Source organism: Parambassis ranga, chromosome 17, assembly GCF_900634625.1.
Source record: "Parambassis ranga chromosome 17, fParRan2.1, whole genome shotgun sequence".
Lineage (NCBI taxonomy): Eukaryota > Metazoa > Chordata > Actinopteri > Ambassidae > Parambassis > Parambassis ranga.
The window spans coordinates 22,105,012-22,174,025 of record NC_041037.1 but is presented as its reverse complement, the minus strand read 5'-3'; the positions used below and the strand labels follow the sequence as shown (position 1 = coordinate 22,174,025).

Here is a 69,014-nt window from a genome sequence, read left to right as displayed (position 1 = left end):
ACCTGTTGTTGATGTCACTTCAGGAGGAGACTGTTTAAATGTTTTACATGAAAACAAAGCGTCTCCGCCTGAGGATGAGCTCATGTTAATGTCGTCTCTGTATCTCTTAATAAGATCAGGTGATGAAGTGAAGCATGATGGGTCTGAACAGAGGGTTTAATTAGACTTTACAAAGTCCAGGACTCCACCTTAAAGCCAGGAATAACCCTGCAGCACATTCCCACCAGGCTCCCTGATCTAATCAGAGGACACCTCCCCCTCCTCTCTTCTCCTCCCCCTCCTCCTCCCCCACCTCCTTCTCCAAACATCACTGTGTTTGCTGAAGGTTTAACAGCAGAGACCACCAAAGAAGAAGCTCCGCCCAGAGGTGTCACCACACCAGGACGTCAGGAACAAACGGTAACAGCACTCATTATCAGACAAAAAGCCTCCCAGCAGGCAGCAGGCACACACACACAGACACACACAGACACACACAGACACACACAGACACACACACAGAGATACACACAGAGACACACACAGACATACACAGACACACACAGAGACACACAGACACACACACACAGACACACACAGACACACACAGAGATACACAGAGATACACACAGACACACACACAGAGATACACACAGACACACACACACACAGACACACACACACACACACAGACACACACAGACACACAGACCATTAACAAACCACACAAAGACTCCACAGCTGCACGCACACACACCTCTTACAGTTTGTACCTGAGAGAAGTCACAGCGAAGTGTCTTCCCGTCCCCTCCCGTCCCCTCCTGTCCCCTCCCTACACAGCCAGCTTCAGAAAACCTTGAAGTTCGTCCTCTACGACATGAAGGACCGATCTGAACTGATCAAATCATTTATGTGCAGACTCCGTCCAGGCTGTGGAGCCCTGGTTGGCCAGTCAGGTGTGAGAGTGTGTTTATATCATTTAATAAAGATCTACAGTCAGAATTAGGCGATGAGTGCAGAGGACAACCTCTAACCTGTTTCCACTAAACCTGCCGTTATTGATCTGCTGCAGAAAAAAAAATTCTAATCACATGATAAAGTGATGAAGTTACAGCTGATTCAGTACGTCATCACACACACACACACACAGACACACACACACACACACCTGTGTGTCAGGGCTGCAGCTGCACATGAAACACCTCAAACTGTATCTGTGGGATTAAAACCTGCAGGATCAGAACACGGCTCTCCCAGAGAGGAGCACCAACATGTGGGGGACAGAAACCACAGAAACCACATCAGTCGTCCGTCTCACAGACGTCTCAGATCTGCCAGACGTAAACAAGCGGAACAATGAGCGCAGGTCTTCAGAGCGACGGGGACGCTCAGCGTCTATCTGCTCATCCACCAGGAGGCCACAGGTTCAATCTGTTCATTTGTTCATCAGTCAAAGAGTGATGTCACAGCAACAACGCCCTCATGTCCCGACACACCTCAGCTGGACGACAGAGAGACCGCAGCTGTGTCCACAGAGACCGGAAGTGACAGCAGAGACACGAGGCGACGTCACAGAGACAGGAAGTAACATCAGAGAGACACGAGGCGACGTCACAGAGACAGGAAGTGACATCAGAGAGACACGAGGCGACGTCACAGAGACAGGAAGTGACATCAGAGAGACACGAGGCGACGTCACAGAGACAGGAAGTGACATCAGAGAGACACGAGGCGACGTCACAGAGACAGGAAGTGACATCAGAGAGACACGAGGAGACGTCACAGAGACAGGAAGTGACATCAGAGAGACACGAGGCGACGTCACAGAGACAGGAAGTGACATCGAGAGACACGAGGCGACGTCACAGAGACAGGAAGTGTCAGCAGACAGACACGAGGTGACGTCACAGAGACAGGAAGTGACAGCAGAGACACAAGGTGACACCACAGAGACAGGAAGTGACATCAGAGAGACACGAGGCGACGTCACAGAGACAGGAAGTGACATAAGAGAGACACGAGGCGACGTCACAGAGACAGGAAGTGACATCGAGAGACACGAGGCGACGTCACAGAGACAGGAAGTGACAGCAGAGACACAAGGTGACACCACAGAGACAGGAAGTGACATCACAGAGACACGAGGCGACGTCACAGAGACAGGAAGTGAATCTATGAGCACTTTTGACCACAACCTTCCAATGTGACAACAGATCAACCATCAGAGCTAGACGGCTACAGTGATGTCACTGCGGGGGTGTGGCCACAAGTCAAACGTGCTCCGGAGTTTGCAGCAGCTTCCTCTCTGCGGGACACAGCGACACGTCTCAGATGGACTGAATCCACTTTGAACTGTTTGCTGCTTCTCTTCCTGGCAGCACAGCTAAAATTACCCTGCATGCATCTGCTTGTCCCTGTAATGCATCTCTGCTCGCTCAGACTCCACGCCGTCTATAATAATACAACCCCCCCTCCCTGGGGCGCTGAATCACTTCCTGGGTAAATCACAGAGTCTGAACAGGACCACAGAAACCCCCTCTGGGCCCCCCAACCCACACACACTACAGTCCGTCCTCGGAGGTCAGGAGGCTCTGTGCGAGTCCTTTCCCCGTCCGGCTGAATTCCCACAGCGGCTTCTCTTCCCACAGCAGAGGAAGGCAGGTCAAAGGTCAAAGACTGGGCGGAGTCCACACATGACGGCCACCATCTTAGATCCAGACTTACAGGTTTACAGCTCTCCCTCTGATCAGGGGGGAGAATCTAAACTCATTTAAATATCGTTACACCGACCAGTTAATAAGGACCCTGAGCTCTGACAGGACCAAAGACTCCAGGTGTGTCTCAGCCAGCCACACACCCCGAGGCTAAAAAGATAACGGGAGACATCTGACGCCCATGATCATCAGCTCCTCTGTGTCCTCCCCTGTTCTGTCCCTCTCTGACCATGTGACGTCTTTCAGCAGTGGTTAAATTAACATCAAACCCACCTGCAGGGGGGGGTGATGGTATCAGCTTCCTGCTGCTTTACAGACGCCGCCTGATAAGAGGACAGACGTCGTCCCTCAGCGGCTCATCCTCTCGAAGATCTGATCTGATTGTTTAGTCTGAGCCAACATGAGCGGCCGTTCACCGCGCACACGCCAACACAGGACGAAGACACAAGACCGCAGCTCAAAGCTGGTTTGTCAGAGCGTCCATGAAGGCAGCACAGCAGGGACCTGCACTGAGCAGGGACACACACACAGACAGACACACACAGACAGACACACACACACACACAGACAGACAGACACAGACAGACACACACACAGACAGACACAGACAGACACACACACACAGACACACACACAGACAGACACACACAGACACACACACAGACAGACACACACACAGACACACAGACACACACACAGACAGACACACACACACACACACACACACACACACAAACACACACACAGACACACACACAGACACACACACACACACACACACAGACACACACACACACAGACACACACAGACACACACACACACAGGCTGCTGTAATAAAAGCAGCTGCAGCAGATGCAGACTTCAATGTTTCATGTTAAATCTCGTCGCTGCATCTCCGGTGGAAAGTGTCAGGATGAAGCTGTAATTACAGTCATAAAGAACGCCGTGTTACTTCCTGTGACAGTGGCGGTTTGATCCAGATGTCAGCGGCGTTAATGACACATTCAGTTTGGGAAGTGATAAAAAAGAATAAATCCACACACACACATCTGAGGAAAACAAAGATGGAGGATGAGCCGCAGCTTGTGCCTTCTATCGTACCAAAATGGCCGCCAGGTGTGCAGCCAGCGAGCATCCAACATGGCTGCCTGGCTGGTGTGAGGTTAAAGTGTGCGCTCGTCGGCTGTGACGTGTTGTGGTGACAGGTCAGCCATCTTTATTTACTCAGCACGTTCCACCACTGTTTAAGAGCGAGCCAGCATGGTGGAACGTTCCAAAGGAAACACCTGACACAAAAGCCGGACGCTGATTGGCCACCGCCGGCCTGTCATGTGACAGCACATTGTGGTGGCTTCAACTGGACGAGCAAAAGAGGAACCAAGAGGTCTTCAGCGCTCCACTTTCTCAGAGTGAAAGGACTCTGCTCGGCTCTAAACACTGCAATACCCATGAGCCTCTGCTGCAGCAGAGACGGCCATCAGCTGAGGACTATTTGATAGAATCCAGAAAGAACCCAGGAGCAGCGGCTGAGGGGACAAAGACCATTTATCTGCTGATCCTGACATCAACATGGCCGCCACGCTCTGTGGGGACAGGATGGGACGTGTGTTGCCATGGAGGTCTGCCACTGACCCTGAACGCACCACAGACCTTTTAATTAGCACACAGCAACAAGAATGTGGAGTGTGTGCTTCAAAGAGGCGTGATGAGAGGACAAACACGAGGTGTGAGAGAGAGAGAGAGAGAGAGAGAGAGCCTCCACACCCGATAATTACTTCAGAGATGTTTTCACATTTTAAAAAGACTGAGACTGATCAGGCAGCTGTCTGCAGGTCTGAGTGAAGCAAAGAGAGTTTGTGGAAATCAAAGAGATTCTGTGTCACAGGAAGCAGACTGAAAGGAGGAGGAGGAAGAGGATGAGGAGGAGGAGGAGGAGGACGACGAGGACGAGGAGGAGGAGGAGGACGAGGAGGAGGAAGAGGACGAGGAGGAGGAGGAGGAGGAGGAGGACGACGAGGACGAGGAGGAGGAGGAGGACGAGGATGAGGAGGAGGAGGAGGACGAGGAGGAGGACGAGGAGGAGGAGCGGCGGCCTCCCCCCTCTCATCTCCTGATAGAACCCGTCCTCTCTTTAGGGGAGGGGGGGTTAGGCTGAAGACATTCCTGGGATGACTGCAGCTTCAGACCTGAAGGTGACGCACTGAGCAGCAGCTTTTCAGGCAGAGTGAGACGTCGCCTCGGGCTGCAGGCTTTTATTAATTCTGCTGAAGTCAGCTGATCAACAGGTACAGAAACAGAAACAGCTGGTCTGCTGATGAATGAGTGAAAAAGCACGAACTCTGTTCAGCCTCTGTACTCTCACGTCAAAAAAGGTCGACAGGACCCACCAGCAGACCGGCCTGACGCTTTCCCCTCGTATGATGCATTCAAGGTCACAAAGCAGAGATAGTAAACATCAGAAAGCAGCCTGGAGACAAAGACTAATGCTGGTGTAGCATGTGATGTTTGGTTTTGGACCAATCAGAGTCCAGTCAGGAAGTGCTGTCAGTTCTGTCCAATCAGAGTCCAGTCAGGAAGTGCTGTCAGTTCTGTGTCTGTTGCTTCATGAAGACTTTTCTGCTTTGATCAGTTTGTTTCAGTCCAAGTGTCTTCATGCTCATATTGTCCTCACAGAGACACAACAGTCCTCTACACACATGCTAGCTGCTGCATGCTAGCTGCTGCATGCTAGCTGCTACATGCTAGCTGCTGCATGCTAGCTGCTGCATGCTAGCTGTCAGAGAGCCTCAGCAGCTCGCTGTGTTTCTTCTTTGGTCTGATTGGCTGTGACAGACAATGACTGATGGTCCGTCCAATCAGCTGCTGTCCTGTACAAACCAGACCTCCATGATGGTTCTGGTGGATTGGGTGAGATCGGGTGTTTAAAGATCTGGGACCAGGATGTCGTTCAGGATCAGGAACAGTGGCGTCAGATCTTCTTGACCTCCACACGCCCGAGCAGAGCTGAACTGTCTGCTAACTTTACTGACAAACAACAAGCACCAGAGCACCAACACACACTCCTGCAGACTGCCGTCTTCTGTAAGCTGCTCTAAGCCCAAACATGTTCTTATCTCTGCACTCACTCACCTTGACCTGCAGCCACAGACTGAATCCAGCTGGATTCACGTGGTGAGCTCCAAGGTTACAGAGATATCAGCTGCAGGTCAGAGACTCTCTGAGTGTGGGTCATGTGACTCACATGTGACTATCATCAGAATCAGAATTCCTGTATTTATCCCTGAGGGGAAATTCATCCCCTTCCTGGTTATATATGAATTTAACCCCTTTGAAAAGCCGTTAACCATATGAGGCCAGAAGCGAGCAGCCCGAGCGTCACATGCCGCTGGACGTATGGGGGGTGTTAACTCGCTCCAGTGCCTGAGCTTTGAAGTCCGAGCATGAAGACAGAAACGGGGAATCTCCTCTGAAGCATCCACAAACATCTCCTCACATTCTGTCTGCTGGGGCGGACCTGAGGCTCCGAGCGAAGCACGAGGCGCACGCCAAGGAATCTGAGAGGAAATGTAAGGGTGCCTGAGGCGGGGGGGCGTCTCTCTCATCAGCTGCAGTAAGCCAGCAGTGATTTCCACGGCCGCGGTCCAGCTGTGCCGCTCTCGTAATCTCCCACAGCCCAGTTTCCCACGCTGAGCTCATTCCTGAGACACAAAACAATGAGTCCCCCCCCCCCCACACACTCTAAGATTGGTATAATTTGGAACAGCTGGACGCTCCAGAGGGAGATGTGTTCCCACACTGCCCTGCTGACACATTACAGCCGCGTGGGGCTGAACTCAGACGACAGCTCGGCCACTGCAGGACGCTCCGAGCCCGAAGGACCCGATCAGAGCATGGTCACCTGACAGCCCAACACCTGTAGCATCCACGCTACATCTGACTGATACAGCAACCGAGGAAGAGCAGGATGAAGAGGAGAAGAGGGAAAGAACGTGAGAGGGAGGAGAGGGGTGAAGGGAAAGGAGACAAAACCAAACAAGGCTGGATGAAGAAGATGAAGAGGGTGAAGAAGAGGGGGATGAAGAGGGGGATGAAGAGGGGGATGAAGAGGGTGAATGAAGAAGATGAAGAGGGTGAAGAAGAGGGGGATGAAGAGGGGGATGAAGAGGGTGAAGAAGAGGGGGATGAAGAGAGCAAGAGGGGAACAAGTCAGGAACAAAAAGGGAATGTAAACAAGAGAAGAACAGGATGAAAGAAGATAAAGACGCACATGAAGAGGACGAGGACAAAAACCAGGAGAGCCGGAGGCTGAGGGGGCGTCTGAGGGCCCCTCCTCCTGACATGAATATTCAGCGCTCTTCACATGAAGGAATGTGAAGAGTTAAATAACTCATCATGTGTTCACACAGGAACTTTCCTCCTCCTCCTCCTCCTCCTCCTCCTCCATTCAAATGTAGTTTTAATCACAGTTTGCTCTGATGAGAGGAAGATGGCCCCTCTTCATCCATCTGCAGTTCTTACATGTCCCCATTGGCCTCAACTCGGCAGAGTCGAGTCAGGACACGTCGCCTTCCTGCAGCACTTCAAAGAACACACACACACACACACACACACACACCGGGTTTCCTGAGATTAATCTGCAGCTTCACACACAGCTCGGAGCAGCATCAGAGGATGAACCCTCAGCAGCTGCTCTGTTAGTCTGACGTTTTAACTGAAGTTCCTCAAAAACCGCCCCAGCTTCCAGTCCCTCAGGTCATGTGACAGATGAAGGGATCCATCCCTCCAATCAGGTCACAGCTGAGGCTCCAAGAAAAACAATAGATAAACATGAAACTCAACAACTTCCCACAATGCAACACCTGTGAGCGTGAGGACGACGTCTGGTCTATGTGACACAGCAGACACTCACTTCCTGTTTCAAAATAAGAGCTCTGACCGCACGTGTCCTCACACAGCAGCAGAACAAGGCCCGGCTCTGATCCCGAGCTGGAGAAGCGGCGAGCGCTCGGCGTGTAATTAAGTACAGCTCTAATCAGACGGAGCAGCACCTGAGGCAGCTCCAACCAGCAGCATGAGCGAAGCCCTCAGGAATGTGGAGCGCTGTTAAAACCAGGGAGCTGCTGCTGGGAGGCCGGGGGCTGCAGAAATAGACAGGTATTTTTAACAAGGCCGAGTCGACGCTCGGAGCGGCCGGCTGAAACGTCCAGGCTAACTCAGAAACTTTTATTTCTAAAGACCTGATGAGATTTCAGGCTCTACACAGGTCACATGATACCAAGACCTGGTTTCTACAGGTCAAAGTCTTCAACAGAGAGCCGGCCCTGAGGTGCAGCTCCGGGAAAGGCCCCTACATGGAGCTGGGGAGTCACGTTAAACATGGCTGCTCTGATCGGATGATAGCCTCAGGAAATAAAAACTAACATCAGACCCGCAGGAGGAACCAAACACACAAACACACACACCAACAAACACACACACACACACACCAACACACACACACAAACACACCAACCAACAAACACACAAACACACACACCAACAAACACACACACACACCAACAAACACACACACACACACACACACACCAACAAACACACACACACACCAACAAACACACACACACACCAACAAACACACGCACACACACACACACACACACACACACACACACACACACACACACAAACACACAAACCAACAAACACACAAACACACCAACCAACCAACACACACACCAACAAACACACACACACACAAACACACCAACCAACAAACACACACACACACAAACACACACACACACCAACCAACAAACACACACCAACAAACACACACACAAACACACACACACACCAACCAACCACCAACGTCTGCACGGAGCAGGACAGAAGGTCTGTCTGCGTCCCAGCCGAGGGATGGTTCCTCTGACCCGGATCAGGAACCAGCCCCTGTAAGCACCAGGAACTGGCCAGGCCTAGAGCAGCTCCCCCCACCACACAAACACACACACACACCAACAACTGAATCCACAGCGCTGCGTTCAGAGGCTGCTGGGACACCAGGCCATCAACTTCACACCTGACTGAGGCCGTCTGAGCAAACACCGGAAATCACAGAGTGACCATGATGGAGGCCGAGGCTGCATCAGGGCAGAGACCTGCAACCCCCAATACACACAGACACACACACAGACACACACAACCCCCATCACACACAGACACACACAACCCCCATCACACACACACACACACACACAGTTAAAAGCAGCACAAATCACTGAAAGTGTCCGTGTTTCATCAACATGTAAGAAAACACAAACACACAAATCTGCCAGAATCCAGAACCCTCCTGAACCAGACTCCTGAACTTTCCACCAGTTTAAAGTTTGCCAGTCGCTCTCACAGTCTGAATCTGTGTGTGTGTGTGTGTGTGTGTTGTGTTGTAAACTTGTGTTGCTCCGTGTGCCTGCTGGTATCAGTGGGTTGTGAGTGTGCGCTTTCTGAACGGGCTTTGGCGGACGTGCCGTGCGTGGAGAAGGGGACGTGGCCCCGGGTCTTACCGAGGTGCAGGGTGAGGTTGATGGAGTTCGGGTACTGGATGCCCGCCAGCATGGTCTGGCTCTGCCACCAGGTGGTGTCCTGCTGGTTGTTGTAGTCGGTCAGGTACACGGCGCTGTGGTGGTTCCGGGGGTCCCGGGCGTCGCAGATGTGGCAGGACTTGGTGACGCCGGTGGCTCCGGTCTGCACGCAGTACTCCTCGGGCGGAGAGCCGCAGGTGTTGGTCGCCACCACCGTCATGTTGAAGGCGGCGTTAACGAACTCGGGCATGCAGCGCTGCGGTCGGCCCGCGTCGTCCGAGCACTCGTCCATGGCAGCGCGGACACACGCCGCGGTCAGCAGGCTCCAGGCCACCAGAGCCCGGATCAGAGTCTGCATTTTTGCTGCGCGCTCCGTCCTCCTTCTGCCCAGAAAACTCCGCGCGGCTCCGACAACAACTTTCCCGAAACTCGTCCAAAGTTTACAGCTCTCCGGTCGGCGACGGACTCCCGGGCTCCGCGTCGAACATGCGGGAAGTGTCAGCAGCGGCGGTTCGTTCGCTCCAAGGCCGCGTCCGCAGCTCGTCTGCCGGCTGTCCTGCTGAGTGGGGGTCTGCGCTCGGCCTCAGCTCTTTGTGTCCTCCGCCATGCAGCGAACTCCAGCAGGAAAAGACGCGAGTCCAAGACTACACCCAGTCCGCTACTGCGCAGCTCTGCGGCGCAGGGGACACTCCGCCACTTCCGCGTCACAGAACAACCTGAGAAGGGGACCCGCGGCGGGAACGTTTAAACCCGGTTAACTCAGAGCAGGGTCAGGACCTAAGTCCACCAAAGACCAGAACAGAACCTAAGTCCACCAAAGACCAGAACAGAACCTAAGTCCACCAAAGACCAGAGCAGAACCTAAGTCCAGCTTTAATCAGAACAGGGTCAGGACCTAAGTCCACCAAAGACCAGAGCAGAACCTAAGTCCACCTCAGAGCAGGGTCAGGACCTAAGTCCACCAAAGACCGGAGCAGAACCTAAGTCCACCTAAGACCAGAACAGAACCTAAGTCCACCTCAGAGCAGGGTCAGGACCTAAGTCCACCAAAGACCAGAGCAGAACCTAAGTCCAGCTTTAATCAGAACAGGGTCAGGACCTAAGTCCACCAAAGACAAGAACAGAACCTAAGACCAGAACAGAACCTAAGTCCACCTCAGAGCAGGGTCAGGACCTAAGTCCACCAAAGACCAGAGCAGAACCTAAGTCCAGCTTTAATCAGAACAGGGTCAGGACCTAAGTCCACCAAAGACCAGAGCAGAACCTAAGTCCACCTCAGAGCAGGGTCAGGACCTAAGTCCACCTCAGAGCAGGGTCAGGACCTAAGTCCACCAAAGACCAGAACAGAACCTAAGTCCACCTCAGAGCAGGGTCAGGACCTAAGTCCACCAAAGACCAGAGCAGAACCTAAGTCCAGCTTTAATCAGAACAGGGTCAGGACCTAAGTCCACCAAAGACAAGAACAGAACCTAAGACCAGAACAGAACCTAAGTCCACCTCAGAGCAGGGTCAGGACCTAAGTCCACCAAAGACCAGAGCAGAACCTAAGTCCAGCTTTAATCAGAACAGGGTCAGGACCTAAGTCCACCAAAGACCAGAGCAGAACCTAAGTCCACCTCAGAGCAGGGTCAGGACCTAAGTCCACCAAAGACCAGAACAGAACCTAAGTCCACCTCAGAGCAGGGTCAGGACCTAAGTCCACCAAAGACCGGAGCAGAACCTAAGTCCACCTAAGACCAGAACAGAACCTAAGTCCACCTCAGAGCAGGGTCAGGACCTAAGTCCACCAAAGACCAGAGCAGAACCTAAGTCCACCAAAGACCAGAGCAGAACCTAAGTCCAGCTTTAATCAGAACAGGGTCAGGACCTAAGTCCACCAAAGACAAGAACAGAACCTAAGACCAGAACAGAACCTAAGTCCACCTCAGAGCAGGGTCAGGACCTAAGTCCACCAAAGACCAGAACAGAACCTAAGTCCACCAAAGACCAGAGCAGAACCTAAGTCCAGCTTTAATCAGAACAGGGTCAGGACCTAAGTCCACCAAAGACAAGAACAGAACCTAAGTCCACCTAAGACCAGAACAGAACCTAAGTCCACCTCAGAGCAGGGTCAGGACCTAAGTCCACCAAAGACAAGAACAGAACCTAAGTCCACCTCAGAGCAGGGTCAGGACCTAAGTCCACCAAAGACCAGAGCAGAACCTAAGTCCAGCTTTAATCAGAACAGGGTCAGGACCTAAGTCCACCAAAGACAAGAACAGAACCTAAGTCCACCTAAGACCAGAACAGAACCTAAGTCCACCTCAGAGCAGGGTCAGGACCTAAGTCCACCAAAGACAAGAACAGAACCTAAGTCCACCTAAGACCAGAACAGAACCTAAGTCCACCTCAGAGCAGGGTCAGGACCTAGGTCCACCAAAGACCAGAACAGAACCTAAGTCCACCAAAGACCAGAGCAGAACCTAAGTCCAGCTTTAATCAGAGCAGGGTCAGGACCTAAGTCCACCAAAGACCAGAACAGAACCTAAGTCCAGCTTTAATCAGAACTCTGAGTTTAAAGAGTTCTTTGATGAGAATCAGAATTCCTTTTTGTCCCTGGGGGAATTCTTTATCAATACATTGTGAAACCAGCTGACTTTAACACTTATTTATTTGGATATTTTCGTGGTTTAGGTTTCGACAAAGGTTCAGATCTCAGGGTAAAGGCAGTACATTCAGATGGAAGGTACAGTGAAGCACCAGCTGCTTGTCTTTGGGCCGAACTGTCCTCTGACCTGATGTGACTGTGAGGGTGGAGCAGCAGATAACTGCAGGTGAAGGCTTCATTAACACACAGCGCAGCTCTGATTACATCAACCGTGGGTGGAGGTGGATCCACGTGTATTTACAGCAGGACGCCCTGAAACCTTCCTCTGACTTTTTTACAGTTCAGGAAATGTGCCTCAGCCACTGAGCTTCATCAACACACACACCTCAGGATGAAGCCTGCTGTCTCCTCCTGATGACTCACTCGGTCCTCTCAGACATCATTAACCCCTTCAGAGAACGCAGACCTCCACCTCTGTTCATCACACCGTCACAGCGCCCAGAGAGCCAGCCGCTCTGAGGCCCGAGGCTCACAGCCTGAACCTCCACTGATTCATAGATCATGCTTAAAAACAGAAGCTAAGAAGTACTGTGTCTACTCTGCCGTTACATGAATTTACCACATTAAGAGCAACTTACTATTTGGAATATATCAAATATTCAACCTGACAATACAAAACGCTGTAAATAATAAAATATATGAATAAAATGCATAAGCAGATACTTATTCAATGCTGATATAAATTTGAATAATTAAAAATTAATCAATTTAATTAATCAGTCTCAGCTTCAACACACAGAGACCCCCCCCCCCCCCCCTCATTTTGATGAGTTTTGTCTCTCAAGGTCAGACGTCGCCCCCTGCTGGAGAAGGAGCGTTCAGCAAAGAAACTGAAACATTTAAACATTTAATGTCTTTTAATAATATGCAGATCAATAATACACAGATCAAAGATACACAGATCAATAGCACACAGATCAATAATACGCAGATCAATAATACGCAGATCAATAATACGCAGATCAATAATATGCAGATCAATAATACACAGATCAAAGATACACAGATCAATAGCACACAGATCAATAATACGCAGATCAATAATACGCAGATCAATAATACGCAGATCAATAATATGCAGATCAATAACACACAGATCAATAATACGCAGACACAATGAGGTGATCGGAGGTTTCGGACGCCATCACTGTGCTCCATTTACATTTTCATGAACAACAAAGAAGAAAATCTGACAAGAAGAAGAAGAAGAAAGGGGCCGAGTGACACGTCGTCAGGATGTTAGTACCCTCCTCTGTAGCCCCGACCTCCTCCATAACCACCTCCTCCACCTCCTCCGTATCCACGTCCACCTCCTCCATAACCTCCGCCTCCTCTGTAGCCTCCTCCACCTCCTCCATAACCTCCGCCTCCTCTGTAGCCTCCTCCACCTCCTCCATAACCTCCGCCTCCTCTGTAGCCTCCTCCACCTCCTCCATAACCTCCGCCTCCTCTGTAGCCTCCTCCACCTCCTCCATAACCTCCGCCTCCTCTGTAGCCTCCACCGCCTCCTCCATACCCTCCTCCTCCACGGTAACCTCCTCCGCCTCCATCAAAGCGTGGCATTTTCGGAGGTCGTGGACCGTCTCCCATCCTACACACACACAGACACACACAGACACACACAGACACACACAGACACACACAGAGACACACAGAGACACACAGAGACACACACAGACACACACACAGACACACACAGAGACACACACAGACACACAGACACACACAGAGACACAGACACACACAGAGACACACACAGACACACACACAGACACACACACACACACACCTGAGCATTTAGCTTCTGTTTGATATTTACATGTCATCAGAACATGGTGAAAGTATTCAGACACTGGCAGCTCTGAGCCCTGCGTGTGTTCAGGGTGTATAGACAGAGTTGTGGTGCTTCAGGATGCGACTGAGCGCGTGCAGTTACCTCTGGTTGTTGACCATCAGGTTGAGTCCGGCGGCAGACGGTTTGGAGACGTGTCTGATGGCGTTCAGGAGCCGCTGGTTGGTTTGGTCCATCTGGTTGATGAATTCTGGATCTTTGGTCACTTCCACCACCAGCGCCTCCAGGCCGGCCCGTAGAGCCGCGATGCCGCCTGCCACCTCATGAGGGATCTTCAGTTTGATCCTGCACACATGACCGGACCGGTAAGTAGAACCTGACAGGCGTCCAGCCGCAGGGCAGAACAAAGACTCACCAGTCGTCCAGCTCCGCCACTTCTCCGTTAGAGCTGATCTTCTTACAGGCGAAGAGCAGCAGCTGCAGGGGGCTGACCATCGTCATCCCTTTAGCCGAGATCGCTCTGGTCCGAATCTGAAACACACGCAGTGAGAACAGTGTTAGTAAGCTGATCATGTGACCGACACGCTCCTGTCCTCCAAACATGCAGTCATTGTTATTTTTAGTCACTAGATGTGGTGAAATCCAACATATAATAATAATAAACAACCAGTTCAATAAAAACAGAAACATGTTCACCTTCTCGCTGAAGACAAAGAACGGGGACGGGTACGTCATGTCATGGCTGCTGAAGGGGCAGTTGACGGAGGACTTGTGGATGAGGGCGTTGCGTCCCTCTGTGGTCAGGATCTTCCTCTTCTCTTTGTGGTAGCAGACGTTGGGGTAGGAGCCGAAGGTCAGCAGAGAAACCACCACGTCCAGGTTGTTGTCCGGTCCCACGGTGTTGAACATCTGGTTCATCAGACACTCTGAGGAGGACAGGGAGGACGGGGAGGACGGCTCAGCGACACAGCTGCTGCTATGGGAGTCAGACTGAATCTGCGGTGCGTTCAGGTACCTTCAGGGAATCCAGAGTTGACCAGGATCTCCTTCAGCTGGACTTTGGCCTCCCAGGTCATCCTCAGTGTGGATATGTTGAGACGTTTATGTTCACAGAAGCGAGTCTCCGCGTCCTCACCGTTAATCCTGAGCAGGACGACAACCAAAGAAGACTGTGAGATGTAGCTACAACTACCAAACTGTCAGTGGAGGACACCGGATGACCTTTGACCCCAGCTCTCCCTTCAAACAAACCTGACATCGTCCCAGGCCTGGAAGACGGACAGCAGCGCCACATGATCCGAGTAACGGCTGCCGGCAAAGTTCCTGTGGACGAAGCCCAGACGCTTGCCCTCGCTGATGAACGGCTCAGGGAAACAGGAGGCAGCAGAGATGGTGCACATGGCATCCCCGACACTAGGAGGAGACACAGAGGCCACGTTCAACAGAACCCATGAAGAAGCAGGACTTTAGCGATCAGTGAGGACAGACACTGACTGGAAGAGGCAGCCCATGATCATCATCTTCCCCAGGCGGGGCTCGATGGGCAGCCGAGCCAGGATCCGTCCCAGAGGGGTCAGCTCGTCGTTGGTGTCGAGAGCATCCAGCTCTGAAAAGTGCACACAGACCCTGTCAAAGCAAATCCCAGACCTCTGTCTGTAAACAGGGTCAACACAGCGTCTGACGGGAGGACGTGTTACTGACGCACTGTCTGCATGTTTTCAAAGGGAGGAACGACAAGAGAGAGAACATCAAACGCTGAACCTCTCAGAGTGTGTTCAGCCTCGATGACGGCGTCCAGCGGCGGCGGCTCGATGGCCTTGGACAGGAAGTGGCCGATGGCTCCGAGTCTCAGCAGTTTGATGCTCAGAGCGACTTCATGCAGCGGAGTCCTGAAGATCTCAGGAGTCATGTGAGTCTCCAGCCTACACACACATTAACACACATTAACACACACATTTACACACACATTAACACACACATTTACACACACATTTACACACACATTAACACACACATTAACACACACGCCAACACACACACCAACACACACATTAACACACACGCTAACACACACGCTAACACACACATTAACACACACGCTAACACACACATTAACACACACGCCAACACACACGCCAACACACATGCCAACACACACGCTAACACACACATTAACACACACGCTAACACAGCCTGAGTCACAGTGAGCAGGCCGTACCTCTCAAATCGAGCGTGGCTGCAGAGGTGGAAGCAGAACCCGGGTCGCACTCTGCCGGCCCGGCCTTTCCTCTGCTCCAGGTTGGTCTTTGAGGCCCAGACGGTGGCGTAGTTGGTCATGTTGTTGTGAGAAGTGAAGAGCTTCACTTTCTGCCTGTCGACACAGAAACGACACGATGATTATTCGGTTCGGCGCCTCGCTCGGAGCGCCACGACTCAACACTTACTTGCAGGAGTCGATGACGTAGACCACGTCGTTGATGGTGATGCTCGTTTCTGCGATGTTGGTGGACAGAATCACCTGTGACATCAGACTGAAGCTCAGCACCAGCAGCAGAAACTCCACACCCACTGACATGATGATTTTCATCACTGACCTTCCTGATGTCGTCAGGCACAGGTTCAAACACCCTCCTCTGCTCCTCTCGGGGGATCTGAGAGTGCAGCGGTAGGATCTGGTACCGGTTACCACCTGAACCCAGACACAACATGTTTATATCCAGAGCCTGACCTCATGTTTGCTAAAACATTTACAAATTATTTCGCTGATTTAAAATGAGCAGCAGTCACATGACCAACACTCAGAGAGTCTGCGTTATTCTGCACACACACTCTGCTCTCTGCCTGCAGACAGGATGGAGTGTGCGTACAACACACTGACTGATCCTGCACTGCACTGATCCTTTTGGTGGGATGTGTACCGAAGTGCGGGTTGGTCTCCAGGTGGCGCTGCATGGAGTAAATGAGGTTCCAGCCGGGCAAGAAGACGAGCACAGCGCCGACCACCTGCAGCGTCTCGATGTACTTCAGCAGGGCCTCCACCAGCTCGAAGGACGTCTCCTTCTCGTTGATCTGAGCCATCGAGCGCTTCGTCTCCACGGTGTACTCCGGTCCACAGATCGCGTTGCAGTTGGTCTGCAGAGAAAAGGACCACAGAAACATGTGACCTGTGGTTCCTCCAGACTCAGCAGGCTAAAAAAGGTTCTTACATCATCATCCCCTCCCTCCTCGTCTTTGTCTTTCTTCTTTCTGTCCATGGGTGGAGGGACAAAGTTGGTCATCTGGATGCAGTCCTCCAGGAAGTACTCTGCATGGAAAGAAAAGGTTTCTCTCCATGTGTCAGAGCTGAGGTCAGCCATGTTGTCACAGATCAGTACCTTGGACTGGGAAGGTGCGTCCGAACACCTCGATGATGGGACAGTTGAAGAAGTACTCTCTGAACATGGTGGTGTCGATGGTGGCAGACATGAGGATCACCCGAACCTCTGGGTAGGCCTGGACCACGTCTCTGAGGACCACCATGAGGAAGTCCGTCTGCACACATACACAGAGGTCAGAGTGGAAACACATCAGTGTGGCCCCGGCGGCCTGAAGTGAGAGAACTCACGTTGATGTCTCTCTCGTGGATCTCATCCACTATAACGTGACTGATGCCTCTGATTCCTGCTTCAAGCTTCCTCAGCAGAACACCTGGAACACACAGCACACACTCAAAGTTCAAATCTGAAGACCACCAGACCATCGTGAGTCTGTGTACGTACCGACGGTGCAGAAGAGGACGCTGGCGTGCGGTCGAGGCAGGACGGACTCAAAGCGGACGCTGTAGCCGCAGCTTTTCCCAAGATCCTCTCCTCTCTCGAAGGCGACTCGCTCAGCCACAGACACAGCGCTGATCCGTCTGGGCTGGGTGACCACGATGTTGCAGTCGGACGCTCGGCCTCCCTTGACAAAGCGGTCCAGGATGTACTGAGGAACCTGGGTGGTTTTACCGCAGCCCGTCGCTCCTCTGATGATCACCACGGGGCTGCTGTCGATGGCCGCCATGATCTCCTCCTCAAACTGCTTGACCGGCAGCTGGTCGCGGTCTGCCAGGATCTGAGCAACAGTACATCTATTAACCCTCACTACCTCTACATCCTGAACCAGCACTTTACACGCCGAGGAGGACCTGACTGACCTTCTGCAGGTTGTCGTCATGTTCCAGCTGGTACATCAGCTCGTTGTGCAGGTCGTCACTGATCTGCTGCGGCGTGCACTTCAAACAGAATCAGAACAGAACAGTCACACAGCCTGATGCTGAGCAAACAGTGCTTCAGCAGGCAAAGACTCACAAAGGCAAGCGGGCCCTCGTCAATGTTGCTGCTGGTCCAGGGGTTCCAGTTGACCTGAGGCGGAGACCAGGGAATGACACCAGCTCCGGTCTGACGCTGCGACGGCTCAAACGTCACAATCTTCCCCTGGACCAGAGACACCGGGCTGCTGGGGTCTGCGGGCTGCACAGGACAAGCACTGAACTGCACCGTCTAACACACACTGGCTTTCACTGACAAATAAGAAAGATCAGGATGCCATCATCGCTCCAGAGCTGGATCTGTCTGTGTGTTTTTATGGGACTTACAGCTGGGGGGACAGTGACTCCGAGCTCCTGGACAACACTGGTCAGCTGCTGCTGCAGGTCTGGAGACACTTTGACCTCGAACGCTTCCAACTGCACACAAAACAACAACAGCTGACTCAGATGATGCGTTTCCCCGCCGCGTTATGATGTGTGGTGTGTGTGCCGTACGGTCTCCCCCTCCTTCTTCTTGGTGACTCCGGAGTACGCCTCGACGACTCCTAGGTGGTACAGCTGTCTCACCAGAGACAGAGCGCAGGACTGGGCTGCCAGCTTCTTGTTGGAGCCGTGCTCTCGAGCGGTGATCCCTGCAGACACGGAGCAGAGGGACGTTACTGCTGTCATAAACAGCGATCTAACCAACGACAACCTTAGAGAACCACATGACACGCTGGAGCCTTACTTCTGCCCAGCTGCTTCACAAACAGCTGCATCTCTGCGATGAAGCTCCTGCAGGCACAAACATCAGTGTCACTTCCTGTGTCCTCCAAAGCAAAAGCCACAGTCAGTCCTCGTTGTGACACTCACCTGCTGTGCTCTCAGGAGGGAGCCTGCATGTTTTTCTGCCGGACTTTGTGGTTATTAAACAGCTTTGAAGCCCTCTGCCCTGCGGTGAACAGTGACACCAGAAATCACAACCAGACTGGACCACGAGCTGCACCATGGGACAGCTTTAGTGCACCTAAAGGCTGTCCCATGTCTTTCTTCAGCGAGGCTGCGAGTTCTGGTGTCACTTTGGAGCTTAAACCTCTGATCTGCCTCTCACACCAGCTAAACACGCATTTTTATTGTCCTCCAATGCATGAGTAGCCCATGAAGCACATGTGTTACTTGAGGATCCCACTAGAGGGCACACAAGAGCACCCAGAATATGTACATTTGTACATGATGTTTGTATGTAACAGTTCTGGACTTGGGGTGCTGATCCCCGTGCAGCAGCACTACCTGCACTCTCAGACCTAAAGCCTCATGCTCCTGTGTGAACAGGTCTGTCAGGAGTAGAACTCAGTGAGATCTCTCTGGTGTACCGACACACTCTGGAGGTCTCTGTGTTTACAGCAGTCCAGCAGAAAAACATGCAGCAACGTCCTGCTAACAACCAACCACGTCCAACCCTGCAACACGCAGCAGCTGCGTCTCTTTAAGGAAGGGAAAATCAGGACAAATGGCACGTCCTGGTGTGCCGAGACGCAGCTGCTCTGCGTCACCATGTCATTTTACCATCTTTACTAAAAAGTCTGCAGACTGCATTCTGTTCTTTAAAGCCTCTGAGTTTTCTGATCCAGACCTGTTGTGGTCCGGTCCCACTTGGCTGTATTTATACTCAGAAGTGATCTTCTCCTTCTGGAAGAACTGGTTCAGGCGGGCCTTGGCGTTCTCCAGAGTCCAGTTTCCATGAAGGTTAGCGTTCAGGTCGACCTCTTCTGACTCCAGAGTCTGTGGAGAACATTCAGACACGAGGAAACGTTTCCTGCTGAGGTGAACAAGGTCATAGCGTCTGAATAATCACTGACACTGATTTTTATTGCACAACAAAAAATATGTTTCACAGCTGTGTGAGTTTGGTCAGTTCTGTACCGCCTGTGCTTCCTGTTCATCTCTGCGGGCATAGTACTCCTTAAGGTTGGCCCCCCGGTCCCACTGAGCTCCTCCTCCACCTCCTCCTCCTCCTCCTCCTCCTCCTCCTCCTCCTCCTCCTCCTCCAGAGTAGCCCAGCCCTGTCACTCCTGGAACTGGCCCACTGACACCAGACTCTGGAACCGACAGAAGCACATCAAAACCATCAGCGTCAGGCAGCATCTCTCCTGCACAAAGCAAAGAGATGATTGTGACGTTACCTTGCTCAGCTTTCACTACAAGGTGAGGTGGTAACGGACCGCCAGACGGTAGGCTCCCAACACCTCCTCCTCCTCCTCCTCCTCCTCCATCAGGTTCATCCCCACCTGGAGCGCTCACCTGCTGACAGAACAGAGCACGACATCAGGATGTAACCTGAGAACAGTTCTGTGGAAAACACCAACACAGCAGCACCCAGCAGCAGCTGAGGTCTCTGCACCACTGCAGGACGTTTACTGTGGAAGCTGCACATGTGTTCCTTTTTTAGGCACATCAATGCTTTTACTTAAAATAATAAAGGAATCCTGACCCCAACAGCTGGGACCTCTGCTGCGCTCATTTCTCCGACTCGGACCAAATAATTGACAAAATCCCGTGCAGCGTTGGTCTGAGCGTCCTTCTTGTTGGTGGAGTTTCCCATCCCGGTGTAGTTAAAGCCATCGACTCGGACCTGCACAGAGGAACAGTCCAGGGTTAGTGATGAGGTCACAGCCCGACTGAGGCGGACCAGCCCGGACACCACGCTCACCTCACACATGAACTTCTGCCTGTTTTTGTTGCCGGCAGCTCGGATGTCATAGCTGGGAGTCAGCTTCTTTTTCCCACACCAGGCATACAGAAAGTTCTTGATGTCGGCCATGGCGGAAAGGTGGAGGGAGAGTTTCCTCCTGGGAGGAGTCAGGGGTGTGATTTAACTTGTTTTGATCAACACGGACCTGCTCAGATCTTTCCAAAAACCAGAAGAAATGTCAGCCAAGGGATTTTCAGGTCAGCCTATCTGGGCATGACTTTCATCAAAAGGTTCTCGGGAGGACACACGTTACCGTAAACACCGCCTGCTTTCTAAATGTGTTGCTAAGAACAGCTAGCATCCACAAAGATGCTAGCTGTAGACGGCAGCTGGTACCACACAGTGTTAGTTCCAGGCTGCAGCATGACGTGGATGACGTGAAGCTAAAGGAGCGGATGGTTAAAGATCTCACATCCGTAAATCAAACATTAGCTGGATCAATGAGGCGCTGTGAGCTAACGTTAGCCTCCTGTTAGCTTCTGTCATGTATTCGCTCTTCCCTGCACTCTAACTCGTGCCCGTCATCATTAATAACGCTCAGTGCGGTGTGGGCAGTCAGCGCAGTGCTTAAATATCAAAGTACCAACTTACAGCCAGGCCACAGACCACAGAAACACTCCAGGCTCCAACAACAAGCGCCGGGTTTATTTTTTAAAGAGCTCGCTTAGGAGGAGACACATCTGCGCAGAATCAGACACGGCGCAATGCATGCCGGTTACTTCACTTCATTATGAGCAAAAAGGGAAATTACACATTTTTACAGGGACACAAAGGACAAAATATTTCCTGTTAGCAATGTTTTTATCATTATTTTGCTTTGTGAAAGTGAAAATGTTTGGAAGCATTGAGTCCTCTGTTTATAAGGTGTCTGAAAGTATTTCCCACATTTTTTAACCCTAAGCTGACGTCCTGCAATGAGTAAAACACTCTGACTACTCTAACTTTAATCTGTCAATGAAAAATGAAACACTGCCAAATATGTTGTAAAAAGTGCTGAAGCTTTTATTTGAAATAAGAATATAAATATTTCTGTAAAGATGACAAACACACTGAACTTATAAAGGGTTAAAATACTATGGTATGTACAGGTATAAACACCATTACATTCACACGTTGCATCAATGCAGGGACTCTCAGCAGGCGACGCCCTCAGGCCTCCTCGATGGGGGGGCTGTTGTAGCAGCCTTCAGGGACGGCCCTCAGGATGTCCTCCAGGTTAGAGATGTCAGCCAGGATGGTGTCGATGTCCAGGTTGATCCTAGTCAGCCGGCGGCGCTGGGCGGCCTCCTGGTCCTCCATGTCTCTAAGCCTCGGCCTCAAACTGCCCTCCACGTCTCTCTGAGCACCGGCCAGAGAGTCCTCCAGCCGCTTCAGGAGAGTCTCGTCCAGAACAGCCGGCTGGTCTGAGGAGGACAAGAGAAGCTGTAACACCTCATCATTCAACTACCTGAAGGCATTTTGTGAGCTGGACTCTGGACACCACTGCTGTCCTGCTGTCCTGTGGACCCTGCACTCACTCGTGTTGGCCAGCAGCTTGGTGATGTCTCGCAGCGTTTGTCCGACCGCCTCTCTGGCCTGTCTGGCGTTGTTGAAGGCTGCAGCCGCTCCAACAGCCCCCTGCAGAGGAAACAGTCACATGTCGTCTGTCTTTGTTGTTGAGTCTTGTACCTGACTGCTGTGTGCTGATCTCTGTGTGGACTCTACCTCCTCAGCATCGACCTGCAGCCGCCTGGCATCATCCTGCTCCAGGGCCACGTCTCCAGCCACGTCCACAGCCTTTGTCTTCAGGTCCTTCACCTCTCCATTCAGTGTGGAGGCGTCATCCAGCAGAACAGTGTGAGGTGGCAGCGATGCAGACGTTCTCTGAACGATGAAGACAAAACAGTTTATATCACCGGACTCCTCTGCATCATCTATTATACCTTATAGCATGTAGCTTAGCATGAAAGTTTGTCTTAGTAAAGACTGTAAGGGAATGAATCTGGTCTGTAAAACATGGAGTCATCTATCTAACCTCCAGGCTGTCAGCCAGGTTCTTCAGCACGTTGATGGTCCCCTGTGCGCTGTCGTAATCCTTGGACACGTCTTCCAGTACAGACAGCGTCTCGGTGTTGTTGGTGACAGCCTGCTGAATGGTAGCATTGATGCCAGGAAGCCGTTTGATGGCAGCGTCGGCCAGAGCTTTGCTGCTGTCGATATCCTGGTCAAAGCCTGCAGAGGATGAAGAGGAGGAGTCTTCCTCAGTCTGCTGAGAGGTGCGTGGTGTGTGTTGGTGTGTGTGTGTGTGTACCTCTGAGCGTGCTGAGGACGCCGTCCAGCTCCTTGGTGTTGCTGTCGATACGCTGCAGGGCGTCCTCGGTGACGGCCTTGGCTTCATTGACTCGGTCCAGCAGGTTGTTGAAGTCCTGGAGAAGTGGAGGAAACCAGATGGAGGTTACAGCTCACGCTCAGTGACCCCATGTTGCACCTGAACCTCTGTCAGTACCTGTTGAGCAGCTTTGCCGGTCTGCAGCAGGTCCTCGGTGGCGGCCTTATCTCTCTGCACATCATCCTGCAGAGTCCCCAGCCCCGACATGTTCTCGTCCACTGCCTCCTTCACACCGTCCAGCCTGGAAACCATGGCGTCCACCGCCTCCTGAGCATCGTGGGAAAACACTGAAGGTTACAGACACTCAGGAATAATTGAAGTAGCTGTTTGTATCTGCGGCTGTTACCGCCAGGCCTGATGGGATGTCTCTCTGCAGTCTGGCGATGTCTTTCAGCATACTGTCCGCCATTTTGCTCTCATCTCTAGCTTCACCGCTCACACGGACCGCCTGGTTCTCCAAAGCCTTCACCTGAGCTGAAGTCTGATCGTACCTGGACACACACATCGGGGTTATTTCAGTGGTCTACAGACTCACATCATGTGACCGTGCTCATCTTCGTGACGGCCTCACATGGACTTCAGGTCTCCGATCAGCTCCTTGACTTTGTTCTCTCTGTTCATCAGCGCCCGGACCAGATTCAGACTCTTCTGTGAGTCGCTCAGAGCCTCGCCGGCGATTTGTTCCACAGTGTCCGCCTTCGTCTGGTGTCTGCATGGTGGGAAGACAGGACCCAGGCACATGAGTCCACAGGGTGAGACAGACACCTACTGACCTCTCTGTGAATCAGTGGACTCACTTGTCAGCCAGACTGGTAGCCGTCTGCGCCAGAGACGAAAACAGGTTCGATCCCAGCGGATCATCACCAAGGGGGAACTCCTAAAAGAGAAGACAGATACATTTGTCCTGAAGATTCCTGCTTCCAAAAACGCCTCAGCTCTTCTGTCTCTTCTGTCTTGTACTGAGCTTTCAGGAAAAGTCCCAGAGAGTCTGGACTGCTGGGCTCGTATAGAAACACACCACTGACTCTGGAACAAGGTTTCTGCCTTCTCCTGTAACTATAAATGTTGTGGACTGTCTCTCAACATGTCCCTCTAGAGTCCTGATGTCCTAATGTTAGTCAAACCTATGTGGTGACTTACAGCGGTCCTGAGGTCACGCTTGGCCTCCTGCAGTTTGCGTTTCATCTCCTCCATCAGCGCCTGCACCTCCTCCACCTTCGCCTTGTAGGCCTCCTGCTGCCGCTTGATGGCGTCAGCTGTGTCCGCGATGTTCTGGATGTCCTGCTCCTCGGCCAGCTGATTCCTGCTGATGGTGGACAGACGGCCCTGCAGCCTCCTCTCCAGCTCTGTTAGACACAGACAGCGTCATTTTGTCACTTTGTGTTCTGTTAAAAGTTAAAAGTGTTGGTAGCTCCTGTGAGCCAGCAGGTGGCCTCATGAACGACCTGCGAGCTGCTCGGTGTTGTCCTGCAGGTCGGTCACCAGCTCCTCTGCAGCTCTCAGTGCTGCCTCCACCTCAGCACTGTTGGAGGGTTTGAAACCTCCATCCACGTCTGAGAACAGAGCCTCCAGCTCCTTCAGTTTGGCAGCGTAGGCCTCCATCTGAAATACAGGAGATAAAATGTAAGCCTCAGCCTCCACACCAGGGGGCGCTGCACAAACCCCAGACTTCATCAGACTCTCGAAGCCTACAATAGGTATGGTACTGAGCTCTACCTTTGCTTTGACGGGGCTGAAGCAGGCAGGACAGTCGGACTGGTGGCACCTCAGACCCTCAAATCCTGGTCTGCACCGACAGCGACCGAAGTCATCGCACTGCTCAGACTCAGAGCCCTGAGCGTCACAGTGACACGCTGCTCAACAGGACAGAGGGAACAGAATAAGACTGAGTCAGACAGTGTAGGACTGAGGAGCTGAGAATCCACTCTGGGGTCCATACATTTGCAGGCGTCAGTGGGTCGGCTGTGGTAGAATCCTCTCAGACACTCCTCGCAGTTAAACCCCTTCGTGTTGTTCATACACTTCAGACACCTGCCGCTGCTGCGGTCGCAGCTTCCTGCCACGCTGACATCAGCGTGACCATTACACTGACAGGGCCTGCAGGGCCGCCGCACGCCCTCAGTGCCCGCAGGGTCGCCGTAGAAACCATCCTGACAGACATCACAGCGAGGCCCTGAGGAAAAACACACAACAATATCATCATTAGGGTCATTAAGGCCGGTGAAGGCCGTCCGCCCAGCAGCAGCAGATGTCGGTGTCAGGAGGATGGAGAGCCTGACAGATGTGGACTGATGGCTGTGCGAGGAAGAAGACGTTCCCTCCACAGGGACAGACAGAGGACAGCCTGCCTGCAGTGTGGACTCACCGGTGGTTCCTGGTGGACAGCGATCACAGCGAGGCTCCAACGATCCAGGGTCCAGCGAGCAGGACACGCCCTCTGCACATGGACACTTCACACAGGTCTCCCGCTGTCTGGGGTGTCTGTAGAACCCCTCTGGGCAGGTCCGCTCTCCGGGTGTCTCATCAGCAGAGTAGCAGTCTCCAGTGAGCGGGTCACAGCTGCCTCCTTTGCAGCTGCAGGGCTCGCAGGGGCTGAAAGCTGCATCTGCAGGGACCCGCCGCCTGAAACCAGCTGAGCAGTGTTCACAGAAGTCACCCTCATATCCTGGCGGGCAGCTGCAGGTCTGCACCCAACTGGCCGGGACACCGTCCTCACGGCTCGCAGACACTAGCTTCACGTTGTCAAGGTAACCACGTCCTAAGAAGATTAAACGAACAACAGGTCAACTACTGACACCACGAACATACCAGGAACCTCCTCCATCCTGTCCAATGGACCAGCGCAGGGTCAGCCTGAACTTTATTTAAAGAGAAAAAGACACAAAGTGGAAGAAGTCTCACCGTTTTCTCCAAATGTGGCTCGGATCTTGATGGCAGTCAGGTTCTGCAGAAGTCTCTGGAACTGGAAGGAGGAGAGCTGAGGCCTCCACCTGCTGCCGGGCTGTTCGTCCAACCTGTTCGTCAGACAAACGTCAGTGCTTCAGTGTCGCTGAGGTGATTCTTCTTACCTCAAATCAGACTCTGACAGTTTAACCCTCTGACCTGAAGCTGTAGGAAATCTTCTGTCCACAGGGGACAATGGATCGCAGGTCGCCCAGTGAAGCGGACACGGTTAAACCAGCACCTTCCAGTATCACATCCTGGGTCGATGGGTGGCGGACGCCACGGTCCAGACGCAACGAAAATGACAAGTTCTGACCATAACTCAGCACCTGGTTACCCAGGTAAGGGTCTGCAGCAGGAGACACCAGGTCAGGAGGAAAGGAAGCAAGGAGGAGGGAGCAGGTGACACAGGGGGCGGGGCTTACTCACCTGGGGCGTACAGGTAAACTGGCAGGCTGTTTTTGGAGATCACCTCCAGGTCCTGGTGTTTGGGTGACCAGCGGAAAAGAATGTCGCCCGAGGCCACGCCCTGCGCGGTCGCCGCCCACCAGCCCTCCGGACCTGACAGACAACAAACAGGGCTTAACTGGGCTGCTTTTATTTTGAAAGTGTACAGGTCTTTTATTTTGAAGTGAGGGCTTACTATTGGTGAAGGTGGAGGTGATGGTGTGGATGGAGTAATCCGACTGTGGAGAACATTGTCTGCTGTGGCCGTAACAGAAACACAAACGGCTCAAACTCCCAGAATCCTCTCTGAGCTGACGCCTGAAAAACAACAGCAGGTTAGAGAAGTGCAGTGAAGGATGGCCGCAGAAGAAGAAGAGGACGTGTTTGTACGGATCAATAAACGAAAGCATCAGCTGAAGGGCAGATGAAGCAACGCGTCCGTTAGAGGACTGGAGTCAGCTGATGCGGCCTTTCCTCACCTCTGTGAGCAGCCCTGCGGTCCGATCGGTCCATCGGGGCAGCGGTCACAGTTGTCCCCGGTGACGCCCTCTCTGCAGCTGCAGCGCCCCCTGCTGTCACATGTGGCACTGATAGACCCTGAAGGGAAACAAGGCGTTCAGACCACGACACACGTGCTCCACCTGAGCAGACTGATGACGTCATCAGGACGGGGGCGCTCTCACCTGCGGGGTTACAGTGGCAGGGCGTGCAGCTCAGTCCCGCCCCCTGCTGGTAGAAGCCGTCCTTGCAGCGCTCACAGTGGCGGCCCTCGGTGTTTCCCTGACAGTCGACGCAGTGCAGGCCCCCGGCGTCCCTCAGGCAGTACCGGGACCTCCCGTTACACTCACAGCGCAGCACGGCTGCAGGAGGAAACAGGAAGTGGAACCTCTGATTTTTACAGCTTTATTAACTCCCTTCTCTGTCCGGGCTGATGATGTCTCGTGTGATTTTACAAGTTACAAGTTATTAAGGTGCCACTAAAGGTAACTTCTGCTTGAGGATAATCTCCTGGGTTCATCCTCTGATGAGCAGGAATCAGAACCGGACTGGATGTCTAATGTGGTGACCTGGAAGATCTGCTAAGACTATAAGATCCTTCTGGAGGTGGATGAACATGGAGAGGGTTCATCCTCTGTGGAGGTGGTGCAAATATAAATGAGGGAAGATCTGTGTGTCCCTCAAAGGTTCATCCTCTGGAGAGCAAGAATCTGAACAGATCAGTTTAGAGGAGGTTTAAAAATGATTATTACTGTTTACACTTGCTTTTAACACTTAGACCATCTCTGACACTGCAGGTGGTGTTTGAACTCCTCATCGCAGCTCCTACCGGCTCCTTCTCTGCTTTTTCATGGTTCAACCTGAGCGTCACAGACATGAAGAAACACCAGCCGGAGAACATCACCATGTGAGGTGTGTAGGACTCTGACCGATCGTCCGGCCTGAGCCCTTCACTTGTGATCACTTCACCGATCGCTGACTGCCTGTGACTCACTCCGTCATAACTACAGCTGAGCACCGCCTGCAGACAGCTGAGATTCATAACACAGAAAGTTTCCCCAGAGGGAACAAAAACTAGGAGACACACCCAAACACACACCTTCATTCAGCACACCTCATCACACTGATACAGACCGACAAACAGGATCTAACACGAACCGTTCCTCTGAGTTCATGCTGCTCAGCAGACGGCGTGTCTGTTTAAAGCTGACAACAGGAGACACATCAGTAGCATCTCTGATCACACACACAGCTCTGTGATGTCATGAAACACTAACGTCTGCTCACACAGCCGGCAGAAGAACAACAGGCTCAAAGATCCAGGAACTCATAAAGGTTTACCTCAGAAACATCTGAATATAAATCCATAAACATGTAGACTGTGTGCCAGGCAGCCCCAGCAGCCTCACCTGTGGGTGTCTCCTGAAGCTCATTTATCAGGACTTTGTGTCTGTTTGTGTCCTCGCTCGTCCTCACACTGGGATCTGTCTGGTGTATTCATGTGTCCCCTCTCTGTGTCCCCCTCTGTCTGTCCCTGCAGTGTCTGCTGTCAGCCGTCCCTCTGTAGGTCAGGTCTTTGTGGCCCTTTAAACTTTTTATTCAGTAAATCTAAAAGTTGGATCAGAGCTTCTCATCTGCACGGAGCGGCCGAGCTGTGAGCTTCATGTACATGAAGAGCGGCCATCTTGACACACCCTGCTGTGAAATGTCGCTGGAGTCTGAACAACATCCACAAACACAGCTCACAACCAGACACTGCTCCTCACACCAGAAACAACACACATCATCAGGAGTCCACACTTAAAGGGACAGTCCACCACAAAGACCCCGCAGAGCTGATCACAGCTCCTGGTCACTTTAAGACCAGTTCCCAGGTAAACCCGGGTCTTTACATCCAGCTGGGCTCAGAGAAGAAGAAGAAACACTCACAGTGATACGTGTAGGTCGCCCGGACGCAGCAGACAGCAGCCAGCAGCCCGCAGAGTGAAACCAGTCCGCTCCTCATGTCGCCTGAATCCTCAGATCAGATCCCAGAGAATCCTGTCCGGCTGCTGGAGGCGCCGGCTTTAAGTCCTGGGCTGCAGGTCTGAGCATGCTGCATGTACTGCCCTCACTTACTCACATGTGATTCACACACACACACAGTCAGAGGGTATGACGGCTGCTCTGTCAGGCTGTGTGTGTGAGTGTGTGTGTGTGTGTGTTCTGGAAGGACACAAAGACTTTTCAGAACCCCAGAAATAAAATGATGTTTCTGTGAATGCAGGCTGTGTTTCAGTGGAAACTCTGACCCAAACAGTCTGCGGGGCTTTGAGATCTCAGGGCCACCGTAGAAACGCAGCCACTCCTCCGCCTGCCCTGCATTCCCGCTGGAACACAGCTGGATGTGTGTGTTTGTAAAAACTGTGTCCTGGGGCTGCAGGTATGACAGCAGACACACCCTGAACCTCAGACACACACACACCATGATCCATCACACACACCCTGCCAGCGCCTGCTTACACACACACAGACGCCACGCCCGGTCTGTTCCTGTTGCCGTGTCAACACCACACCTGATCTCACACACACACCTTATCAGCTAGACCTGGGTTAACTGTATAAAACCACACACACACACACACAGTTACATTTTAGTGCCTTCTTCTTGTCAGACCTTTGACCGGCCCTTATGCTGGTTTCTGACTTTCATGGCTTCTTTTTCTGATCTGGACCCTGCAGTAAATCAATAAAGTCATTGATCCTCTCAGGTGTAGTTCTTCACTGATGAACTCCACTTTAGGATGTTTGAAGCCTGAACATGATCACCAGAAGCTAAAAGCTAATGCTAAGCTAACAAACACATTACACCATCAGCTCCACCAGGTTCACCGCTCTGACCTCTTCTACAGTACAAACACCTGGATGACTGAGTCTGGCCTGGACAGGGTTAATAAGTGGACTGAGTTGATATTGTCAAAGAAATGTTTTATTTTGGCAGCAGGGGGCGCTTGAACATAGCACAGGTTAAACCTACGAACACAAGTCTGAACATTCAAAACTTCATGATCTGTTCTCAGATGTTTGTCTGTCAACAACTTAAATGCATATTTGTGCTGAATAATCCACACACACACACACACACACGCACAGAGACTCACACTCACACACTCACACATTTAAATGACATTCCAGTGCCTCACAGTTTACAATCAGAAGAAACCAGCACAATGAAAAGCAGATTTATACAGAAAAGCAGGAAAACATGACACACACACACAGACACACACACACAGACACACACACACAGACACAGACACACACACACAGACACTCACAGACACACACACACACTCACACACACACACACTCACACACACACTCACACACACACACACACACACACACACACACACACACACACACACAGACACACACACACTCATGGATGAACCCGTACGTTTACAGTGGACAGGGAATGCAGAGGCGTGGGAGCCGGCGGTCCCACTGCAGCCTGGGTTTGTTCGTAGATTTCTGTACGTTTATTTTTTCTTTGTCACTTTTTTTTTTTTGCAAACACGTTCACAACAGAACCTAACGAGTGATAAACATTCATGCCAAACCAAATGTCTACGCATGCAGTGTAAGAACAGGAGCGAACAAAGAGGAAAACCCCACAACAACAACAACAACAACAACAACAACAACAACATGGCTGCTGCTGCTGCTGCTGAGGATCTGAGCTTTACAAACCATCGTCATCGCCTTCATCATGTCCAACGGTGCCCTGACATCTCTTAATGTGTTTAAACTCCCCTGAACTCCAGGTCAAAGTTTTACCGCAGCTGTTGCTATGGTTACCTGTGGCCTGCGGATTGAAGCAGGAGGAAGGAGAGCGGCGGACTTCATGCCAGAACTCGAGCTGTGAACAAAGATGGACGCCCTGAGGGTCCAGGTGTGGAGCTGGAACACATTCATGGTGTCAGGCGTATCGGAGTCAATTTTACTGGGAGGATCACATCTAATGTATCTGCTGCCCCCCTGTGGTCATGGCAGAGAAAAAGGCAGAGAGGCTTGTCAGGTTGGTGTTTCCATCTGAACCAGCCTCTGGTGGCCGTCTGTGGTATTGCACATTGATTATCAGTGGGTACCTGAGCGGGTCAGAAGCAATCTGAGCATGTGCAGTATGATGTCTGTCACATGGGGAGATGCGGCGCCGTTTGGAGGCGTGCCGGATTGGACGGGTCAGTTTAGACTAAGATTTAGGATCTGGTCAGCTCATTGACCCAGATCGGGTCCTGGTCACACCCTGGCGGTTCTTGCATGAAGCCCTGTTAGCCTGTCATGGTTTTCACACTGAGCATGCTCAGCTGTGCGTCATGCTTTAATCAAGAAACTGAGAGAGAAAACACTGCCCCCCCACCCCCACATTAAAGTCACATGACACAGACAGACCGATGCTCCTGTCAGAGTATATGTTTGACACAGAAGACAGACTAGGAAGTAAAGTTTGGATGGGGGAGGGGTTATATTTATACAGATGCCCCCCCCCTCCATGTTTCCTGTTTTCATGCGGGGGCGTCTCTATCCAGAGGCGTTGATGTACAGCTGACTCTGCAGGATGTAGTCGATGACGGGTTGACTCAGGTAGTCCACGACATGGCCGTCACCGTGCTGCAGGGCCAGTCTGGGGGGGGCAGCAGGGGTCAGAGGTCAGGTGAGATTTTAAACACTGCCCATCATCATCATTTCTAACATCTACAGTGAGCCTTTCATGGACCTGATGGGTGTTGAACAGCACGTCCTGACCTGTGAAAGACATCCTGCCTCTAACTACATGCTGTCGCTGTTGCCTAGCAACCTGTATTTTGATCTGTGGCTGTCAGAAGGATGCGGGCCCTGAACTGGGACACATGGAGGGTGTGTGAGGCTCAAACACTACGATCAGGCTAACCCAGCCAGCTGTGGCTGATTGGAGTCATACCTGCTCTTGGTGGAGCTGACGATGGACATCGGGTGGGTCACGGCGTCCTTCACCACAGTGATGTTGTCCTGAAACAAAGATCAGAGTGTGAAAATGTTACCTTGAATGCTGGCTGCAGCTGGCAGGCGCTGACCTTGAACTTGCGCAGGATGGAGGAATGGTTCATGATCCTCTCCGTGTCGGCTCCATCACGAGGAACCACCACGATCCCAAACTCCCCAACGATGACCTCCATCTGAAAGCACAGAGAGCGCCGTCAGAGCTCCAGCAGGTCTCAGTGAGGGTGGAGCTGGTCCTGCAGTCAGCACCATTAAACCACTGCAGAGGGAGATGAGTTCTGTGTCCTGGGTTACCAGGACGAAGGATGAAGGAGCTTCTGTTTCCCACAAACACTTTTTTGTGATGTTTTTATGCACAAATTAGAACGTGTATAAAAACCGGTGGATGAATCATCCACTCTGATCACAGCAGGAACTCCACCCACCAAGGAAAAGTTAGCTGCAACTTTTAGTTCTCAACTTCAACAGGGAAGGATGGGACAGACTGGGCAGGGTTACATGTAGACGGGGTGGGGCTACATGTGAGTGGGTGGGGTTACGGCGTGCTTACATCACTGTCCTTCCACAGGCCAGGGATGCAGAAAGACTCCAGGAGATCACTGCCACACAGGAGCAAGATGCGCAACTCTACAGACGACAAACAGGCGGGAGGAGAGAGACAGTCCTCAGTAAACGTCACGTTTACCGGATCAGGAGGAAGAGGAGGGACGGCACAGACAGGGGGGGCACTCACCAATCTCCTCGTACCGCATCGCAGTGCCCAGGTTAGCATTTTCATCTGAGGACACACACACACACAGAGAACCTTCAGTCTGCTCAGTTTAGGAACTGTCTGCTGCTCCATTCTGTTCAGGTGTTCTTACCGACGAAGGTGAAGCGCTCGATGTGCGGGTGGACACAGCAGATTTTACCCAGGCTCTCACTGATCTTCCCCCACAGCTTGACTGACAGGAGGAAGGACAATGCAGGCCATCATCATCATCATCATCATCCTCCACATCATCATCATCCTCCTCATCACCATCATCATCATCCTCCTCATCATCATCATCCTCCTCATCATCATCATCACCATCCTCATTATCATCATCATCATCCTCATCACCACCACCATCATCATCATCACCATCATCCTTATCATCTTCCTCATCCTCATCATGACCATAACCATCATCATCATCACTATTATCTTCCTCATCACCATCATCATCATCATCATCACTATTATCTTCCTCATCACCACCATCATCATCATCATCACTATTATCTTCCTCATCACCATCATCATCATCACTATTATCTTTCTCATCACCACCACCATCATCATCATCACTATTATCTTCCTCATCACCATCATCATCATCACTATTATCTTTCTCATCACCATCATCATCATCACTATTATCTTTCTCATCACCATCATCATCATCATCATCACTATTATCTTTCTCATCACCATCATCATCATCATCATCATCACTATTATCTTCCTCATCACCATCATCATCATCCCCCTGTGGGGGACTAATAAAGGATTATCTTATCTTATCATCATCCTCATTAACATCATCATCCTCATCATCATCATCCGACTTTTAATCATCATCCTCATCATCATCACCATCCTCATCATCATCACCATCATCATCATCATCACCATCCTCATTATCATCATCATCATCCTCATCACCACCACCACCATCATCATCACCACCATCATCATCGTCACCATCCTCATTATCATCCTCATCACCACCACCATCATCATCACTATCCTCATCACCATCATCATCATCTGACTTTTAATCATCATCATCATTACCATCCTCATTATCATCATCATCATCCTCATCACCACCACCATCATCATCATCACCATCCTCATCATCATCCTCATCACCACCACGATCATCATCATCACCATCCTCATTATCATCATCATCATCCTCATCACCACCACCATCATCATCATCACCATCATCCTTATCATCTTCCTCATCCTCATCATAACCATAACCATCATCATCACTATTATCTTCCTCATCACCATCACCATCACCATCATCATCATCACTATTATCTTCCTCATCACCATCATCATCATCACTATTATCTTCCTCATCACCATCACCATCATCATCATCACTATTATCTTCCTCATCACCATCATCATCATCACTATTATCTTCCTCATCACCATCATCATCATCACTATTATCTTCCTCATCACCATCACCATCATCATCATCACTATTATCTTCCTCATCACCATCATCATCATCACTATTATCTTCCTCATCACCACCATCATCATCATCATCACTATTATCTTCCTCACCATCATCATCATCATCACTATTATCTTCCTCATCACCATCACCATCATCATCATCACTATTATCTTCCTCATCACCATCATCATCATCACTATTATCTTCCTCATCACCATCACCATCATCATCATCACTATTATCTTCCTCATCACCATCATCATCATCACTATTATCTTCCTCATCACCATCATCATCATCACTATTATCTTCCTCATCACCACCACCATCATCATCACTATCCTCATCACCATCATCATCATCTGACTTTTAATCATCATCATCATTACCATCCTCATTATCATCATCATCATCCTCATCACCACCACCATCATCATCATCACCATCCTCATCATCATCCTCATCACCACCACGATCATCATCATCACCATCCTCATTATCATCATCATCATCCTCATCACCACCACCATCATCATCATCACCATCATCCTTATCATCTTCCTCATCCTCATCATAACCATAACCATCATCATCACTATTATCTTCCTCATCACCATCACCATCATCATCATCACTATTATCTTCCTCATCACCATCATCATCATCACTATTATCTTCCTCATCACCATCATCATCATCACTATTATCTTCCTCATCACCATCACCATCATCATCATCACTATTATCTTCCTCATCACCATCATCATCATCACTATTATCTTCCTCATCACCACCATCATCATCATCATCACTATTATCTTCCTCACCATCATCATCATCATCACTATTATCTTCCTCATCACCATCACCATCATCATCATCACTATTATCTTCCTCATCACCATCATCATCATCACTATTATCTTCCTCATCACCATCATCATCATCACTATTATCTTCCTCATTATCTTCCTCATCACCATCATCATCATCACTATTATCTTCCTCATCACCACCATCATCATCATCATCACTATTATCTTCCTCACCATCATCATCATCATCACTATTATCTTCCTCATCACCATCACCATCATCATCATCACTATTATCTTCCTCATCACCATCATCATCATCACTATTATCTTCCTCATCACCATCACCATCATCATCATCACTATTATCTTCCTCATCACCATCATCATCATCACTATTATCTTCCTCATCACCACCATCATCATCATCATCACTATTATCTTCCTCATCACCATCATCATCATCCCCTTGTGGGGGACTAATAAATTATCTTATCTTATCTTAACATCATCATCATCATCATCATCATCATCCCCCTGTGGGGGACTAATAAAGGATTATCTTATCTTATCATCATCCTCATTAACATCATCATCCTCATCATCATATCATCATCATCATCCCCTTGTGGGGGACTAATAAAGGATTATCTTATCTTATCATCATCCTCATTAACATCATCTTCATCATCATCATCATAGGGTTTGGTTCCCTTACTGGCTGTGGGTTTGTGGTTCATGTTGTTGTGGTTCTGGTAGATGGGTGAAGTCTGGTTCTGTGGCTGACCGATCACAGGTGTGGTTGACGGCGTGTTGACGTTGGACAGAATACAGCCAGTGACTCTCTGTGAGACAGAAACACCGGTGAACTTAGAAGCTCGATTCAGACCAGAAACGTTGCATCTGCTCTTCATCCATCAGAAAAATGTGGAAACGTGCTGAGGACTCGCCTTCATTAGGTCACGGTGATGCTCCAGCACGCTGCAGGTGGTCTGCCAGGTGTCCTGGTAACATTCCCAGGGGTCCACCCTGCACCAACACACACACACAGGTAGAGAAACACAAACACATCAGTGAGTGAAATGAGAGCTTTTATGTGAAACAGGAAGTTCTGTCTTTATTGATCACAACAATATTGAGGACATCTCACCTGATCCAGTCAGAGGACTGCACAGCCAGCTGACACATGGTGAGACGATGTCTGCTGTGCACAAGACCCTACAGAGACACAGAGCAGCTCCATCAGCCTGGAGCTGACATTAACCCACAAAGATCCACCAAGATGACCCGAGCACCTGCTGTAATTAGCATGCTAACCAGCTAATTTATACCAATTTTCAGCCACTAGGTGGAGCAGTGAGCCCGAGTCAGTCAATCCAGAGAGGCAGAAGTAATTACAGCACAGCAGACCCAACAGGACTCATTTCAACCATCTCTGTATTTTTCTCCATTGCTGTTGGTGACTGACTGTGTGTGATGAGGTCACCTCCATCATCAACCATCAGCTGCAGGAAACACACGATTCAGTCTGAAAGCAGCAGCAGAGACTCCTGATGTGGCTGAAACTGGATTTCTGTGGCATCTATTATTCATGATGTGTTTCTACAGCGCAGAGCAAAAGTAGGACAAGAAGACTTCATTAACTCCAGCAGCAAGAGGGAGACTACTGGAGCTGCAGCTGCAAGGACTGTGATCTACTGACAACACACAGACACACACAGAGACACACACAGACACAGAGACACACACACACTGAGAGACACACACAGAGAAACACACAGACACACACAGACACAGAGACACACACACACTGAGAGACACACACAGAGAAACACACAGACACAGAGACACACACACACTGAGAGACACACACACAGACAGACACACACAGAGACACACACAGACACACAGACACAGAGACACACACACACTGAGAGACACACACAGACAGACACACACACAGACAACTGTCTGTGTGTGGGGGGCCTTTTACATAGCCCTGTGGTACTCCATCAGAGTGTGAGGAATAAATCTGTTGTCTCCATGCTCAGGTTCACCCTCACCTGCAGAGCCGTTGCCATGGAAACCATCCATTATCAATCATTTTTCTTCAGTAAAGTGGACACACACAGGTGCTTTGTGTTATTGTGACAACTTCAACAGCCTCGCTGCCGTGTCGCTGTGTCTGAGTTTAAACCAATCAGAAAGAACTGCAGTTCCTTTAATGGCCACTTGAGAGTTGTCTCCATGCAGCACATGCCCCGCCCCTTTGCCCATATTTAGAAGGTAGGTGGAGATAGGTGTTGCCAACATGGTGACAGATGGGGCCTCCACACTGAGCTAAACCTAAAGGTGACGTCACAGAGGGTCCATCCATCTTGGATCACAGTGGGGGACTGTGTCTGAACTCACTCCCTGACCCCCTCAGGTGGAGCTCAGTGTAGGCCGCCACACAGTGACCCCACTGTGACCCCACTGTCATGACCTGACACCGACATTTCAGACTCCACCTCCGTCATTTTCTGTCACCGCTCAGCAAACACATAAGACAGCTAACGTTTCTTCCTGCAGGTCTGTGCAATGCATGATGGGACATGTCATTAAAATAATGACCATGGGATGGACACTACTTTTAATGATGCATTGTGGGATACATTGAGGGCCCTATATGGGGTCTATCATTCCTCACTAAGATTTCAGACAGCACTACAACATGGCGGAGGCTCTATATAGGAGATCAGCCCTGAACCCCACACTGCCCCCCTCAGGTCAGACTGTGACCTGCAGCTTTAAGGACTTGGTCTGGACTCACAGGCTTTCCGTAGGAGTCGTGCACGGGTGAGATGATCCCTCCAATCACAATGAAGCGTCCCGTCTTATGCAGGTATTCTCTGGCTTTTTCTGCAAAGAAACACACAAGATAAATGTTAACAATGATTAAAGGTGATCAATCAGCTGTTCTTGACTCTGATTGGCTGACCATAACAAACCCTCTGTCACATGTGAACTGAGCTTTAACTGTTGAACAGCTGAGGCGAACATGGAACCCTCATCTCTCTCTGAAGTCACCACAGCTGGAGCTCTGTTTAACCCGTCCCACGCCGTGTGGGTACCGGGTCAGAGCCGGGTCTGGATGAGTCAATAATATAACAACATGTGTAAACATGACTTCCTGTAATCCGGAGCTGATGACGCAGGAAACCCCCGCTCGCGCGCACACACGCGCGCTGGTTCCGGAGGTTCGGTTTCTGGCCTTTCTGCGCCACACATCGCGGAGTGATCGGCGGGGATTCGGGTTATCTGCCGGTCTCATTGTGGGTCTGGTGGAGCCGCTTCAGCACCGCCCTGCTGGACGCGGCCTGGCGGCCTGACGGCGCGCACACGGCCCGTCCAGGCTCCAGCGGACCCACACTGCGGCTCATCCGGAGGGTTCTGATGATGTTTATCCAAACACACACAGCCCCCCTCCCCCTCACAGATGCTCACCGAACATATGGATGTGTCCCTTGGTGATGGGGTTGAAGCTGCCGCACGACAGCAGGATGACGTGGGTCTTGGTGGTTTCTGTCATCGTGTTTTCAGTCCCGTGTACCGGCCCGTCCCGGTCCCGGTGCCGTGTGGTTCTGTGATGTTTGTAGGAGACAGCCGCCGCAGAGAGAGAGAGAAAGGATGAGAGGCAGGGAGAGAGAGAGAGGCGAGGCTGGAGAGGCTGCGGCAGGAGGAAGCAGCGTCAGCGCGTTAAAGAGGCACGCACACTGCTGCGCGCGGCCTGCGCGCCGTTCACGTGACGACACAGGTCAAACGTCCAGGAGCCACAGAGACGGACTGACCAGGTGAGGACCCGAACATGTCCATCACGTGACGTCCAGAGGGACAGCCCGGGCCTCCAGGGAGCTGGTCCTCATGACGGATCCACGGTCCTCATGATGGATCCACGGTCCTCATGATGTCACGGTCCTCATGATGGATCCACGGTCCTCATGATGGATCCACGGTCCTCATGATGGATCCACGGTCCTCATGATGTCACAGTCCTCATGATGGATCCACGGTCCTCAGCTCACACTGACCCGCTGTCCTGAGAAAAACACACCATCAAACACAAACACGAGGACAAAACGCTGTGACTCCCTGCAGGTCAGCAGGTGGCGCTACTGCGCCTGGAGCTGCAGCCGCTGTGACTGATATCAGCAGAATCTGCGGCACCGAGCCGAGAAGCTGTGGAACCTTAACGTGACCCAGATCCACACGCTGCAGATTATCATCTGAAGACTCACACAGGGATTAAAAACAAGCAGTGTGTGTGTGTGTGTGTGTGTGTGTGTGTGAGAGCTCACTGTCTATCAGAACTGTGTTTCGGCTGTCAGTGTGTGAAGAGGAGCAGTCTTCATCTGTTCCTGTCACATCGTCTTCAGAGGACCAGAGGTGGAGGAAGGACTGAAGCTCAGTACTTAAGTAAAAGTACAAATACCCAGCAAAACATATACTCCAGTAGAAGTGCTGCATCAACAATCCTCCTTAAGTAAAAGTCTTAAGTACTTTTAAATGTACTTAAAGTATTCAAAGTAAAAGTACACACACTGAATATATATGATTGATTTCCAAAGGATGTGAACAGGTTAAATAATCACAGTAAAATGGAGCATGTGTAGTTAATGTCCATGTCCAGAAGCAGCTGTGGACAGGTCTGTGTGTCCTGAGGCAGGCTGTGGACAGGTCTGTGTGTCATGAGGCAGGCTGTGGGCATCAAGTGAACAGAGAGGCTGCTGATAACAAACAGGCATTCAGCATGTTTACTGTGTCAGTGTTCCTGCTGTAGATTCATGTGATGATTCATGTTCATCACACATTCATGGATGGACCTGTGTTAGCAGACAGCAGCTAACTAGTTAGCTCACTGAGCCAGAGCACCGGCATCATGACTGAGGCTCATTATAGAAACACAGCTGCTCCATGCAGAGTCTGACCTCACATCAGTCCATACTGTGTTCATCACATGGAACAAGGAACTACAGACACTGGAGACATGTAGTGGAGGAGAAAGGACAGGGGACAGCTGCAGCATGGAGTCAGAGGAGGAAGGATGAGCTGTGATTTTTACTGAAGTACAAATACATAAAACTTTACTTAAGTACAGGAACAAAGTACAAATACTTAGTTACTTTCCACCACTGCAGAGGACACTCAGGCAGCATCAGTGTCAGGGTGGAGTCAGGGCGGAGTCAGGCTGCAGTGTGTCTGCTCTAACCTCATGTTTGAACCCTCCGTCACGTTTTAAAGGTGTTAAATAAAAGTTATTTAAGAAATTTCCCAAAGGCAGGAGACCAGGACCAGGACTAGGACCAGGACCAGACACTCTGGACCTGTGCTAGTCTGCACAGAGCTGTGTGTGTCTACACTGCTACTTCCTCACTTTAACCCTTCGTTTTACCTGCTGTTGCTGCAAGTCTCCAGAGGGCTGATGAAGTTCATCCAGCCTTCCTCTACACGCTGAGCTGCAGCCAGCTGCTGCCACGTGATTGGCTGACTGACTGTAAGGACTGACGGAGGCACAGTGCGGTCGGTGAGCGTCATTTATTCACACAAACTAACAAGGTAAACACAAAGTCTGTCACAACAACACAAACAGACACACAACCTGACAGATCGGGCAGGCAGTCATGGAGCAGCTGCATGTGTCGGGCTGTTGGTGTCAGGCAGCACCAGAACTGGCACCACCCACTCCTCCCCCACCTCCTCCCCCTCCCCCTCCTCCTCACCCCCCCCCCCTTCTTTTCAACACTACGTTGCAGAAGATTTTTCAGACTTTGGACAAAAGCAGAGCGCTCATTCTCAGTAACTCAGTCACAGCAGCTCCCGGTGGGTCTCTGCGTGGATCTCTGAGTGGGTCTCTGGTCTCTGCGTGGGTCTCTGAGTGGATCTCTGAGTGGGTCTCTGGTCTCTGAGTGGATCTCTGCGTGGGTCTCTGAGTGGGTCTCTGAGTGGACCCATGATGTTTCGGGACCCCCTCTGGAGCCGCTCAGACCGAGGCCCGGGGCTTCCTCCTCCACCGGGGCGGCCGGCCGGCCGTGTGTGTTTTCATGTGGACGGTCAAATGAGTGTTTCGACTGAAGCTCTTCCCACATATCTGGCAGGAGTGCGGCCTCTCGCCCGTGTGGATGTTGGTGTGCCTTCTGAAGGTGGAGGAGTCGCTGAACCTCCTCCCGCAGGTGTAGCAGCAGTACGGCTTCTCCCCCGTGTGGATTCTGTAATGGTTCTTCATGGCGTACTTGAACTTGAAGGTTTTCCCACAGACGTCACATGTTATCGGTCTTTTAGCCGCCTCAGTGTCGCACTGACTCTCTGACACGGCACAGCGCTCTGCGATGTCACTGGGACTCATGTGGGACCCCGGGTCCACATGCTGGCCTTCGTCCTGATCCTGAGAGCTGTGAGAGGGGAGCTGCTCCTCATATGGAGGGGTCACCACAGCGAGGTCCGTCTCCTGCTTCAGGACGAGCTCTGCCTCCTCACCGCTGCACGCTGCCTCCTCTTCAGCGTGTGGAGGGTCCTCCTGGTCCTCCTGACAGACATGCTGCTGTGGGGGCTCTGCAGGGGACAGACAGGACGTGAGGGGTTAACTTGGAACATGCTAACTCCTCATCCTTGTTCTGATGACAGAGGATGAAGAGTCTCCGTCATCCAGGTCATTTTCATTGGACCGTTTTATGACGTTTCTCTGCTCCTCCAAGCAGCGTCACCAGCTCTGATTAACCTCATGTGATTATAACCGCAGCTAGCCTGTTAGCAGCTAGCCTGTTAGCAGCTAGCCTGTTAGCAGCTAGCCTGTTAGCAGCTAGCCTGTTAGCAGCTAGCCTGTTAGCCGTGCATACCTGCTAGCAGCCGTACTTCCGGACTCCAGGTGCTGTGCAGCAGCCGACGCTGCCGGTCCAGCTCCTGCTCGTACTGGACCACGGTCTGCTCGAACACTCGGAAGATCTCGGCCGCCGCCGCGGTGAGCCGCTCGCTGATGAACTCCCTCAGAAACTCCACGGCCGGGGCTCTGACCTCAGTCATATCGATCCGTCACCAAGAAGACCCGCTGCCAGGAAAAGAAAGGGGGCTGCTGCGTTCAAAGAGAACCCGGAAGTATAGGACCACAACACTACGGAAACCCCGAAGGGACAGTCTACCGCTCTGTGCGGACATTTGTCTGATAATATCGCAAACTATTCACATCACATGTCTTTCTAATATCTGATGATCTCCGCCCAGAGCTGCTCAGCCACTGGGTCACTCCGTGTCAGCAGAGAAGGGGGCCGGACCGCACTGATCCAGCACCGACCTGCTTTGCTGGATCACTTCGGTCCACAGCTACAGGATTATTAGGGCCCGAGCACCGAATGGTGCAAGAGCCCTATTGAAACCCTAGGATTATTACCCCCCCCCTGAGATCACATGTTTGGGCCTCAACAGGCTCAGACTCACCAGACTCGGTAGAAAAATTCATTCACCTGAAAAAATTTGAAATTTGCTGACTTTTGAAACGCACATAGGAAAATGGCCCCAACGCGTAGCCCCTCTGGCTAGTTTGACACAGGATTATGAAAATTAGCACACATATTGTTGTGACCTAATCTGGTCACCCCGGATTCCCAGACTCCGTCCCCGAAGCACAGAACATTGAATGAAAACCAGTACTGATCAGTTTCAGTTTCGCCTTTATATAAAGGGAGAATGCACAGCTCAATACAGACCCCGCGATCTGCTCCTGCAGCTGACCATTTGCATTCTGTCCGTCCCATGCGTTAGGCTCGTTTTATTAATCTTACAACAAGGTGTGGTTACATTTACATAGAAAGGCATAAAAGGTAATGTTTTTCAGTTAAACATGCATATTCAATAATCACAAGGTGGAAGGCGTATACGAAACTAAAAGACATTGAAGTTCTCCCACTCACATCTCAGATGTGAGGGTGTGTGTGTATTCTCACAGATCCTCCTGTTACGGCCTTGAGTATATCTTGTCTCTTTGGTTACATCTCTGGGTCAACTAGGGGTTTGCAGTTCGAATTTCTAAACTAACCATTAAACATCAGAATGCTTTATGGCCTCAGTCAGAGGTCTCGATCTATGAGCAACCATACACTTTTACCATATGTGCAAACAAACATATATTTTGACCAAGTTTGACCATATATTTCCACAATTCCCCCTTTTGGACTCTACTAAGAGTCCAACACTCAGAAATATAAGGAAAAAGAAACAACAAACGGTCACATCAGCAAATAGGAAACACTGTGTGTAATCAAACAAAACTATGGGTAAAAGTGACATCTATATGTAACAACACTGTGAGTAAATGTCCAAACACCTGGTGTGTGTGTATGCGTGTCAAAACCATTAATGAAGGTGCAAAAAGAAAAAACTCTGTGAAAAATGTAGTGTATTAAAAACATATCATGTGAGTACATAAAACGAAACGTGATGGCAAAGTTTAAATCCCTGCATTGAAAATCAGATCGTCCTCCAAGTCCTCTGCCAACAATGGGATAATATAAGAATAATATAAGTAACAAGTAGAACAGTATAAAGATTAATATAAAAATGAATATGTAGTATTACACCTCTGTCCAGGGAACTCGCAGTGTAACCAATAGATCAAAAAAAAATTATGAACAACCCTAATATGGTTATCCTAACAAGAAAACAAATACATGTTATACATCATAGTATGTGGGGGTATTTTAATCGGTCGGTCTTTCACCGTTCCCGCCCCCAGATACTCCTAACAGCTCAAATATAATGACAATTGTCAGTTAGAATGTACAAAATTGTTCAAAATTTTATAAGTTCATGTATGTGTTCCTGTCCGTCTGCCTCGTCCATCCAGCCCCCGTCTGGTCCTCTGGTCCTCTCGTCCTCAGGATGTGTCTTCTTTCTTCGGATCCCTGGGGTTAGACTACCCGGGATCCTTGATCTCTGTCAGGGGATTATTCTGCCCCTTTTGTGACAGGATCTGTGTCTGAATCAGCCGATTCAGACTTCTGTGCCCTCAGATCAGTTTGGACGTCCTGTAGAGAGCGTTGAGGCTCCTCTGCGCCTGCGCACTGGCTCCAGTGATACCAGGTGTCCCCCTTTCCTCTCAGCCGAACCGCGTGAGAGGTGCGTTCCGTCACTTGGTAGGGACCTGTCCACCTCGGCTCCGACCACTTCCTTTTATCACCTTCAGGAGGACCCACTCAGCTGTGTGTGGCTCCTTCTGGACTCACCATCTCTCCTTTCTCCTGTAATACAAATTCTAACACCAAAGCTTCAAATTCATTATATTATGGTTTATATTAATACCATACTGCATGCTTCTTCAGTCTCAGCCGGCCAGCTGGTCCAGGAAACTGTCGACCTGTAAGAAGCTCATAAGGTGTAGATTATATGGCGTTATTACCAGAACATCAATACAATAGATAATACTTGAACCCATATAAATTTGGTCTGTGCACAGATTTTGGCCAATTTTTGTTTTAGGTTTGATTCATTCTTTCCACCTTTCCTTGAGATTGTGAATGATAAACAGTACCAAAAGCATGCTTCTTTTTTTTTTTTTTTCGGAAAACCATGTCTAGGGATGTAGGTGTTAATCAGAAATTTAATAACAGTTTGTCACGACACCCCACATGGCCTACCCCATGCGCTTCCTCCATGGCAGTCTGTCTCAGTCCAGGTGGCAGTATGGGGCGTCCGTCAGGCCCTCTCCATACTCCTCCTGTGTCAGTCGCCCCTCTAGCTTTCCACAGTGTTTTTTCCTGTGGAGAGGCTTTGTTTTGCAATTGCATCAAATCAGTCCAATCAACAGGGGGAGGCAAGTCTGTTTCTGAACACATAAAAATCATTCGCTCAACATAGCCTGCTGCCTGTTTTGCTGCCTGATCTGCTGCATTGTTTCCTCTTGTGACCCTGTCAGTTCCTGCTCCATGACCTTTGCACTTAATCACAGCCACTTTGCTAGGCAACAACAGAGCTTCAGCAAGCTCTCTCATTTCAGCCTCATGCCGTATAGGTTTGTTAGTTGCAGTGAGAAAACCTGCTCTCAGCCATTGCCCTAATTCCACATGCACTGCTCCTGCCGCATATGCTGAGTCAGTAAAAACATTGATGTCCTGTCCTTGACCTATCTTTAGTGCCTCAATCACTGCCCTCACCTCGGCTCTCTGCGCTGACTGCTGTCCCTCTAATCTTTCTGCTTTCAGTGTTCTCATTTCTTCCCCTGTGTCTTCAACAACCGCGTATGCTGCTCTGAGTCCTTCTGTGTCATGTCTAAAACAGCACCCATCTGTGAACAGATTTCTGGCCTCTGTTAGTAGTGTGGCCTGTAAATCCATTCTGACTTTTTCTTCTCTGGTTACCCTCTCTACACATGTGTGTGGCTCTCCAGCTCCTATCTGCTCTGCCATGTTTATACCATCATGTGTGAAGGTGATGTTTGGTGCTTCTAAAATCTTGCTCAACCTCCTCTGTCTCAATGAGGTGAGTGTGAATGTCTCTGAGTTCACGTATGCCACTACACTATGTGTTGTCAGTACTTACAGCTGGTGTCCCATGACCATGTGTGCGGTTTTTGAATTAGCTTAGCTATTCCTGCTGCGTGTTGTGTGCATTGAGGGTGTCTTTTCTCCATGTTGTCCAGGGGGACACTGATGTACATCAGTATTAGTCTTTCTCCCCCTTTTCTCTGGAACAGGATGCCATTGATGCAGGCATCCGTTCCAGAGACATCCAAATAGAAAGGTAAAGTGTAGTCAGGTGTGGCTAGTTCTGCTGCAGTGGCCAAAGATTGTTTAAGAGCAATGAATGCTTGTTCCGCGGCCTGCGTCCAATTTAGGCGAGCTGACACATTACGCATGCCATGTTCTTTGACAAGGTCTCTGAGAGGTTGTGTGAGGCCAGTGTAGTTAGCAACAAAGTTTCTACTGTAGCCAGTCAGACCGAGAAATGAGAGCATGTCCTTCACTTTGTCAGGACGCGGATGATGCAAAATGGTAGATTTGTGTGAAGGCGATATGCTGACCCCCTTTTGTGAAACAATGCGTCCTAAGAAAGCAACTTGTTTCCTGACTAATTGGAGTTTAGATTTGCTGACCTTAAAACCAGCTGTGGCCAGATGTTGCAAAACAGCCTGCGTGGCATCCAGGCAGATTGCTGCCGTTGGAGCTGCGATAAGAAGGTCATCAACGTACTGAATGAGTGTAGTGTTTTCTGGGAGGGTGCAGTGACTGAGTATCTGTTTCAAAACCTGATTAAAAATACCGGGGGAGAGCGCAAAACCTTGAGGTAGCCTGGTGTAGCGATACTGCGTTCCCTGATATGTGAATGAGAAAATGTCTCTGCATTCAGGTGCCAGAGGGAGACAAAAGAAAGCATTAGCTAAATCTATGCAGGTGAACCAGCTCTGTGAAGGATCCAGTTGGGCCAATGCCACGTATGGATTCGGAACTGGTACCGTGGGGGTTGACAGTGCAGCGTTAATGTCCCTCAGATCATGTGCCATGCGATATTTACCTGTCCCTTTCTTTTCTACAGGTAGGATGGGAGTGTTCCAATCTGAGTGAGAGAGTTCCAGCACGCCATTTTCAAAAAGTCCATGAATAGTATCTGCAATGCCAGCTCCGGCTGCTGGCTTGTGTGGATACTGTGGTATCCACAAAGGGCCTGGTGTGTTAATCTGAAACGTCACAGGTTCACAGTCCACCAGACCCACATCAGTGGGACCGTCTGCCCATAAATGTGGTGGCAAGCTGTCAATCACAGCCTGTGCCAGAGGATGATCAGTTTTCTCTCTACCATGATGTCTAGCAAGCAGTTCATGTGCCAGAGTGACAGTGTTCATAGTTGAAACAGTTATTTTGTATGCTTTAGCAGATGGAGAATACATGATTTGAGGTAAAGGTGTGGGTTGCCAGTCTGATTGCCCCATGGCACGTTTAACCATGCCACCTAGTTCTTTGGCCTGGTGGTTTGGATGTACGGCTAATGAGACGTGGGGATGCCCTTCGTCACTCATCATGTACCAAGACATTTGTTCTGGAGTGAGGTCCACACCGGCTGCCACGCCCTCAGGTGCCACAAAAATGTCTCGGACTGTAATAGACCAGTCCTGTCCCTCTAGGGAGTGCGCAAACTTCTCATGGTACCAATCAGTTTGCTGCCTGTCATAAAATAGAGTCACATGAGGGGGGTCAGGGGGAGAAACATATGGTTCGACCTGCGCTATCCAGGGCTTCCACTGCAGGTAGGCAGAGAGGATTCCTGGGTTCTGGGGAGTTTCAGGATGTAACATGCCCCAGTAGATGTCAGCACATGGGTCAGTCACAGGTCTCATCAGATATTGTCCGCCTGTGTCTGCAACATTACAGTGGAACATGGTGCCGTCCGGCAGTGTCACTGTCAGCCCGTCTGGGCCGCACAAAATAGATGCTCCAAACTTAATCAGCAAGTCTCTCCCCAGTATATTCAGAGGCAGAAGAGGTGAGTGTACAAAACAGTGTGAAACAGTCTGATGTCCCAGCTGAGCAGTCATGGGAGTGGTTATAGGCAGAGTCTGTTTATCCCCAGAGAAGCCCATCACAGTGATAGAGTTGTTGGACAATTCCATAGAAGATGAGTGAAACAGTGTAGAACAGGTGGCGCCAGTATCCACCAGAAAAGGCAGTGTCTCATCCTCTACTTGCATAGATAACATCGGGTCTGCCGTGCCGATGTAATCTGAGCTGCTCTGTGGGGTGTGTCAGTGTTGTGAGAAGTCACAATCCCACTGTTCCCAGCCGGAAACAGGAAACTGTCCAGTGAATGGAGGTCCTGGGGGGCGGGAGGAAGCCCTCCGTGGACCAGACGCAGCACGTCCTCGGGCATACTGTCCCTGTCTGTGTGGACAGTCTTTGGCCCAGTGTCCCAACTCCTCACAGTAATAGCAGCGGTCACGACCTGGGTCTCCCCTCGGCTGTCCCCTAAGTGTTCCACCCCTTCCGCGCCTGTCTCTCCATCTGCCCCTCCCTGATCCGTACCCCCTGTAGGACCCCGTAGGCTGCTGATAATCAGGAGAATAAGGTGATGGAGGCACCCAAGGTGTGACAGGAGGTGCGTCAGAGCTTTCAGTGACAACCATGACTTTATTATTTTTATCTTTCTTTTTGTCATTGGCCTTCTGTCTGGCCTCAGTCAATTGTAGTTTCAATAATTGTGCTTGCAAATCCTGGACATCCTTACTGTCAGCTTGTGCTGCGTCTTGGGCACGTGCCAAGTGATGTACTAGATGTCTCTCCCACACACTGGAATCACACCCTGCCATGTCTGGGTTATTATCCATGGCAGTTTTTACGGTCTCAGGAACCCCGTTTAGGACGGCGGTCCTGTACCACACCCTCTGAATGCCTGGGTTACCAGGGTGGCACCCGGTGTGTTTGATCCATGTGTCTTTGCTTTGATTAAGATATTCTCTTGGACTCTGTTTGGGGTCCCATCTCAAAGTGGGAACGGCGGCTCCAGCAGGCAGAGGATATTTATTTCTTAGTGCTCTGCCTATTTCAGTGCTGACCTGAGTGAAAGGTGTGTCATCTCTCTGTCTAGTAGTGGCGGCGTCCTCCTCTATGTCCCTCACTTCTGAAGCTGTAAGACACCTAGAAATAACGGCCCGAAAATCACCTAGAGCGAGTCTGTGGCCTGCTGTCAGACTGTCAAGTTGACTCAGCCACATTGCTCCACCTTCGGCCACTGGAGGTAATTTATCCACTAGTGCCTGTACATCACCTAGTGGGAATGGACGATATTTGATCTGGTGTTCAGTTTGAATCAGTGGTAACTGATGGTTGAGTGTCTGTGTATTATCATGTCCTTGAGATCTAGTTGTCATGTGGTGTGTTTTGCGTCTGTGTGCTAAGTGTTCAGCTTCATGTGTTTTTAACCACTCCTCAGTAGCCTTGGCCTGTCTCTGTAATAGTTCAAACGTCTCTCCCTGCTCTGCGGACCAAACACCCTCGACCTGCATCTGAATTCCAGCTGTCCTCCCTTCCTGTGATCCATCTTTCCACACGCCTCCCACCTGAAGTGTAGCGTTTCCAAATTGGGGGTTAGCGTGTGCATATGTGTGTGGTGCCCGCAACTCCTTTAATTCTTCCTGCAACTGTTGCACCTTGTCTATTTCTCCCTGCTTTGTGTTCACAATGTCTGGTGTCTGTATTCTGTGTGACAGCGGGGCTTCAGCTGCAACACGTAGTGCTCTGTCGCAGCTCAGTTCTCTGTCCTTTCGCAGCTGGAAAGGTGAGAGGTCAGGGGCCTCTGGAGGCCCTTCACGGGTGCTAACTCCCGAGGGTAAAGCAGACACACTACTTACTTGGGACGTGTGAGAGCTGTCATCAGACCACGCCTCAGGGGAATCAGGCATGTCTGTTATGGCCAGTGTGCCTTGAGTTATTTGTAAAACTGGATATAATCCAGCAGATGAATGAGAGGATGGTGGTGCAGTAGGAGGGGGTGGTGTATACGGTGGGGGATCCTTAGGTTTTTCTGCTTTGGCATCCTGTGTTTTGGGCTTCTCAGTCATGAGGTGAGTTACACCCTGACCTATCAAAGCCCATCGCGCCCACTGAGCTCTCTTCTCCTCTGCTTTTTCCTGCTCCCTCTTAAATCTCCCTTTCTTAGACCAGCCACACTGCTCTGCACTCTTCCTGGCCTTCTCCCTCTCTGCCTTCGCTTCACCCTCCTTTCTCCAAAACTCCTTCTGTAAACAACCTCTATCTTTCATGCCACGGCCTATTTCTCCCAACAAATTAATGACTGCCTCCCTCATCTGAGTCATCTCTTCAGATGCAGTTTTAGAGTCAAAAGCCTGATGCAGCGCCTTCTCTAAAATAATCAGTTGAGCTTCTACTGTTTTTAGTGGGCTGTTCGGACCCCACCCATCATCAACAGTGTCTGTTAAATTCTCCGTCCATGTCGTCAGTCATCAAAGTCTCAGTCAAGTGATTACGTGAAAATTAAAACTAAAGCTTAATAATAGTGTGTTATTTGCAAAACTGTGCTCAGAAGAGTTAACAAAACTATGATGTTAGAAAAGTTCAGAAACTATGTTCACATCAGAAATATATACAAAAGTATGTGCACAACAAAACACTAATCCAGTTCGTGATTGAACCTACTTCAACAGGCCACTGCTTTACGTTTACACCGATTAAGGTTTCCAGCAGTGCTGCTGCTTCAGTTCACCTCGTCTCTGGCATTCATACACATTCCACACTCATGCTTTACCCATTTATACTGCGAGCTCGGTGTGTGTGTGTCAGTACTGTATCTTCACTTCTCTTTGTTTCTCTTTAGGGGTGCTTCATGAACTCACAGGACTTATTCTCTGGTCTTGCCGTCCAGTGTAAGAACGGCTCACAGTTATTTCATTATTTACTCTCTACTCTCTGGTCTTGTCGTCTTTATCTCAGACGACTCACAGTTTATGAGTCTCAAGAGTGCCTTTCTTTTCTAGATTCTGGCCGACTGAGAAATATGGCACGCTGTGTCCCTGGTACTCAGTCCAATGGATTCGAGACTAGCCTCTGTCCGTGACACCAGAATCTTATATATCTGTAATTTGGAAGCCTGTTGACTTACTTCAACTCCCGCCTAACTAGTGCGGTCATTGTTTCAGTTTCCAGTCAGTCCAACATGCATACCTTGTGTTTTCTGCCTGGTCTTGTTCCTTTTTCTCTTTTCTGTAGTGATTTAGGGTTCCTCAAGCCCCGGGCCTCAAACCCAGCTTTTCCGGCCCCTCGTCAGAGCACCGGTGGAGTCGCCACACTCAGGATTTTCTGCTACCCCTTTTTCTCTTATTCCTCTGCAGGCATTATTCCTCTGCAGGCATCATTTACTTATCTCTTAAACAGCTGTAGTCATTACTCATTTACCGTAGTCATATACATTCACTTACGGTTATTTCACTGTAGTCATATTCATTCACATACAGTTAAATTCATTCAGTCAATGTTCTTTTTGCTTTTACAGACAGATTACTACTAAGACTCGGGACACGTTACATTTTAGAGTAGTCAATGCAGATATAAAAGGTCTGCTTACCTTATTGTTGGCGCCACGTGTCCTCTGTCTGTTCGTAATCGGCCCTTGTGTTCAATTGACGGATCTGAGGATGATTTTTGCCCTTTGATCCCGGACGAGCCCCCAATTGTTGTGACCTAATCTGGTCACCCCGGATTCCCAGACTCCGTCCCCGAAGCACAGAACATTGAATGAAAACCAGTACTGATCAGTTTCAGTTTCGCCTTTATATAAAGGGAGAATGCACAGCTCAATACAGACCCCTCGATCTGCTCCTGCAGCTGACCATTTGCATTCTGTCTGTCCCATGCATTAGGCTCGTTTTATTAATCTTACAACAAGGTGTGGTTACATTTACATAGAAAGGCATAAAAGGTAATGTTTTTCAGTGAAACATGCATATTCAATAATCACAAGGTGGAAGGCGTATACGAAACTAAAAGACATTGAAGTTCTCCCACTCACATCTCTGATGTGAGGGTGTGTGTGTATTCTCACAGATCCTCCTGTTACGGCCTTGAGTATATCTTGTCTCTTTGGTTACATCTCTGGGTCAACTAGGGGTTTGCAGTTCGAATATCTCTAACTAACCATTAAACATCAGAATGCTTTATGGCCTCAGTCAGAGGTCTCGATCTATGAGCAACCATACACTTTTACCATATGTGCAAACAAACATATATTTTGACCAAGTTTGACCATATATTTCCACAATATGTATCACCTCAAGACGCACAAAAAAGTCTCTTGGACCCCCCCTCCAAACCCAACAGGAAGTCCGCCATTTTGACTGTTGTGGCCATTTTTTGCCTATGTGTGACCCTGCTGCAAAACTTTTCATGCCTCGCATACTTCATCAAATCCAGCTGAAATTCACTGTGTCCACTCAGGACACCATAGGGAATAGACGCATTCCAAAACTCTTTCAAAAGTATTACCGTGTGGTGGGGGCGTGGCCTCAAAGTTGACCATTCCCCATTACAAAGGAACTCGCTGTGTTTTATGCAGTACTACCCATATACTTCATGCAATGTGGACAAAGTCTAAACAGATATATATGCTAATAGGATGATACCGTCATAGCGCCACCTACTGGTAGCAGGAAAGTTTGGTTGTAAACATGTGTTTGTTGTATATCTGTGGAAATGAGAGGAGGAGAGCATAGCACAGGAGACAGCGAGGGCCCCACGGATCACAGGGAGCGCGAGGGCCCGCAGTGCTGCGTGCAGCTTTACTTCTGAAAGTAACACACACCCCCTGCTGTGCATCAGTCAGTGCTTTTTGTTTAAAGTTGAACAACTTGTTGTTTGTTAACAATATGTTTTGGGGCGTTTCAGATTAGGATTAGGAGATTAGGAGTATTTTCAGTCTGTTTCCTGATGGCAGCAGACTGAAGAGGTGGTGTGAAGGGTGGAGGTGGTGGTGGAGGGGTCTCCTGTGACGCAGAGGGCCTTTGGTGAGTCTGCTGTCGTAGAGGTCTTGGAGGGAGGGGAGAGGGACGCCGATCATCCTCTCAGCTGCATCACTGTGCCATGGAGCCTCTTCCTGCAGGTGGAGCTGCAGGCTCCGCCCACACAGTGGTGCAGCTGGACAGGACGCTCCACCTGCCCCTCTGTAGAAGCTGCACAATGTTCTAGTGTGAGCTGCCAGCTGCTGACGTCATCACAGAAGGAGCGGAGGCGGCTTTCTTGTTAAGTTTTTATTATGCTTAAAAAAAGAAAATTAAAAGACAGAGGTGGTGATCAAAGAAAAAGAAAAATATATATTCAAATATCTTCATACTTTTCTATTCATATATGATTACCAATGCAAAGAAAATAATTCGTAGTAGTAGTGCTTAAGTAAAGTTCAATATAGACTTTTATTATAACAAAATAGGCAGTTTACCGAAGGGTTAAATATCTGTCAAAATCTCATTGTACAATAACGGTCTGAGGACAGCCGGAGGCGGCGGCTCGCCCCCCAGGCTCAGCCGCACGTCACATGGTCGACATCGTTTTCCTGGTAAGACACTGACGCTGTGGACGTCACAGGGGGCGTCCTGCAGGGTCCGGACCTGCCTGGTAGAGGGCGCCACTGAGCTTCAAAGCTTCTGAGACGTGTTCTGAAGACCTGACGGCAGGAACATGTTACAAATGTGTCGGCGCTCTTCTGTAAAAATACTTTCATCTAATTATGAAATAATTCTGTAAAAAATACTTTCATTTACATCCTGCATCATAACGAGCTGATAAAATAATTTTCTTGTAATAAAATAATTTTCTCATTTGGTGATTTTTCTTTTTTTAAGCTGTGTGTGGAGGATTTGAGGGTCCTGACACATGATTCCTGATAAACTCCTGTTGTATTTGTGGTCACATCACTTTTGTGAATCAGCTACTTTTCTGTAGTTCAGATGATCTTCATCTAAATCATTCAGGTTTTTTAATAATGGATTTAGTGAGAACAGGATAAGATTATGAGCAGAAGGAGTTAAAGAGGTTTCCTGTAATAACGATCATCTTAATAAATCTATTTATGTCATAACTGATATTTTTCTTCTTTGGTGACTGAAACCGTGTGAGAGGATGGACCTTCCTGCAGTCAGACCTAAGAACGTGTTCAGATCTTAGCAGCTGCTGCTCTGTTCCTTCACTCCTCATGTTTTTAACTGATCAGTCGAAATCTCTCCTGCACGGCGCCCTCTAGCAGCAGAGCAGGAACCTGCGGCGTCCTGACGAGCGTCCAGCAGCAGTGAGGAGCAAAAAAAAAAAAAAGTCAAACTAAACATGAACAAAGTTTAAAAAAAGATGAACGCAGAACAGAAGCGGTGACATCACACGCTGAGGTGAAGGGGCTGATGGGAAATAAAGGGGCGGAACACACATGCTGTTAAAGCTGAAACGTGCAAAGTTTTGCTTTTTGTGTCTCTGCTTCATCCGGACTGACGCTGCCTGAGACTGAAACTCCGCTCGCCTTACAGACAAAAAAAGGGGAAAAACCCACAAACAAAAACTAAAGTTAAAAGACTTCGTACGCTGCTTCTTTGTCACGAATCCACCGCCTCCTCCTCCTCGTAAAGGAGCCGTACCATGTGACGCCATTAAATGTCCAGTGACATCATTAAGCTTCTGATGATGTCATTAAAATTCCTGTGTGCTTTACTCTGCGGGTCAGAAAACCTGACGATGGAGTCTGATGGAGGCCTGCAGGTGGAGTCTTCTGCTCGATGAAACGTGAGGAGGAGCAGCAGCCCGCTCCGCCTTCATAACTTCTCCTTGGACTGAACCCAGATGAAGGGACCCGACTGCTCCTCGATGATCTGCTTCACCTGGTCGTAGATCTCCTCCAGAGTGTCGCCCTGCACGATGGCTGCAGACACAAACAGAGCATGCTCAGTGACGCTGTTCATGTCAGACACACAAATCTATGGATACAGTTTCAAATGTGGAAAGATGATTCAGTCTGGAGACGCACGATGTTCACAGACACACCAATCAGAACTCAAACACTAAACCACTACTCAACTCAAACCACATCCTGCTCAGAACCACCAGGAAGGCGACCATGTTGTGGACAGGACCTGGACTCTCTGACAGAGGAGGACGGGGTCCAAAATAAAGACCAAACTGGACCGTCCCTCCCACCCGCTCCACACTGTGCTGACCAGCTACAGGAGCTCGTTCAGCAACAGACTCCGACTCCCACGATGCACCACTGAGAGACACAGGAAGTCCTTCCTGCCTCAGTCAAACTACTGAACTCTGACTGAAGCATCATCACAGCTTCAAACTGCTCAGTTACAGTAACTGAGTTTATCTTCTTTGATCTGCTTTATGTGTGTGTGTGTCTGTGTGTGTACATGTTCTTCTTCTTCTGTTGCTGTGTGTCTGTGTGTGTGTATATAAGAGTTTTTGCTTGTGTTTTTGTATTTATTGTTTTTTGATACGCTGCTACAAGTTAATTAATAAAGTTAATATCTATCTTTCTAAAACAGGACAGGAAACTCTTCCTTTCCTTTAAGATATGAACACTGCTGGGATGTCCTGGAGACGGATCACCGCGGCGACCGTCCCAAACACCAGCTCTCCACCTGACATATACAGAGAAGGTGACACGTGCTGTGTTTATTGGTTTTCAGCCATTGATCGCCCTCAGACGGTTCCAGACAGAGATCTGATCACAGTGTCTGATTCTGTGGGGAGAGTTAACCCCGTGCAGCCAACAGCAGAGGCCGTGCAGTGAAGGTTAAACATGGCCGATCCACCACAAACTAAGACAGATGATTTCAAAGTGTTGTGTCGATGGCCACACTGACTATCACTCTGGACTAATCCATCACACAGTGAATCTGAGGGGTCGGGCAGCCCTGGATGATGTCACAGACTGACCCTGAAATGACCCCGCATGACACACGGGTACATAAACACACTGCTCTGCTCTCCCAGGTGTTTCCTTTAACCTGCCGCAGCGTCTCCATGGAGACGGTCCGATGTGGAACCTTCAGGGTGATGACGCCTGACCTGTGAAATGCTCGGTGAACTCCTGCTCCAGCTTGGTGGCTCTGTCGAAGGTTTTCCGGCCCTGCTCGTCCGTCAGGCGTTTGTTCATCTCCCTGTGAAAACAGACAGGTTCAGCTCGGCCCGTCAGACGGAGGACCAGCAGAACCAGGAGGAGGTGGCTCACTCACATGATGTTCTCCACGGACTTGGGTTTGATGAAGATGGCGATGGGGTGCAGCTGCGCTAGCTGGAGTCTCTTGATGGCGTTCCCCGACACGTCCAGGATGCAGTGTTTGCCCTGAACACAACAGCGGCGTGTTTCTGACTGATCATGGACAGGAAGTGACTGCGTGTGAGAGCCTGCCGGCCCTACCTTCTCTGCCACCTCTCTGACCGACTGCACGCTGGTCCCGTACAGGTGGTTGTTGTACTGGCCCGCCTCGATGAACTTGTGGTCCTGGATGTCCTTCTCCATCTGCTCTCTGGAGACCACGAAGTGATAATCTCTGCCGTCCACTTCGTAGTCTCGCTTCGGCCGCGTCGTATCTGATGGAAGAAGGGGAGGAGGAGGAAGAGGAGGGGGAGGAAGAGGAAGAGGAGGAGGATTCATTTCCACATGAAAACAAGACGCTGTCCTCCTGGGGGACTCATGTCTCGCAGACTTACGTGGGACACAGGATCCGAACTTGTCGGGGAACTCTGAGATCAGGTCATCGTTGATCCGATCCTTCATGGGGCCGAGGATGATGACGGGACGGGTGTAGTTCACTGTCAGAGGGACAGACAGGAAGTGATGCAACAGAGCGACCAAACATCTGCAGACACAGTCTAAGAGTGTTTATTGGAGTCTCACCTTCCTGCTGGATGACGGGCTCATACGACAGAACGTACTCCTCCTGTCCACCTGAACACACACACACACTGTGAGGGGCGCTGCAGACAGCTGCACTGACAGGATGAAGGTGAGGAGGAGGAGGGAGGTGAGGGTCTGTGATTAATGACTCAGGCCTGATGAGGGCCACAGACTGCTTCCTGTCCTCACTCACATCTTCCAAACTCAAACAGTCCTGTGGACGCAGGACGCTGGCTAACACAACCAGAGACAGACGCAGACGTGGCGATACTCTGAGAGGACAGGTCCCGGCTCAGTTCATTCATTCTGTTCATATGTGTGTTCAGTGTTTGACGTGTGCTGCTGCTACTTACACCTAATGTCCCTACGGGGACTGATAAAGGAGAAGTAAACTTAATCTTAATCCGTGTGTTCTTGTCAATTTATCTTTTAAATTGGTTTTTAAACTCACTTCCTGTTTCAAAGAAGCCCTTTGATGTCATCAGGATACTTTTCATAAAGCAGCTGCATGTTAATCTGCAGCAACACGGATTTAATCTGAAGTCTAAAACAAGACGTCAGGACTCCTCAGAGCTGCGTGAGGAGGAAGAATGTTGGATGATTTGAAGACAGCAGCTGACGTCCTTCAGGAATATTCCATGACTGTGGGAGGAACTGAAAGCTCTTACAGGTTCGACCCTGAGGCCGGACTGTGTGTGTTTGTGTTTATGAAAGAATCCGTCCACACAAAGACCACAGGGTGTCGTCAGCAGGGGGCGCTCTCACACATGCAGCAGCAGCTTTAATGCAAACAGGCCATCAGGAAGCAGCGTTAGCGAGGACGTAAACTGTGTGTGTGTGAGGTCATGCTGTTATCGGCCAATCAGCAGCCTGCGCTCGTTAACAACAGTGAGGGAGTTAGCAGTTAGCGGGGTCAGAGGTCACGCCGGCCGTTAGTCATTCCGGCGTCACACTTACGGTAGCTACTCTCACTATCGCTGGCATTAGAGGTCACTTGTTCTGCAATCACAACAGAAAACACAACGGGTCAGCAGGCGCCTTCCCACAATGCTTTGCACTGAGACAAGATGGAGGAGCAGACGGAGCTCCTCTCCGCAGACAGAAAACAGAACCATAAAAATCACAACCTGTCCGACTCGTGTGCACGTAGTGCACGTCACACACACACTCACTCACACACACAACACACACACTCACACAGACTCACACAGACAACACACACACTCACAGACTCACACAGATAGACACACACACTCACACAACAGACACAGACAACACACACACACACACACACAGACAGACACACACACACACACACATCATTAAGCTCTGGGTTCTGTGCTGATGACTGAACCACTGAGTTCACTTAAGATTCTTCAGTGAAGAAGAATTTTCACCATGAAACAAATCAATAAAAATATTGATACGTGTCAGGTAGGATAGGGTTAAACTTCTACTTCAGTCACAGAACTCAGAGCTGCAGCTTCATCCACACACAGATCTGAAAATATTCAAAACACAAATGAACGGAGTGATGATCTGCAGCGAGCGTGAAGACGTCCTCAGATCCTGAGCAGAAAACACCACGAGGAGACTGAGGAGGAGGAGGAGGAGGAAGAGGAGGGCTCAGCCTCTGTGTGTCCACCAGGATCATCGTCAGCCTCCGCCGTCTGTTCACTAATGTCTGAATGTATCAGAAAAGGTTTGACGCCTCTCCTGACAGTGAGTCTGGATGTTTAACCACCTTCTGACACTGTCCCTCAAACTGTTGAAACATTCTATCAGTGATATGTTTCATTGTTCATCTTCCACCGCTACATTAACAGAGGAAGGTTTCAGACTGTCTGATGACGTGTGAACGCATCACGTCAGACTGATCACATGTCTGAGGTACAAACACACCCAGGCCTCCATGATCATGTGACCAGCAGTCACCTGACAGGCAGGCAGACAGTGGCTCACAGGGTTAATGGATGTCTTATTAGACAGGTGGAGGCTGACGGAGGATGCTGGTGGAGCCCAGGAGGCTGATGGGAGTTCAAGGTGGGGACACACTTACTGTGGCCTTTGGATAGCATGTCGTCGTTGTTGTCCTGCAGTCAGCAGAGCCGAGTGAACGATGAGAAGAAAACAACCACAAAAACACAAAGTTACTGAGATACGGCGACAGATGGAGAGAGCAGAGGGAACACAGCCGGTCAGCACGGAGACAGGGCGGCCATTTTAGCTCCGCGGAGGACGGACTACGCCTCCAGGTTTATAGACAGATACTTTATTGATCCCCGAGGGGAAACTCAGGAGCGAGTGTGTGTTCTAGTTGACAAACATAGTCGATTGTTAGAGCCAGGCCCTGTTGCCATGACAACCAGCAGCAGCATGCCGCCACCAGCTGATCTCTCTTCCTGTCACCTGGCCAATCGCCTTTCAGACCGACCGCCTGCCCCGCCTCCCCCCGACGCACTGTACTTACGGTCGACGTCACTGGTCTCCTGCTCGCTCGGATCTTTGCTCTTGTAGAACAGAAGCTTTCGGGAAAAGAGGTTCTTTTTACGCTTGTCATTGAGAGACTGCTGAGGAGGAAGAGGAGGAGGAGGAGGGGTGATGGAATATAAAAAAACAGAGGAGGAAGAAGGGGAGATGAGGGCGTCTGATGTTGGTTTGTCTTCCTTCTACACAGCACTGAACAGAACCAGAACCTCCTGCAGTGACGCTGCTGTCAGGGGTTCAGCAGCTGGATTTTCCACAGTGTCAGTGAAGCAGCAGAGGTCAAAGAGGAGCAAACATGCTGACGACATGCAGAGACAGCAGCTACGGGCCCAGAGAAGCGTTAATGTCAGCACACTCCTTACTCCTGTTCTGTCTAAGGCCGCAGACCGGCCGCAGACGCACAGCGATGCCTTCAGGTAACGCTCAGTGAAATCACTTCAGGCTTCAGTCACTTCCTGCAGCTGCTGCTTTCACCTGTTTCCACCTGACTTTGCACCCACTGAGGGGTTTCAATGCACTTCCTGATGGTCCCTGAATGCATCACATGTGTAAAATATTTGATCAAACCTTTCTATTCCACATCTGAGTTAAAATCCTCTAGAGATAAGACTCAGTACAAACTAAAAGTTCTGCCCTCCTCAGCAGCCAGCAGGAAGCCATGATGGAGTCACAGCGGTCACATGACCAACACTCCTGCAGCTGATTCCTGTATTTCTGGGTCAAATGTAAACAGAGATTATACCGTTTGTCTTTGTCTTGTAATACAAACTGTGCCCTCTGTTGGTCTGTAAACATATTCGAGGTTCCCTGGACCAGCAGGTCTGTCCAATCAGGAAGAAGGTGTCATGTGGCACCTGTGTAAGTAGCTCGTTTTAGCCACCAGGGGGCAGCAAAACCAGCTGAACAGAAATCGACCACATGCTGCTCTGTGTGTTCGGCTCATCTTCGCCTGAGTCCAGAACCGAAACCAGAAGCTACAAGTGGCTGAAAACATGCAGCTGATCGCACGCCTACGTGTCAGCAGGTCAGGCTCCGCGTTGGTAGGAGGCGGGCCTAGTGACATCATCAGATCATGCCGTTATCCAGCAGGAGTGAGCGAGCAGGGTGAGAGAGGTGAGTGGTGAGGAAGAGGAGGAGGAAGGTGAGCAGCAGTCAGACATCAATGTCAAGCGTTTTTTAACTCTGTACGACGGGTGGAGGAGTGGGGGTGGGGGTGGGGGTCATGCAGGTGCCCCCCCTCCTCCCTCCGTCAGTCTACATGTTAGAGAGCGGGCAACATCTGGCGACGCGTGTTAAAGCGGCACACGGTTTAAAGGTGCGGGGGAGGCGCTGCTGCGGTTTGGTGAAGAAGAAAACATCAACAACAACAACAACATGCTGTTAACTGTAAACTGTAGACACTCATTAGTAGGTGGAGGTCAGCTGGCTGCGGCACCGTCAGTCTGACAGGTCATAAACCTGCGTCATGTGACATCGTTCTGGGGTTTAAACACTTTCCTTCTGTGATGCAGTAAATCTGTTCTAAGCTTCCATGTACGACTCGTCTCACACTTCATGCACTGACTGTCCTGGTGTCACTCACCCCTCTGTCTCGAGACTTGGCGTTGAACTTGACCGTCTTTAGTCTCGCCCGCTCCTTCTTCTCCACCCTGTGAACAGACAGGACGCCGGTCACACCTGTGCTAATGTGACCAGTGGTTCTACTTGACCTCAGAGCGTGTGTGTGTCTGTGTGTGTGTGTGTGTCGTGTCGGACTGACCGTCTTTTGCTGGGGATGACCCCCACCTCCTCCACCTCTCCCTGCGCCGTCAGCTGTCTGGCCTGCCACCACTCGTCGTCAGAGGCGTTCACCACATGAAGAATGTCCCCAAACTTAAAGTTGAGTCCCTGACTGGGCAGACCGGAGTCTCTGGTCTTATCGTAGTCAAACAGAGCTCTGAGACACACACACACAGATACAGATTTTTATTATTATTTGGCAAACGATATTTGAATGTCTGTCCAATAAAAAGACCGGCGCTCCAGGCGTGTCGCCAGGCGTTCTGTGGTCCTCTCACCTGACGTACAGCGACCTCTTCTGACTCGTCCGCAGAGACCCGGAGCCTGAACTGATGCTGCTGTTCATCATCTGCTCCCGCAGGTCGTGGATCTTTGCCTCAAAGCGGCTGTACTCTGAGCAGAGAGTTCACACAGGTCAAAGGTCAGGAGCTCCACGCCGACATAAAAACATCCTTTAAACGCCACATGTTCTCCAACACAACAGGCAGTAAATAAACATCTGTGATTCCAATCAAAGTGTTCCAGAGAGGAATCTAACTAATGAATCCTCCACCTCGTGTCTCACCCTCTGGCCTGTAGTGGGCGATGATGGTCACCGTCTGCCCGGCGTTCTTCAGAGCGGCGGCGGCCTGTTCGTGGGTGGCGTTACGGAGGTCCACGCCGTTCACCTGCAGAGAGCAAGAAGCAGCCACAGACAGCGAACAGTGAGACTTTAAGGAAAATCCCTCACACCGCGTGTGTGTGCGTGTGTGTGCGTGTGTGTCTGTGTGTGTGTGTGTGCGTGTGTGTGTGTGTACGCACAGAGACGAGTCGGTCTCCTTTCCTCAGCTCTCCGCAGAGGTCAGCTGGTCCTCCGGCGAGGATGAAGGAGATGAAGATCCCCTCTCCGTCCTCCCCGCCCACGATGTTGAACCCCAGCCCCGTCGCTCCTCTGTGCAGCACCACCTTCCTGGGCTCCCTGTTGGTCCACACACAGCAGCTGTCAATCATCCTGACGTCATGTGACCCGTCAGCCTGTGACAGCTGCAGGTTCACACCAGCAGAGGGCAGAGCAGCGGAGCTCCGTCCCAAATGTTTGTTTCTCTGCTCTGTGAAACATTTAAAGTTCAGGTCTATTTAACCCCTGAACTTCACACAGTTAAAGACTACAAACAGTTAACTGTTGGTTTTCACACAGGTGGAGGACTTCATGCTGCAGTGAGCCCACGCTGACACGTGACAGGAAGAGCTGGGGGTTCAAAGGGTTAATAAAAAACACATGTCCATAGATAATAAGCAGGCAGCTGCATCAGTGAAGTATCTGTCCTCACCGGGTCACATCGTCCTCTCCCAGCACGCTCTTCGGGGTCGGGGAGTAGCGCCCTGAGGGTGCCGGCGGAGGCAGGGGCTGGCCCAGGAAGCTGGGCGGGCTGATATGGTTCTCCATGTGCTGGGAGAACGCTGGAACGGAGAACACAGAGTTAAATGAAGCCTGGTGCGAGTCTCTGCTCTACACCCTCCTCTGACCGGCTCCTGTTACCATCCGACCGGACGAGGCCGCCGCGGGTCGTAGACACACGAGCTGCCGGAGACACAGCTGTGTTTTTATAAGAAGAGTCTGAGTTTAAGTAAAGCTAAATAAAGTTTAGTTAATCTTCAGTGTCGCCCCTCAGCCTCCTGAACATGAACCTGTCTGTGAGCAGGGGGGATGATGGGACGACATCATCACAGCAGTGTGACAGCAGACTGAATGACCTCTGACCCCCCTCGCTGAGTGTTACTGTGCTGCCGTGTGGACGCGGCTCGCTGATTGGATTTGATGGTCGTCCTTCACGCGTCTCAACATCAGCTGAGGGAGGGGGGCAATAACACAGAAGGAGGAAGAGGAGGAAGAGGAAGAGCTGGTGTCTGTAATTACATGAAGCTTCTAGTGATGTCACCCAGAGCACCACAACACATTGAATGTTTGCAGTGTGTTTTTATCAGTTCTGTCCTCACATGAGAAACACAGGAACTGACCAGGAGCTGTCAGGTGTTTCAGGCTCTGGGTCTAGAGCTGCTGATTTATTATTTCATGATGCTGACACTGCCGTAAACATAAAACTAGAGGCCCTCGGGGGCCATTTTAGGCCCACCTGACCTCAGGAACCGGAACTGAAGATCAGGAGCAGTGCATCAGTCCAAACCTCTGCTGTGCTCCGACCTTCCTGCCAGCACTGTGTTTGTTGAGCGTGTTCTTTTCGCTGTGATGTTGGCGGCTGAAGACTTCAAACCATCCGGTCTCTGTTGGTTCTCCTCACTCTGTGGACTTTAATAGAACTTTATTTAACACTGTTCCACCTCAGGACGAGTTCTGGTTCCTCCGCTCCTGATCGATCCTCTGACTTATTGATGGTTTCCATCAGTGTGTCCTGGTCAGGCGGTTTAGCTGGAAATGGTTTCCTCCTGCTGTCCTTCCACCAGGGAGCCGCTGGGAACAGATCCAGAGACCGTGCTCTGAATGTGCTCCAGAGGAGCGTCTTTGAAACGTGTCACTCCACATAATGCCACTGGGAGCGTCCCCACCCCCACCCACACCCCCACCCACAGGATGCTGATTCTGATTCCAAGACTCACTCAAGGTCAAGATCAGAGAGTCCCCCGCATCACATCTACGACCAGCTAATCTGCTCTGTGGGATGTTAGCTTAGACTACGAACCACAGAGAGCGTGTCCTGGTCTGACCGAGCACACTCACAGAAACCTGCTTATATGTGGAGGGAAAGACATCCACTCACAGTTGGTAAGGTCCGGAGGGGCGAAGCTGTCGTTCATGAAGACACTGTTGGGTTTAGCCACTTTCAAGTAGACCACATCAGAAGTGTTTTTCAAGGCAGTGACGGCGTGTTCGTGGCTCACCTCCTCCAGGCAAGCGCTGTTCACCTGAACACAGACCATCACAACATCAGAGCTACACATCAGGGAACGAAGTGTCCAACATCAGGGAGTTTACTTTACAACAGCACATTTAGGGAGGAAACACCCTCTAAACCATCACATGATCAGGCATGTCAGCAGTAAGTATTGATCACTGATAGGAAACACTTACAGCCAGCAGTTTGTCTCCAATCTGCAGCCGCCCATCTTTGTGTGCAGCTCCGCCCTCGATGATCTTGGTGACGTAGATGCTGTTGTCGCCCGGGATGTGCTGGTTCCCCACCCCGCCTGCTATACTGAATCCGAGACCTGCAACGCACCAGGACACAGAATGAGCCGAGCAGACCCACCAGCTGTCAAACTCTGGTTCTGGTTCCTGTTTTCCACCCGATGCGCTCTTCACTGGGACGAACCCTAAAAAAAGACACCACTGAAACGAGCCGCTGCCAATTTAACACTGGCACAAATCAGGGCACACCAATGCACAAAAACATATTGCAGGATGTTTCCGTGGAAACCGAGGCTTTGTTCTGGAGCCCGGCTTCTTGTCTGAATAATCATGAGGCCCTGAGGGATTTCACTAAAGCTCCTCGGCAAGCAGAGAAAATCCTGCATCACAGATCAGACACAGGCTCCGTCAGCAGCGGCAGCAGATCCACACCAGTCACATCTCAGCCCACACGATCCTGGAGGTCAGGACGACCGGGGACGGTGAGGAGAGCAGAGGCACTACAGAGGCCGACAGCAGGGTGTGAAGAACACATTCAGGGTAGCCTCTCAGACTAGAACAGCAGGCTCCGTCTGCTGCTCCAGCTACAAACACTCTGAAGTTCTCTAAAATTTACAAACTGGTGTCAGAGGATGCCGACTTTAAATTTAATTTTCACTGCTCCAGTTTATTTAATCTGACTCTTCTGCCTCTGACCAGCTGTTTGGAGCAGCGGCCAGCCCAGTGCATTCTGGGAGCTGTGGTTTTCTCCGCTCTCAGACATGTCTCCAGCACTGATGGCAGCGTGTGCTGGCCTCACCTTTGGGTCCTTTCACCAGTTTGATCTCCATCACTTTCTCCGACCCGGGTTTCCTCCTGCGGACGTAGAGCCGGACCAGAGAGCCCGCCTCCTTCAGGGCCTCCACGGCACGGCTGTGGGTCACATCTCGGACATCGACCTCGTTCACCCTCAGGATGACGTCGTTAACCCTGAAACGCAGCACAGCGCCTGCTGTCAGTCATCCCGCAGTCTGATCAATCTATCATCAACACATTCTGAATCAAGGAGACAGTTTTGTGACATTTGGGGACAAATGAGTGTGTAACTGACACCCGAGCATCACGAGTTCATGTTAAAGGCAACCTGAGACTGATGGAGCAGCTTCATCCCTCATCATCATCACCTGGATCAGGTGTGTGCATAATGAATGAAGCAGTGAAAGGCGGCAGGGCGCTGCAGGGGGTTCTGGGTACAAAGAGTACCAGCCTGTGTCCATGGCGCCTACAGGCTGTCAGCTGTGTGTGTGTCTCACCTCAGCCGTCCGTCCTGAGCGGCGGCTCCTCCTGGGATGACTTTGGTGATGAAGATGCTGGGGTCTTCGCCGATGTGGGGGTTGTCTGTGCCGCCTGCGATGCTGAAGCCCAGCCCCGAGTTTCCCTGGATACCACAACAGTTACCATGACAACCGCACCGACAACAAACCAAGAAATGACAATCTTTCGTACAAACAGAGAGATTCAGAGCGGCGCTCGTGCAGACGTCTTGCTGCTTTGAGAGCGTGTGTACGATCGGCTGGGTGTTTACTCTGCTGCCCTGCAGGCTGAATCACAGACGCCAGTTGTTCCTCTGAGACTCAGCTGGCACAGGCGCTTTTTTTTTGTTTTTATTTACGCTGCACGGATAATAATTTGCACCTGAAGGAGCACAGCTGAACAAGAGTAAAGATAACAGTATAAACCGAGGCAGAGGTGAGGGTTCGACCACAGCTCAGAGGAGCAGTCAGCACGTCTGCACTGAGCTCCTGCACCGTCTCTACATGCAGGACTCTGAAAGTTAAGGTGTGTCAAAGTCAAAAAAGAGCAGCAGCTGCCAGCGGCGGGTCATCAATCCTCTGAGTTATGGACTGCGGCGCATTTATGTGGCTCATAAAGGCGTCAGAGTTACAGCGGCTCCATCAGCTAACAACATGGCCGTGATTCAAAGGGACATAAAAAGGACGGCGGCCTGCAGCCTTACCCTCTCCAGCGTGATCTCCTCGTACTCATAATCAGCCTCCGTCCCGTTCACCTGCATAAAGAGACAGAAGACATTCATCAGCCAGCAGGAGGCGCCACCACATCACAGCAGCAGTGTGAACAAGCGGCAACCTTCGGGGCTCAAAGTGGAAGCCCATGCGGAAGTGTCAAAACTTGTAATTCACGCTGCAACAGCTGGGGGTTGGCTCCAAAAGCGAGTAATTTCCCATAGACTCCCATGTTAAAATGGCCGACTTCACAGCAGAAAAGAACGTGTTTACAGCCTGGTACAAAAAACCACTCTGGTCTCAGATGATAGGTTCTCTTCTAGTGTCAATTGTAGGGGGGGTGAATTTTTTTACAATTCACTCGTTTCAATTGTATTCGGACTTAAAATTACGCCTAATTATGGGCGTTGCCGCTTGAGTGACAGACAGTTGACGTATCACAGTGTGAGTTTCCTGCTTCCACGATCGCCCGCCCCCCTAAACCCCGCTCGTGCCCCCCCCTCTTTGTCCATATTCGTAGTTTTAGTCGACGTGACGCTGCCAACATGGCGGCGGTCATCAACGTCCCGGAACCTCCCACTGAGACTCAAAACGGCTCTTCAGAAACAAACGGGTGACGTCACGGAAGCTCTGTCCATAGTTTTTACTGTCAATGAGTGTGAAACACACAAAATGTTTATTATTAAACATGGGCCAGTGTTCACTGATGACTCAGAGATCAGGTACACCAGCGACCCGATAGACAAAGCTGCACCTGCAGTTCTCCCTGCAGACTCTGGGGGCTGGCTCTAAAAGTGAGTCAGTCCCCACAGACCTCCAGATTAAAATGTCCAGTTTTACAGCAGACTGGGAGTTAAGCTGGACGTGCATGTTGCCAACACAGTGACAGCTGGAGACGAACCAGCTCCTCAGAAACTGAACACATTTACTAACAGTGAAAAGGCTGCAGTTCCTCAACTGCCCACCGGAGGCTCCATACCTAAATCCAGTCTGATCATTTCCTAATTTTTACATTGTATTAAGACTAAGGACATGAAGGAGTGACAGGTGGGCGTCTCGATCTGGAGTTTTCTTAGAGAGGACCTGAATGAGATCCTGGTCATCATCAGATCAGTCATCCCGTTTGTTTCAGGCCAAACGACAGGCATCATGATTCAGCAGCTGTCACAGTGACCCGATGCTCCGTCAGGTAACACCTCAGTGACACACAGACACAGCTTGCCGAAGCCTGAAACAGAGTGGGCTTTGTCACATTTTCTTAATGTCTGGGTGTAAATGAAGCTGGCAGAGACGGCGTGGAGTCTCGCCGACAGCAGCCAACATCTCCAGTCAATCAGAGGCTAGCCGGCTGTTTGACACTGACCTCATTCAGAGCGGTCTGAGCCAGGAATGAGGCAGGCGAGCACGGTCAGAGACGGGCTCTGATTGGATGAGCATCGACCTGCTGCCGTGGTTCAGCTTGATTCTGTAAACTTTGCACATTCATGTGTTTTTGATGCGTAAACAGGTCACACGTGTCACATCTGCATTCTGCTCACAGATAAAGAGATTTCAGAGACACATGGTGTCGTGTTAGCCACAATGCTACCGTTTGTAGCATCCGCTGTGTAAACAAGCACAATGTGGAGGCGAAGGTTTACCCTCCAACTCAGCCTGCTGCTGTGAGCGCTTAGGGTGGCTGTGGTCACTGCTAATAACAAGTAAAGATCTGGCTTATCGGGGCTTCTGCTCATCCTGACGCTGACAGCAGCTGTCGATCTGTGTACTTACGAGTGCTAAATGCTAACAGCTGCCTGGTCACCAATTTTGTGAGGGTGCAGAGGGAAAGTCCGACACATTAAAAATGCTAACAACGTGGCTAGCAGGAGTGTTCTCTGATTTCAGCGCCACTAGCCAACCACCGATCACCTGTTCAGAGACTGAATGTGGACGATCTGTTCCTCGCTGCTGACTGTAAAAACCATCACTACCTCCAGGGTCAGTTCAAACTTTTGTCAAAGCTGTCACTGCTGGTTAGCTAAAGCTAGCTGCTGTTAGACTTCCACACCAACCGACATTAAACCTGTTGTTAGACACAATTTGTCTTTTAAATTATGTCTAACAACAGCGAGAGCTCAATTCCCTGAAGCATAAACCACATTTAAGGACAGAAAGTTCCAAGTGATGGACACTCCTGATGAAGCAGGTTTGGTAATATAAAGTGTTTCACTGCTCCTCCGACATCGCATCAACACGTCCTTATCCAGCCCTGAAATGTGAGGCAGCCTCCACCTTAACCCTGAGAAACAGGTGCAGAGGAGCAGTGATGAGTTGTGCTGGACTCACGTATGGAGGCGTGTCCAGGCTGTCTGTGTTGACCACCACGGGAGGAGGATTGGCCTGAGGAGAGAAGACACATCAGAGGCATCTCCACCAACAACACACACACACACAGAATCCAGGCTGCAAAGACTTACTCTCCTCATGATGCTACAGACCAACTGAGGATAAAAGAGGAAGCCGGTGGATTTGGGCAGAGATTAGTGAGGACAGAGCAGTACGTACATGGTGGCATTTCACGCTGCAGAAGATACAGTGCTGAAGCATGAAGCCTAAAATCAATCGGAGCAAATCCTGCAGCAGGGAGATTCTGCTTCTCCACCTCGCCTTCCTCTTCTAGCTCTGAACTACACTCACTGCCTCTGTCTGCCTCGCTCCCTCATTTTCTGCCCGGGAGGAGCCAGATGGGCTCTTAAAAGTCAAATGGGGGAAGTGTGGCATTTCTCCCACTGTTTCTATCTGTAATCTGCTCAGTTCATCAGAGCCGCAGCTGGACGGCACACATGGAGCTAAAGTCCACACAGACAGACAGGGATGGATCTATGAGGGAGCAAAATAAAAAACAAACAAATAAAAAGACCTGTGACGTCGGAGGGATGATGGTGGTCTCGGCTGGGATTGGCGAGATTGGGATCACAGGGATTATGGGAGAGGAAGGCGGGGTGGCCTCGGCCTGCTGAACAATAGCATGGTGAGGGGTCAGAGGTTAGACAAACATAGTGCAGCACAGATGAACAGCAGGAGGATGATGGAAGAGGAGGAGGGTGTCGACTGACGGTTCATGTGAGGTGCCAGCTGGGTGGAGTTTGACAGGGCAGGGCCGCCGAGTGTCAGAGGTCAGCC

At 50.3% G+C, this 69,014-nt stretch overlaps 6 protein-coding genes across 12 annotated transcripts in view; all 6 read right to left on the bottom strand.

Annotated features, from left to right (window-relative positions):
• The window catches only part of lamc1 (laminin, gamma 1), a 28,999-nt gene extending 19,369 nt beyond the window's left edge, over positions 1-9,630 (bottom strand). Inside the window, exon 1 of the mRNA XM_028426785.1 lies at positions 9,255-9,630. Coding sequence (XP_028282586.1) covers positions 9,255-9,630 — 376 coding nt within the window. The remainder of the gene's footprint in view (positions 1-9,254) is intronic.
• Positions 9,631-12,761: 3,131 nt separating this feature from the next.
• LOC114450094 (ATP-dependent RNA helicase A-like) lies at positions 12,762-21,411 on the bottom strand. Of its 2 annotated transcripts, XM_028428010.1 has the most exons (27): positions 21,322-21,411; positions 20,689-20,827; positions 20,470-20,610; positions 20,162-20,279; positions 19,902-20,077; positions 19,612-19,760; positions 18,727-18,773; positions 18,495-18,631; positions 18,327-18,416; positions 18,040-18,201; positions 17,886-17,963; positions 17,470-17,803; positions 17,316-17,398; positions 17,086-17,242; positions 16,918-17,015; positions 16,630-16,843; positions 16,306-16,400; positions 16,156-16,229; positions 15,930-16,082; positions 15,473-15,633; positions 15,206-15,317; positions 14,963-15,124; positions 14,727-14,854; positions 14,408-14,637; positions 14,127-14,242; positions 13,856-14,056; positions 12,762-13,510 (listed from the first exon to the last, which is right to left on the bottom strand). In XM_028428010.1, the coding sequence occupies exons 2-27, from the start codon at positions 20,797-20,799 to the stop codon at positions 13,159-13,161; spliced, it is 3,879 nt and encodes a 1,292-aa protein (XP_028283811.1). In that variant the 5' UTR covers positions 20,800-20,827; positions 21,322-21,411; the 3' UTR covers positions 12,762-13,158. The 2 variants fall into 2 exon arrangements, with proteins under 2 accessions (XP_028283811.1, XP_028283812.1); XM_028428011.1 differs by lacking the exons at positions 20,162-20,279; positions 20,470-20,610; positions 20,689-20,827; positions 21,322-21,411 and adding an exon at positions 18,852-18,930 and having other exon boundaries at positions 19,612-19,940.
• Positions 21,412-21,804: 393 nt separating this feature from the next.
• Positions 21,805-29,188, bottom strand: lamc2 (laminin, gamma 2). Its single transcript, XM_028427339.1, has 21 exons — positions 28,916-29,188; positions 27,172-27,348; positions 26,968-27,085; positions 26,685-26,806; positions 26,471-26,602; positions 26,201-26,390; positions 26,000-26,112; positions 25,464-25,856; positions 25,038-25,271; positions 24,815-24,951; positions 24,544-24,700; positions 24,239-24,444; positions 23,896-23,975; positions 23,670-23,807; positions 23,445-23,589; positions 23,216-23,365; positions 23,021-23,135; positions 22,745-22,941; positions 22,435-22,593; positions 22,248-22,347; positions 21,805-22,133 (listed from the first exon to the last, which is right to left on the bottom strand). The coding sequence occupies exons 1-21, from the start codon at positions 28,989-28,991 to the stop codon at positions 21,880-21,882; spliced, it is 3,393 nt and encodes a 1,130-aa protein (XP_028283140.1). The 5' UTR covers positions 28,992-29,188; the 3' UTR covers positions 21,805-21,879.
• A 744-nt stretch (positions 29,189-29,932) lies between these two features.
• LOC114449602 (nicotinamide/nicotinic acid mononucleotide adenylyltransferase 2) lies at positions 29,933-38,795 on the bottom strand. The gene is made up of 11 exons (XM_028427412.1): positions 38,541-38,795; positions 37,867-37,955; positions 36,205-36,272; positions 36,005-36,083; positions 35,773-35,899; positions 32,872-32,952; positions 32,742-32,786; positions 32,559-32,635; positions 32,083-32,184; positions 31,950-32,017; positions 29,933-31,652 (listed from the first exon to the last, which is right to left on the bottom strand). The coding sequence occupies exons 1-11, from the start codon at positions 38,623-38,625 to the stop codon at positions 31,550-31,552; spliced, it is 924 nt and encodes a 307-aa protein (XP_028283213.1). The 5' UTR covers positions 38,626-38,795; the 3' UTR covers positions 29,933-31,549.
• Positions 38,796-40,833: 2,038 nt separating this feature from the next.
• On the bottom strand, positions 40,834-42,215 carry LOC114449607 (zinc finger protein 79-like). The gene is made up of 2 exons (XM_028427418.1): positions 41,927-42,215; positions 40,834-41,642 (listed from the first exon to the last, which is right to left on the bottom strand). Exons 1-2 carry the CDS (start codon positions 42,108-42,110, stop codon positions 41,074-41,076), a joined length of 753 nt encoding a protein of 250 aa, XP_028283219.1. The 5' UTR covers positions 42,111-42,215; the 3' UTR covers positions 40,834-41,073.
• A 10,594-nt stretch (positions 42,216-52,809) lies between these two features.
• The window catches only part of LOC114449579 (discs large homolog 1-like protein), a 41,899-nt gene continuing 25,694 nt past the window's right edge, over positions 52,810-69,014 (bottom strand). Inside the window, exons 3-23 of one of the 6 annotated variants that reach the window (XM_028427369.1) lie at positions 68,752-68,847; positions 68,178-68,231; positions 65,846-65,896; positions 65,142-65,266; positions 64,649-64,818; positions 63,793-63,929; positions 63,482-63,626; positions 62,036-62,165; positions 61,527-61,683; positions 61,291-61,393; positions 61,004-61,118; positions 60,706-60,882; positions 60,529-60,595; positions 58,930-59,026; positions 57,417-57,458; positions 56,460-56,510; positions 56,273-56,374; positions 55,980-56,152; positions 55,795-55,904; positions 55,628-55,719; positions 52,810-54,476 (exon numbers count right to left, since the gene is read on the bottom strand). In XM_028427369.1, the coding sequence (XP_028283170.1) occupies positions 54,370-54,476; positions 55,628-55,719; positions 55,795-55,904; positions 55,980-56,152; positions 56,273-56,374; positions 56,460-56,510; positions 57,417-57,458; positions 58,930-59,026; positions 60,529-60,595; positions 60,706-60,882; positions 61,004-61,118; positions 61,291-61,393; positions 61,527-61,683; positions 62,036-62,165; positions 63,482-63,626; positions 63,793-63,929; positions 64,649-64,818; positions 65,142-65,266; positions 65,846-65,896; positions 68,178-68,231; positions 68,752-68,847 (2,301 nt within the window). In that variant the 3' untranslated portion in view covers positions 52,810-54,369. Of the gene's footprint in view, positions 54,477-55,627; positions 55,720-55,794; positions 55,905-55,979; positions 56,375-56,459; positions 56,511-57,416; positions 57,459-58,518; positions 58,553-58,929; positions 59,030-60,528; positions 60,596-60,705; positions 60,883-61,003; positions 61,119-61,290; positions 61,394-61,526; positions 61,684-62,035; positions 62,166-63,481; positions 63,627-63,792; positions 63,930-64,648; positions 64,819-65,141; positions 65,267-65,845; positions 65,897-68,177; positions 68,232-68,751; positions 68,848-69,014 lie in introns of all 6 variants that reach the window. The other 5 variants (XM_028427365.1, XM_028427363.1, XM_028427367.1 and 2 more) reach the window with 5 other exon arrangements.

What these genes read in the sequence shown, in the direction of transcription:
- LOC114450094 (XM_028428010.1), bottom strand. Translation starts at nt 20,799, where the DNA reads ATGGCCGACATCAAGAACTTTCTGTATGCCTGGTGTGGGAAAAAGAAG. An exon ending in GGAGACCAACCCGCACTTCG is followed by an intron (nt 16,401 to 16,629) that starts GTACACATCCCA and finishes GTCTGGGTTCAG; the next exon opens with GTGGTAACCGGTACCAGATC. An exon ending in TACGTCATCGACTCCTGCAA is followed by an intron (nt 16,083 to 16,155) that starts GTAAGTGTTGAG and finishes CTGTGTCGACAG; the next exon opens with GCAGAAAGTGAAGCTCTTCA.
- lamc2 (XM_028427339.1), bottom strand. Translation starts at nt 28,991, where the DNA reads ATGAGGAGCGGACTGGTTTCACTCTGCGGGCTGCTGGCTGCTGTCTGC. An exon ending in GGCGACCTACACGTATCACT is followed by an intron (nt 27,349 to 28,915) that starts GTGAGTGTTTCT and finishes TTCCTCCTGCAG; the next exon opens with CCGTGCTGCGCTGTGAGTGT. An exon ending in ACATCCCATCAGGCCTGGCG is followed by an intron (nt 23,366 to 23,444) that starts GTAACAGCCGCA and finishes CACGATGCTCAG; the next exon opens with GAGGCGGTGGACGCCATGGT.
- LOC114449602 (XM_028427412.1), bottom strand. Translation starts at nt 38,625, where the DNA reads ATGACAGAAACCACCAAGACCCACGTCATCCTGCTGTCGTGCGGCAGC. An exon ending in GGGACACATCCATATGTTCG is followed by an intron (nt 37,956 to 38,540) that starts GTGAGCATCTGT and finishes GTTTCTTTGCAG; the next exon opens with AAAAAGCCAGAGAATACCTG. An exon ending in CCATCCTGCGCAAGTTCAAG is followed by an intron (nt 32,018 to 32,082) that starts GTCAGCGCCTGC and finishes TCTTTGTTTCAG; the next exon opens with GACAACATCACTGTGGTGAA.
- LOC114449607 (XM_028427418.1), bottom strand. Translation starts at nt 42,110, where the DNA reads ATGACTGAGGTCAGAGCCCCGGCCGTGGAGTTTCTGAGGGAGTTCATC. An exon ending in GGAAGTACGGCTGCTAGCAG is followed by an intron (nt 41,643 to 41,926) that starts GTATGCACGGCT and finishes TGTCCCCTGCAG; the next exon opens with AGCCCCCACAGCAGCATGTC.